We start from the raw sequence: 60,948 nt of genomic DNA, 5'->3' as shown, positions 1-60,948 counted from the left end.
GTGCTTGAAAGACTCTTGTATTACTCAACAAATTCAAATGGCCATGCTTCCGATTTGAAGATTGACAAAACCAGCAATTTCATTCTCTACCAAGTTCATTCTACACAAGTTCACCAGACTGCTTCTGCACAATTGCATCAATTCCACTTCTGCACAAACTCAAGATCAAGCCGTACCAAAGTTTGTTATCTTGCTTCTATCAATGGTAAGTTATTCTCACTCGGTGCAACTTGTATTCATCTGTGAACTGATACAAATTGATATGCGAATGCGATGCCGCCGTCGTGACGAATCTGAGACGCATTGATGAAGTATTCAACATGTTTCTTTAACGCAAATGATATAAGCGTGAATCCATGAGCAAGAATTCATTGTCTGTATTGCTATTATGTCTTGCATTTTCAAATTTCTCATGCGCATTTTTTTGGATCTTTTTGCAGATTATTGTGTTTAACACAGCGAATGTAATGTGGCTCAGTGGAATTAAAAATTTCAAGTAGAGCTTGTAGTAGAATTTCAAGTAATGTGTTTTATCAAATCCAATTGTTTTATTGGAATTATGTCTTGCATTTGACAGCAAAATTAACAACGGCAGCAAGGTATTCTTTCTCAATTCTCAATGCTTCACCGGTTGTCCACAAGAGATTGCCGGCAGTGCAAGCTTCAAAGACTTTCTATTGCGAAAACTAAAGGTTCTTCAAGGCTGATTCAAACGACCCATCACTTAAAACAAAAGGTAATCCTCCTCTTCTTGCAACAAAACCCGAGCGCCAGCTTCTTTGTATATACGGTATGCTTGGGATGGACTTATGATTTGCTTTCCACTGTTGTTGGCAGGAACATATATCCTAGGATAATCATGTCACAACAAGAAAAACGCGGGAACATTCTCAAGATCACCAAATTGAAGCTTCTCTCCATGCTAACGGCGAAGAACAAGTGAATGAATCCGGAAAAAGAATTTGCATTTCAAAGAATTTATGAATTTTGTATACGTTGTATTGTGTAATTGAACAAAAAGCACTTAAATTACATGTCTAACATAAACTCAAAAGAGTGAATGAGAAACTGAATAATGGATATTGTAAATGTTCAAGAAGAAAATGCTTCATGCGCCCATTACTTTCTTTGATATGCTCTAGGTTCAATTCCTGTTTATTTTCCAGCTGGGATGTTCTAGCAGCTTCAGAATTTGCTGGAGAGTTTGGGTTTGGATCACACAACAATGACTGGATTGAGGTAAGTATAGCAGCCACATCATAAATTGGACTCCACTGATTTTGTAAAATATCCAAGCATATACTTCCATCTGCATAGATGTTTGGATGAAACATCCGAGAAACAAAGCGCACAGTAGGTGGTTTATTAGGATAATCCTCTGTGAACTGAAGCGTCAACTTGAACGTGCCTCCATCCCAAGGGGTGTCATCTGGCCCAAAGATCACAGCATTCCAAAGCATGATATTGTTGTCTTGGGGTGCCCCACTGATGCCAACAGGAGGATCTTGTTGCAACCTCTTAAAATCTCTCAACAGTCTCTTCCTAGCAGGAGTCGACATCTTCACCACTTGCGAGTGGAGAAGGTTGTGAGAGACGATGAAGACTCAGAATATAGAGAGAAGATTGGAGCTTAGAAAATGAATAATTATGGTGTGAAGAACTTATATAAGAAAGTGAATGATTGTGAAAACGCGGAATTTAACTTTTTCTTATAAAAAAGTGCTTCTTCCTTATTCCTTCTTACGAGACTTTCTTTGTATTTTAGAGACCTTATGTATGATGAATTAATATATGCTATGTAAATGGAGGATCATGATTGAATAAATGAATGAAATAAACCAAATATGAATGGAGAAATATGGAGGGAATTTTCAAACCTTGAATAAATGAAAAAAGAAAATGAATGACGAATGGAAAAAATTCAGGACCAAAATCGGGGTATGACAGTCTTGTGATTGATAATCTAGAAAAAAATTGAACTTGGAACTCCATCAATTGAATCATTGTGTAAACGTTTTTCGTGCATTACACAACCAGTGCTCTAGATATCTGATGTTGGAATTAAACCCCAATCTTTGGGATAATCCAAATCAATATTTTTGATTCATCACACTTCTCATTCTTCACTATTCACTCGAGTGTTTCAACCACACCTTAGTTGCAATATGATTCTGCTGCACAAAGATTATGAGAGAAGATAATTTGAGAGAGAAAAGATAAAAAAATTATTGAATGATTCTAACTGAATTTCTTACTCAGTCGGATCTTACAATGTACTTAACACAAATAATTGCATATTTAACAAAATTTAATACTAGACACGAACAATTATGGAAAATTGGGTATTTCAACAAAGTGTTATATCACAACACAGAGATAATTCAAAATGAAATAATAAATATATAGATAATAGAGTTCAGGTACATTTCATCCAAAAGAATAAACAGATTAGATTATCTTAATGATATGAATTAATATATGCTATGTAAATGGAGGATCATGATTGAATAAATGAATGAAATAAACCAAATATGAATGGAGAAATATGGAGGGAATTTCCAAACCTTGAATAAATGAAAAAAGAAAATGAATGACGAATGGAAAAAATTCAGGACCAAAATTGGGGTATGACAGTTGCCCCTATTTAACTATCTTCAGCTAGAGAATATGAAGCAGGACACTCTTCATATGATCATAGTGGGAGATGGTTAAATACTAAGAAGACCCGGATTTTGATCCTGAAACCCTATGACATGATGTGATATGATATGATATGCTATGTATGATATGCATGGATGCATGATATGATATGCATGGATGCATGATTCTTTTTTGTAATTTTTATCTGCTAGGGATATGGTGGACCCTCGACAGGAGATGCTACTAGACAGACCAAGCTGTGGGGAATGTTGATGGTCCACAGGAAAACAGACAAATGGTAAGAAACAACTAGCTGGGGAAACAGTCCTGCTGGAGAATCAGACACACACTGGGGAGTAATAGAAGTGAAAGTTGATAAACAACATTCAGAGTACAAGAGATTTCGGTAGTAAGTTCACATATGACTTACTAGACCCGAATAAGAAAGAAAATGTCACAACAGGTTCAGATATGACCTGGCAAAACTGGAATAAAACACGACAAAAAACAGGTTCGACCTGACAATGCTGGGGAATATCAAGAGGTTCTGACAGCAGGTTCAGATATGACCTAACAAACTCAGAAAAAAGCAAGAAGAGTGTATCAACAGGTTCATATATGACCTGGTAATACTGGAATACAACACAACAAACAAGTTCATATATGACCTGACACTGGAATAAGGCTTAACAACAGGTTCAGATATGACCTGAATAGTATTGAACAAAAGGGAAAAACTCTTCAGAACAGGTTCAAATATGACCTGACACTGGAATAAGGCCCAACAACAGGTTCAGATATGACCTGAATAGTATTGAACAAACAGAGAAAAAAAAATCTTCAGAACAGGTTCATATATGACCTGATACTGGAATAAAGCTCAACTACAGGTTCATATATGACCTGAATAGTATTGAACAAACAGAGCAAAAATCTTCAGAACAGGTTCATATATGACCTGACAACACTGAAACAATCATAGAGAAAGACTCTTCAGAACAGGTTCATATATGACCTGACACTGGAATAAGGCTCAACAACAGGTTCATATATGACCTGAATAGTATTGAACAAACAGAGGAAAAATCTTCAGAACAGGTTCATATATGACCTGACACCGGAATAAAGCTCAACAACAAGTTCATATATGACCTGAATGGTATTGAACAAACAGAAGAAAAATCTTCGGAACAGGTTCATATATGACCTGACACCGGAATAAAGCTCAACAACAGGTCCATATATGACCTGAATAGTATTGAACAAACAGAGAAAAAATCTTCAGAACAGGTTCATATATGACCTGACACCGGAATAAAGCTCAACAACAGGTTCAGATATGACCTGAATAGTATTGAACAAGCAGAGAAAAAACCTTCAGAGCAGGTTCATATATGACCTGACACCAGAATAAAGCTCAACAACAGGTTCAGATATGACCTGAATAGTATTGAACAACAGGTTCATATATGACCTGATAATGGAATAACAACAATTGGACTCTGACCGTAAGCAATGGACTACAACCAGCTTTTAACGGATTTTGGCCAACAACAATTGGACTTGAAAATGACCGTGAAAACCGGATGTTGGTTTAAGGATACCAAAGACAAACTGGAATTAGAGGTCCAAGGACATAGGATCAGCAACAAGACCTAGGTCAATGCACAATGGGCACGAAGTACCTTTCGGCTATGCATGATTTGAATGCTTTTAGGCATGATATATGAATGATCATGATTATGAGAATGCTGACACTTGGCAGACTGGGAGTTTGTAGGGACAGAGATTCTGATTCCTCAACACCAATAACTCATACCCGTACAATTAACAGGCGCATCCAGAGGAGAAACTATCATGATTGACAGTTATAAACAACCAAAGGTCCATCCTTCTAGAGGATTAATAAGTTGTACTCCATGGGGACTTTTGTTGGTGATCCAGGAAAATTTATGCAAACTCGAGGCTTTCGGGGAAACAAATGATTTTCCTTTGATTTTCACATATATCAAAGTAATTTTGTTCTTTTTACTAAATTTCAAATTCTTTTTCAAGTTTCAAAATTTCATTATTAACAAATAAATGACATTTTGCATAACAAAGAAAAGCGCAGATGAACACAAACTAACAATGATTGGGAAAACTTGTATTTTATTCAAGAATGGTAGCACACAAATGGCGTAGCTCCATAGAGTGTTACAATTTTTGGAAAATGGCAATAAGGAAAGGTTTACATTGAATTCAGTGACCACTAACATCCTTAATAGGTATGATTCCCCCAAAACCTTGCTCCTAAGGGGAGTGACTGGATTAATCTTCCACCTCAAATTCTTCGGTGTTAATCAATAACAACTGATGCAGTTTATGCCTTTTGCCCCTAACTTTTGCTTGGATCGCCCTTTCGGGTTTTCAATCCACCGGGATGCTCCTTTTTGCCTAAGTCGCCTTTTCATGTTTTCAACTTAGCGAGCTACCATTTTTATTCATCCCTAACTTTTGCCTAGACCGCCCTTTCGGGTTTTCAGTCCACCGGGATACCCTTTTTTTGCCTAAATCGCTCTTTCAGGTTTTCGATTTAGCGGGTCTTTATTAGGCATAGTACTTTTTAACTGCATCAGAGTTCACGGGATGTGAGAGCTCTTCACCATCCATAGTTGTGAGAATCAAGGCACCACCGGAGAAGGCTTTCTTCACAACATATGGGCCTTCATAATTGGGAGTCCACTTCCCACGTGAGTCCTTGTGTATTGGCAAGATCTTCTTAAGCACGAGGTCTCCTTCTCTGAATTCCCGAACACGTACTTTCTTGTCAAAAGCCCTTTTAAGCCGTTTCTGGTATAATTGTCCATGGCACAAAGAAGTCATTCGCTTCTCATCTATGAGGTTCAACTGATCAAATCTATTTTGAATCCACTCAGCCTCTTCTAGCTTGGTCTCCATCAAGATTCTCATTGAAGGTATCTCCACTTCAATTGGGAGAACTGCTTTCATCCCATATACCAAAGAGAACGGGGTTGCCCCTGTTGAAGTGCGGACGGAAGTCCGGTATCCATGCAGTGCAAAGGGTAGCATTCCGTGCCAATCCTTATAGGTTTTCACCATTTTCTGCAGGATCTTCTTGATGTTTTTATTAGCGGCTTCAACAGCGCCATTCATCTTTGGACGATATGGTGAAGAGTTATGGTGCTCAATCTTGAAGCTCTCGCATAATTCTTTCATGGTCTTATTGTTCAGATTCGTCCCATTATCTGTGATGATCCGGTTTGGAATTCCATAACGGTAAATGATCTCTTTCTTAAGAAACCGTGCAACCACTTGCTTTGTCACATTAGCATAAGAGGCGGCTTCTACCCATTTGGTAAAGTAGTCAATGGCAACCAGGATGAAGCGGTGGCCATTGGAAGCTTTAGGCTCGATGGCGCCAATCATGTCGATGCCCCACATTGAGAAAGGCCAAGGTGACGTCAAAACATTTAGCAGGGTCGGAGGCACGTGTACCTTGTCGGCATATATTTGGCATTTATGACATTTTCTAGCATAATTGAAACAGTCGGATTCCATGGTCAACCAGTAATAACCAGCTCTCAAAATCTTCTTGGCCATGGCATGCCCATTGGCATGAGTTCCAAAGGATCCTTCATGAATCTCCTTGATCAACATGTCCCCTTCACGTCCATCCACGCATCTGAGCAGAATCATGTCGTGATTTCTCTTGTACAACACACCATTGCTCAAGAAGAATTTGGATGCTAACTTCCTTAATGTTTTCTTGTCAAGGGTTGTTGCATCTGTTGGATATTCTTGATTTTGCAAAAAGCATTTGATGTCGTGAAACCAGGGTTTACCATCGGCTTCCTCTTCAACTGACTGACAGTAGGCAGGCTCAACTTTCCGCTCGATCTGAATGAGAGGTGCTTCATTATGGAATCTAACTTGGTACATTGAAGCCAACATAGCCAAAGCATCAGCAATTTGATTCTCAGTTCTCGGGATATGACAGAAAGTGATTTCGTCAAAGTATTTTATTAGTTCCATGACATATGCACGATATGGGATCAACTTGGTATCACGGGTTTCCCATTCGCCCTTGACTTGGTATATCACCAAGGCTGAGTCTCCACATACTTCGAGGATTTTGATTTGGAGATCAATTGCTGCTTCAATGCCTAGGATGCACGCCTCATATTCTGCTATATTGTTTGTGCAATCAAAACATAACCTTGCTGTGAAAGGAGTGTATCCACCATTTGGATTCAACAGGACAGCTCCTACGCCATGCCCCATGTAATTGGAGGAACCATCGAACATGAGCTTCCACCGAGATCCGGGTTCAGGTCCTTCATCAAGTCCTGGGATTTCACAATCTTTTACTACCATAATGTCTTCATCAGGGAAGTCAAACTTCAACGGCTGGTAGTCTTCAACAGGCTGGTTTGCCAGGTAATCAGACAACACACTCCCTTTTATGGCTTTCTGAGACACATATTGGATGTCATACTCAGATAGTAACATTTGCCAACGGGCGAGTCTTCCAGTCAAAGCGGGCTTTTCAAAGATATACTTTATTGGATCCATTTTTGAGATCAACAAAGTAGTGTGGCAAATCATGTATTGTCTTAGACGACGAGTGGCCCATGCTAAAGCACAACAAGTTTTCTCTAAGAGTGAATATCGGGATTCACAATCGGTAAACCTCTTACTCAGATAATAGATGACGTGTTCCTTTCGACCGGTTTCGTCATGTTGTCCCAACACACATCCCATTGATTTTTCAAGCACAGTCAAGTACATAAAGAGTGGTTTCCCCTGGACAGGTGGAATTAGAATAGGGGGCTCTTGCAGGTATTGTCTGATCTTCTCAAAAGCCATTTGGCAGTCAGAATTCCATTCAACTGCTTGATCTTTTCTGAGCAACTTGAATATAGGTTCACACATAGCAGTCATATGAGATATAAACCTAGAGATGTAGTTCAAACGTCCCAGGAATCCTCTGACTTCTTTCTCTGTACGTGGGGCAGGCATTTCTTGTATTGCCCTAACCTTGTCTGGATCTACCTCAATTCCTCGTTGACTGACGATGAAACCAAGCAACTTTCCAGATCGGACACCGAAGGTGCATTTAGCAGGATTCAGTCGTAGTCGAAATTTCCGAAGACGCTCAAATAGCTTTTGCAAGTGGTCTATGTGATCCTCTTCACTTTGAGATTTTGCAATCATATCATCCACATAAACCTCAATTTCCTTGTGCATCATGTCATGGAAAAGAGTGACCATTGCTCTTTGGTAAGTTGCCCCAGCATTTTTGAGACCGAATGGCATTACCTTGTAGCAAAATGTTCCCCAAGGGGTGATGAATGTGGTCTTTTCCATGTCCTCTGGATCCATCTTAATTTGATTATAACCCGAGAATCCGTCCATAAAGGAGAAAACTGCGAACTTAGCAGTGTTGTCTACCAGGGTGTCAATATGTGGCAGGGGGAAATCGTCCTTTGGACTAGCTTTGTTTAAATCCCTATAATCAACATACATCCTGACCTTGCCATCCTTTTTGGGTACAGGTACTATGTTAGCTACCCATTGAGGGTACTTTGCGACTGCTAGAAAACCGGCATCAAATTGGCGTTTCACCTTGTCACAAATCTTTAGAGCCATGTCGGGTCTTGCTCTTCGGAGCTTCTGCTTCACTGGCGGACAATCTGGCTGTAGTGGTAACTTGTGGACGACAATGTCAGTATCTAAACCTGGCATATCCTGATACGACCAAGCAAATACATCTACATATTCATGTAGCAACTTGATCAATCTTTCTTTGATGTTTGCCTCAAGTGTAGTCCCAACTTTGACCTCTTTCTTGTCTTCCTCGGTGCCAAGGTTGATTGTTTCCACTGGTTCTTGATGCGGCTGAAGAGCCTTTGACTCATGCTCGAGCATCCTTTCCAGTTCTTCAGGGAAATCACAATCTTCCTCACTCTCCTCTTCCGCTTGGTAGATGGGGAGTTCAAAATTATAGGAAGTAGCGAGATCATCGAATTCAACTGGTTTATTGATTATTCTGCATGTTTTTTAATGATGGTTTTTTTTAGAAAAATGGAAATAAAATGCAAAAGAAGTAAAAAATATTTTTGTAGTTTTTGAAAGGATTGCCATTTTAAGAAAAACAACAGATGAATGACAAGAATTTGAACAAAATGCTCTTTATTTGTCATAATGATTTTTTTGAAATTCAAAAGGGGCCCTACAAATGATCCATTAGCCTTGGGCAGAGCTAAGGATTTTCAAAAACACAAAGGAAAATAACAATTACTTTGACACAGGAAAAACTTCTGGAATCTCAACTGCTTCCCAATTTGTTAGGGCTGCTTCACACCGGTATATCAGATTTGATGTTTCTCCATCTTCAGTGTCATCTTCCACTGCACCAACTTGATCTCCATGGATAAATCCATTGCTCAGGAAAACTTCTTGTATGCTCCGCACACGGTCCTTTGCAGGGACCAGGGCTCCTCCACTAGTAGAAGGCTTGTACCCCAAACCAAAACGGTCATTTTTCTCATTGACGTTGATGACTTGCCCCCAACCTGTAGGGCCTCCACTTTCAACTGCTGATCTTGCGCTCTTCAAAGAAGCGAACGACAAACTGGCTTTCTCAACAGGATCCTTAACCTCTTCAAGTGTGGCATTGGATATTTCAAGGGCTTGAAAAGAGGTTTCTAAGGCGTCCTCATTAGCCTCAATATAACGGAAAGAGGAGAGTTGACTGATGATAAAATCTTCTTCACCTGAGACAATAACGAGCTTGCCATCGACGACGAACTTCATCTTTTGATGCAATGTAGAAGTTACTACCCCAGCAACATGTATCTATGGGCGTCCCAAAAGGCAGCTATAAGCTGGATTTATGTCCATGACTTGGAAATTGATGGGGAATACATGCGGTCCGATCTGTATTGGTAATTCTACCTCCCCAACTACTGTCCTTCGCGAACCATCAAATGCTTTCACCACAAGCGCACTAGGTTTCAACTCCGAACCTTGGTAAGACAATTTAGCGAGTGCCCTCTTTGGTAGAACATTGAGGGATGATCCAGTGTCAACTAAAACTCTGGCCAGAGCATCTTCTTGGCACTTTATGGATACATGCAAAGCGCGGTTGTGATTCTTCCCCTCTTTGGGTAGCTCTTCATTGCTGAAACTTAGAGTGTTGCAGGCTGTGATATTGGCGACCACTCCATCGAATTGGCCAACCATTATATCTTGGGTAACATGAGCCTGAGCAAGCACTTTCAGTAGAGCCTCCCTATGAGCTTCGGAATTCAGAAGCAAAGACAAGATAGATATTTTTTATGGTGTTTGATGTAACTGATCAACTATCTTGTAGTCAGATTTCTTTATTATCCTTAGGAACTCACTTGCTTCATCTGTTTGCACAGCCGGCTGTGCCCCTCCATGTTCTGGGGTAGGATTTACATTTGCAGCTCCCCTTGTTGGCTCTTGAGGGTTCACATTAAAATTGGGAGTATAAATCCGACCACTGCGGGTCATCCTGCTTGTCCCTGCGATGTTAGTGATGTCGGCGTCAACATTCTTCAAGCCTTTCTCACTTTCAGCAGCTTTGGGCTTTCCATCTACCACTCCATCTACCATTGTTATGTCGTACTTCTAGGGTACCGCCTTGGTACTTTCAAAATGGGGTAGGCATGCAAACTACCACGGGTGATGGATGAACAACATCTCTTCTGTGATAAGTTACCTCAAACGGTTCTGGTATATTAAAACGGGTTCAATGACTGAAACTTCCTCGTTTATTGTGGGACCACAAATTTGTAAAACACCTTGATCCATCAAGTTCTAAATGTCATTTCGTACCACTTTACATCCTCTTGGATGAACGACACATTCCTCACAGTTGTCGTGACATGTATCAATCAATCTAGCCCCCACCAATCCTGCATGAAGCGCTAGCAACGGAGTTTTAACATCTTCCACGTTCTTGATTATACACACATTTGGAGCATCCTCAACGGCATTAACATCACCGTGCGCTGGCAAAGGGTTACTTTTGACATTGGGTCTGACGTCTCGAAATGACAGAATCTTCTTCTCAACCAGGTCTCGCACAATATGCTTTAGAGCATAACATCCTTCTAAATCATGTCCAGGGGCACCCCCATGGAAAGGACAATGGGCATCTGGATTGTACCACGAAGGTAAAGGATTTGGTGGAGGACCCAAAGATCTGGGAGTCACCAACCCTTTCTATAGTAATGATGGGTACAATTCAGTGTATGTCATAGGGATTGAAGCAAACGGAACTCTACCTCTTTGTACCCTATTTTGATTTGGAGGATTTTGTGGACGAGGAACCTGTGCCCTTGGCTATTGATAAGCAGGTGGCGCTGGCGCTTGCTGGTATACCGGCGCTTGTTGAGCAGGTTGATAGACAGAAGCTTGTGATTGGTTGAAATTTGGTGTGACAGCTGCCACATATGGTTGTCGAACATATTGTACTGGATAAATCGGTTGTTGTTGAGCAAATTGGTGTTGTTGAGTAAGCTGATATTGTTTCTTCCATGAATGACTCCTTCTTTGACTAGTTGATACTGCATTTGTATCACCCTCTTTCTTTCTTTGAAATCCTCCAGGAAGCTTTTTGGCATTACTACCAGATGTTTCAGAGGTAGTCATCATCTTTCCATTCTTCAATCCAAGTTCGACCTTTATGCCCACGGCGACCAGGTCAGAGAAGCTTGCAGATACACTACTTACCATTCTTTCATAGAACACAGGTTTGACTGTATCCATGAACCAATCCGCTAACTCCTTCTCATCCAGAGGTGGTTCGACTTGCGAGGCCACTTCCCTCCATCTTTGTGCATATTCCTTAAAAGACTCCTTATCTTTCTGGGACATGCTGAGCAATTGCCTCCTATCTGGAGCCATATCCATATTATACTTATAATGTTGGATGAAAGCATCAGATAAGTCTTGGAAACAACGAATCCTACTCTGATCAAGGCTTAAGTACCATTTAGAGGGAGCACCCCTCAAGCTGTCTTGGAAGCAATGTATCATGAGTTTGTCATCCTCTACATGCGCAGCCATTTTTCGATAGTACATAATAAGGTGACTCTTAGGACACGAGTGGCCCTCATACCTATCGAAATCTGGGGTCTTGAACTTCGCAGGAATCACAAGACCTGATACTAAGCACATCTCCTTAGCGGTAGCACCAAAGACTTGGTCACCTTCCATAGCCCTCAATCTCTTCTCAAGCATCTGGTAATTCTCCTTCATCTCTCTTATGTCCTCCTGCCTTTCCTCATCTTCATCTGAAAAGTCTGGAGCATGTTGCTGATCCTCAAAGTAGGGTTGCACATGTGCACGAACGAGAGGAGGTGCGAACGTGTGAACCACTGGATGATTTTCATTGATGGTCGGTAGAGGAGCCGTCTGCTGAGTGGATGGTGCAAAACCAGGGGTGCCTTCAACTGTAGGCGTGAAACCGGGAGGTAAACCATAGGTTGGCCAGGTTGTTGGTACCGTTCTTGCAGGTTGGGGTTCAATCGATGGACCGGAGATTTCTGAAACAACCGTTGTTTGGGTGTCTAACTTTGCCCTGATGACCTGTAATATCTCCATGACCTAACCCATGTTTCCACGTAGGTCTTTGAGCTCTGAGCTCACTCGCTCCAATTCATGCTCTTGATTTTCCATTCTTTGACGAGCTCTGGCACGAGTATTATACTGGTGTTGAAAATTCAGCGTGAAACTGGAGGAAGAAAGGACAGAATGAGACTCTGTTTTTTTGAAAATGTATGAATGCATGTATGGGTGCATCTTGTTTGCAAAACTCTTGGTTAGTTTCAATCATTTATTTCAAAATGTCACAACACTTGTTCGCAAATATTTAAAATATAAGGAAATGAAACTCAATAAAATGAATCTCAAAAGCGATTTTTCATTAATCTCATATCAAAGTTCAAATACAAACAACGTGCTCATGGCTTATGGGCTTTCCGAACCATAGCAAGGTCGGTGGTCAGCCCTTCTAGCATTGCCTTATAAAACTTAATGAAATTAAAGACTTGATGCGGTGTGTTCTCTGGACACATGCACCAATCAGCTTCTCAGGTAGCTCTTGCATGATGGAACTCGCAAATCCGGACAGCTTCAAAAATTTGCCCTTCCACTCAGTGTAAAGCCCTTAAAGATCTTGAATGATGCACAAGTCTTCAGCCTTGGTCACCTCTATGTCCCTATAGAGGTTTCTCCAATATCTGCACTCACCTAGCAACACCATATAGGCAGCATCCTGATCCCCACCTTCAAGTGCCTGGATTCTAGCATCGGCTCGATCCAAATGATGTTTCAACCGTGTGCGAACTCTTTCTGACTCTTCAGTCTTCAGCTTCTCGCATTCCAGAGTATCCTTGTATTTTTGAATGGTATTCTCCAGTTCACGAGTACGAATCTCGGAAATCAGCTGTGCTTCCCTTTTCATTTCAAGGGTCAGCTCCAGAGTCTTGTTGAGTTTTTGAATCCGGAGTAAAGCTCTATCCAACTCCTCTTCCTTTGATTTGAACACAGATTTAGTGCTATAGAGCGCTTGTCCAAACTTTTCTCTCCTTGCTTCAGACTCTCTAGCTCTTTTCTTGGAGACTTCAAGCTCTTTGTCCTTCTTTTGTTGATCGTCTTTCAAGTTCCCATTCTCTATCGAGACTCGGCCAAGCTTGATTCTCAAATCAGCATTTTCCAACTCCAACTCCTTGATACGGGCATTGAGCTTCTCTACATCTTCAGGTAATATGGGTTCTGGCTCCGGAACCAATGGATAGATAGAAGAATCAAAGGGATAAGGGAGTTTAATCATCTGAACCCTCTCTCTAACCCAACAAGTGTAAGGCTCTTGGGCAATGACATTTCTCTTACCCAACTCCTTACCTTTCCTAATAACTGCTTGCCAAGACCTCTTGATCTTTTTCACCACGGGATGACCTGCTTCAACACTATGTAAGATGAAAGGCTCTAAAGCTTCAGCTTTTAGAGGGTCATTCATAGGATACCCATGCTGCCTCAGAGATAGCACAGGGTTATTGTTGATGCAACCCTTGGTTCCTATCAACGGCACATTGGGGAAGTCTCCAATGCTGACAATCACATTCTCGGTTTCCCAATCCCTGATATACCACTTAACATGACTGGAGGTGAGGGAAGCTAACTTCTGGAAGGGCTTGAGTTCCTTTGAGACAAAAGGACCTTCTTCGGGCATATGGGATCTAAACCAAGCATGCAACAACTGTGCACAGCATAAGACGATTCCTCCCTTCTTCTCATGACGATCATGGAGAGTGTAGTAGAGATCTGCCAAGAGGAACGGTACAGGGTTACCAGAGAGGAAAATTCTCACCGCCAGGTGGTCCACAAAATGGTCAATATTTGGGAAGAGGACTATCCCATATATCAACACGGCTAACACAGCATAAAAGGCTTCCCAATTCCCTTCTTTTTCCATCTTCTTGGCCTGATCTTCCAAGAACTTCCTAGAAAAACCACTGAAAGGTCCTTTCACATCCCAATTGTCCACGACTTCAGAAACTTTCAGACCCAAAGTTGAAGCTATCCTCTTGGGGGGAATATCTTCATCGAGCTTAGGAAATGGATTATGATCCTTCAAATTTCGGCCTATGATCCTCTTAACCTCCTCCAAGGTAGGAGCCAACTGGAAGTCAGAAAACGTGATACAACGTAGAGGTGGATCATAGAACTGAGCAATAGTCATTGCGGTCATCATGTCCATCTTCTCATTTAGGATGTCCAGAATTCTTCCATAGTTTTGTACGAAGCTGTTGAGTTTGAGGGGTGTTACTTTGGCACTCAACTTCTGTAGGCTGGTAAGGTCCACGTTCTTGTATTTGAACTGAAAAGTGCCTCTTCTCTCAGGATTCATCTTGCTAACAAGTCTTGGATTCCTGAAATAATGCGAAACAACTAAGAGTTTTGCTTTTTATGCATATGCAATGAATGGATGGATGCAATGTTTTTTTTTGTTTCTTTCTTTGGATAGGTTCAAAGGTCCGAGGTATGGATAAATTTGATTGCTTTTCCAAAACGGGGTTCTCACCGGGTATGATCTAGGGCTTTGTTACAAAGGATCCCCAGAGTCATTGATTCACAAGAATGTTTGACGCTTACGGGAAATACTTTCCGGTCGTCAACTCCATCAAGGGAATCTATTCTGGGTGAGGTTCTCGTACCGACTCTTACGAAGTATTCACCTCGGGAGTCCGCACTACGCAACCATCGACTCGATTCTAGACAGGGTACTCAGCGTCATGGATTCAAAATACTGTTTGACGCTTACGGAAAATACTTTCCGGTCATCAACTCCATCTAGGGAATCTATTCTGAGCGAGGTTCTCGTATCGATTCTTACGAAGTATTCACCTCGGGAATCCATACTACACAACCATCATTTCTAGTTGGCCAAAGGTTCAATGTTCTAAAAGGTTCTTAGAGTCGTGGACCCCTTTGAAACATCGAAGCTTACGAGGTATACACCTCGGGCGACAATATTCGCAAAAGGATCTACTCTAAGTGAGGTTCTCGTACTGACTCTTACGAAGTATTCACCTCGGGAGTCTGTACTACTCAACCATCGTCCTATCTTATGTTTTTTTCACTCTAGACTCGGGTGTAGAGTCTTTCCCACATGGTTTGCAATCAAAATCCAAGTACCCAACACACCAATATACAACAAATATCAATATAACAATAAAGATATTAAAAAGCAATAAATAAGGGAAAATCCACATAATTAAACAAACAAAGGCACACAAACGTCCTAACTAGGCTTGACTCGCTTAGGGATTGGGTGTAATCCCCAGCAGAGTCGCCATCTGTCGCACCTCGAAAAAATGGGGATACGACTTCAAAGCGAAACGCGATCGCACGCTCGCAATGATGGACTGAACAGAGTCGCCACCGAACTTTATTTATTCCTAAAAAGGATAGGGGAAATATCGATAAAACCCAAGACAAAACGACAATGATTATTGGTCGTCGCAACCAAATCAGGGTTCGGGAGTCGATTACGCGAGGGGAAGGTATTAGCACCCCTCACGTCCGTTGTACTCAACGGGAACCATTAGGTCAATTGTGTGCGTTAGTTGTTAGTTGAAATATTAGGCTTTTCGAATTATTAGGTGGGAAAGAAAGAAGGGATGAGAAAAGAAATGTTTTTTGGATTTTTGGACGAAGGACTAAACCTAAGTTTTTTATTAGTGGGCCTGACAAGATTTACAAATCCTGCTCCTACGTATCTCAAAAGAGAAATCAAGGCTTACGTAGTTCTGGGTAGAAAAATGTTTGTTTGTTGGTCAATTTTAGCGAAAGCTATATCGTATTAATTGACGAAAACATCGTTTTACCCAAAACAGATGAGGAGTGGACGTGTACCACACATCGAACGGATTTATAAATCTACATTCGGAAAAGCGTCATTTACCTCTACTCAACAATCGTGGCCGAAACATTGTTTTGTATCACTTAAGACAATATATCTTTCATTTATGAAAAAGATTTTTGATTAATCGCACGACGACGAGAAAGAGTTTGATTGATTGGATGTATTTTGAGCGACGACGAGAACTTGGATGAGCGAGATATACATCTCGAATCCTAGTCTCAGGAGTGCGTGGTATACACCACGTTCCATTTCCATCTTTATTGAAAGAGGTTAAGATAGGAATTAAGTATTTTGGAATTTGATTGAGAAAGGGTTTGAAGAAACCACATTGACAATTTTAGACGATGGCGAGAGCTAAGATAGGCGAGGCATACGTCTCGAATCTTAATCTCAGGAGTGCATGGTATACACCATGTTCCATTTCCATCTTTATTGAAAAAGTGTTAAATAAGAATTAGGTATTTTGAGCTTTGTTGTGAAAATGACTTGACCCTAGATCAAGTATTGATGGACGTTCAAGAGAAATTTGAATGAGTGTTTGAGAGAAAACAAAGTGGATGAATTTGGATGATGGCGAGAGCTAGGATTGGCGAGATATACATCTCGAATCCTAGTCTCAGGAGTGCGCGGTATACACCACGTTCCACTTCCATATTTATTGAAAAGGTCTTAACTATGAATTAATATTTTTGAGTTTTCATTAGGAAGAATGGCTTGACGTTGAATCAAGCGTTTGGTGAAAGTTTGAAAGAAATGGAATAGAATGGAGAGAGAAATGAATTGGTTTGTTTATTGAGAAAATACTCGACGTTGGATCGAGTCATTTATTTTTGTATTTTTTGGAATGGTTGATTTTATTCTTGTGTTAGTATCTAACTAAACAGTCAAACAAATAAAGAAATAAAACAGTACAAAATTATTACACATCGGGGGAAGTGGGGTACATTTTGTCAAATGGGGATTCAAAATCATGAAATAATTAAATTGGGCCCAAACAACAAATGATGCAAAGTATGAGTGTAAGTGCAAGAGAACCGGCTCATTGTAAGAAAGCCCAAGAGTAAGCTATGTGAGGTTGATGGCGATGCTTAAAAGCAATCGACTTACAAGGGTGTGGAAATGGGCTCGACTTTGAATCGAGAAAAATGTGATTTTTAATAGTTCAAAAATGGTTTTGAATGGATGATGAAATTAAAAGAAATCAAATTTGTGCTATTAAACAATAATGAAACTATGAGTATAATAAAGCATAAACATAAAGAACAAAATGAATGCTAAAAGAAATAAAATGCTTCATATAGGTATTGAATCCACTCCACTAAAGACCATGAAACTACCCTCTCTCCACTAAACCATTTATGATTAGTTATCATCTTAATGCTAATTCGGATAAATAAACCAAGATAGATTAAAAATTAAAATTAAAATAAAAACTAATATAAAAAACAGTCTGTTGGACTACCAAGAAAAACAGAAAATTAAACCCAGCCGCTTGGCTGTTGGGTTTTTCAATGGAATATGAATTGAAAATGTGTAAACATTTATTAACTAAAATTTAGGAAGTTTAAACAAAAATTTTAATAGTTTCAAAAAGACTTATTCTGTTTAAAATAAATTAAAAAAAAGAAAATAAGGAAACAATGCAATAGACACTTCCGTCTCTCTCACACTGCGTCTCTCACAATCTCACAAACTCTCTCTCAAGCTCAAAGAATCTCTCTCTCTCAACTTAGACGCTTCCGTCTCTCTCACACTGCGTCTCTCACAACTTCACACCAAAACCCCTCTCACAAACTCGTCTCTCTCCCAATCGCGTGAAAGTTTGAAAGAAAGCTCACCTTTGTGGTGAATCGGTAGCTCAGGTAACGGCCGAACCCTTCTCCCTTCGCCTCTTCCAACACTGAGTTCCTTTTGATTTTTTTTAGGATTAGGGTTTCCTGTTTGAAAATTTTCACTTCCGCCTCTCCAATTTTTCGTCTTTTTTACTGATTCTCTTCTCTTCCTATTTATCCCTGCCGTTAGGGTTTCGAATTGGTACATGGGGTTCAAAAGAGTATCTCTGTAATCTCCTTTTGATGCTCAGAATTTGGTCCATCTCGTTTGATACTACAATCTGGAAACGGTAACTCTACCTACGCACTTTCTCCAATTGTTTTGTCTTAATGCCCATTTGGGATTCTTTTTTGAAATTTTAACAGCTTTGACTAATTTTGTGTTACTGCAGTGAAATGGTGAAAACGTGAGGAGCTCAACCACGGTTTTGTTGACGTCGGATCTGAATTGCATCTCATGGTGGCGTGGCTGCTGATAGTACACCTTTAACCAGTCCAAGAATCAGTACCAAGGAAATTCTGGAATTCTTGAAAAATGATGGACGTATGCTAAAGTTTCGGAGGGATGGAAGATTAACAGAGAATTCTGGCCACTTCGGTGCACTGAGATATTCAACCAAATCATTTTCAAATCCGGATCCCTTGCTCGGACTATTTTGATCTTTCAATGGAAAATCTTGCATCCACAGACCTTGGCTTTTATTGTTCCAATCTACATAAATTAAGTTTGCTGTATGTACGATGACTCTTACTCCTCGAGGATATACAAGAAGCATGGCCTTTGAATGGTGTGTCCCAAATGAGATTGGAAGAGGCGGTTTGTGCAAAATCCAAATTTTTTAAGTTTGCTTATCTTCATGCAAGCCATCCTCTCATCACCCTCTCCATGAAGAACAAACACGTGGGGAACTTTTGAAAGTGCAGGACAAGCAGGAACCAACCAGTCAAAGTATACCATGTAGTTTGAAAGGATAGCAACTAGAATATCCCCCCGTATAACATCACTTATTGAAACACACGAAGTATTAGCCCAGGCCGGTAACCTTTGCACACGCAAAAGTCAAAAGGTGCAAGGTATTTGATCTTCAGCTACATAAAAATCACGAATAGCTTTCTCACGTGACCGGGAATAACCATGCTTTTGTGTCACTGCAATTTTATCACACTTTTGTGTCACTGCAATTCTTCCTCGATCATGGGCTTCTTTATCTGCACCACTTGAAGATCTTTGCAATACTTGATATTTTAAAAAGGTGGTGACCAAGAATGAGCTCAATTACATCTCCATTAGAAATAGTAACCGTTTCTTTGGAGTTAAGCTTCCTTCTCTTATTCCCAAAATTGGCAACAACTGGATTCGTCCCTTCCACATGCAAACTTGCAGTGCCATCGGTAGAAGTGGTTATGGTGAGGTGTTTGCGGCAGTTTAATGTCAAAGATTCAGCAATGGTTCAAGAAGCATCGAATGTCGACGACTTGCAACTGTGCTTGAAAGACTCTTGTATTACTCAACAAATTCAAATGGCCATGCTTCCGATTTGAAGATTGACAAACCAGCAATTTCATTCTCTACCAAGTTCATTCTACACAAGTTCATCAGACTGCTTCTGCACAATTGCATCAATTCCACTTCTGCACAAACTCAAGATCAAGCCGTACCAAAGTTTGTTATCTTGCTTCTATCAATGGTAAGTTATTCTCACTCGGTGCAACTTGTATTCATCTGTGAACTGATACAAATTGATATGCGAATGCGATGCCGCCGTCGTGACGAATCTGAGACGCATTGATGAAGTATTCAACATGTTTCTTTAACGCAAATGATATAAGCGTGAATCCATGAGCAAGAATTCATTGTCTGTATTACTATTATGTCTTGCATTTTCAAATTTCTCATGCGCATTTTTTGGATCTTTTTGCAGATTATTGTGTTTAACACAGCGAATGTAATGTGGCTCAGTGGAATTAAAAATTTCAAGTAGAGCTTGTAGTAGAATTTCAAGTAATGTGTTTTATCAAATCCAATTATTTTATTGGAATTATGTCTTGCATTTGACAGCAAAATTAACAACGGCAGCAAGGTATTCTTTCTCAATTCTCAATGCTTCACCGGTTGTCCATAAGAGATTGCCGGCAGTGCAAGCTTCAAAGACTTTCTATTGCGAAAACTAAAGGTTCTTCAAGGCTGATTCAAACGACCCATCACTTAAAACAAAAGGTAATCCTCCTCTTCTTGCAACAAAACCCGAGCGCCAACTTCTTTGTATATACGGTATGCTTGGGATGGACTTATGATTTGCTTTCCACTGTTGTTGGCAGGAACATATATCCTAGGATAATCATGTCACAACAAGAAAAACGCGGGAACATTCTCAAGATCACCAAATTGAAGCTTCTCTCCATGCTAACGGCGAAGAACAAGTGAATGAATCCGGAAAAAGAATTTGCATTTCAAAGAATTTATGAATTTTGTATACGTTGTATTGTGTAATTGAACAAAAAGCACTTAAATTACATGTCTAACATAAACTCAAAAGAGTGAATGAGAAACTGAATAATGGATATTGTAAATGTTCAAGAAGAAAATGCTTCATGCGCCCATTACTTTCTTTGATATGCTCTAGGTTCAATTCCTGTTTATTTTCCAGCTGGGATGTTCTAGCAGCTTCAGAATTTGCTGGAGATTTTGGGTTTGGATCACACAACAATGACTGGATTGAGGTAAGTATAGCAGCCACATCATAAATTGGACTCCACTGATTTTGTAAAATATCCAAGCATATACTTCCATCTGCATAGATGTTTGGATGAAACATCCGAGAAACAAAGCGCACAGTAGGTGGTTTATTAGGATAATCCTCTGTGAACTGAAGCGTCAACTTGAACGTGCCTCCATCCCAAGGGGTGTCATCTGGCCCAAAGATCACAGCATTCCAAAGCATGATATTGTTGTCTTGGGGTGCCCCACTGATGCCAACAGGAGGATCTTGTTGCAACCTCTTAAAATCTCTCAACAGTCTCTTCCTAGCAGGAGTCGACATCTTCACCACTTGCGAGTGGAGAAGGTTGTGAGAGACGATGAAGACTCAGAATATAGAGAGAAGATTGGAGCTTAGAAAATGAATAATTATGGTGTGAAGAACTTATATAAGAAAGTGAATGATTGTGAAAACGCGGAATTTAACTTTTTCTTATAAAAAAAGTGCTTCTTCCTTATTCCTTCTTACGAGACTTTCTTTGTATTTTAGAGACCTTATGTATGATGAATTAATATATGCTATGTAAATGGAGGATCATGATTGAATAAATGAATGAAATAAACCAAATATGAATGGAGAAATATGGAGGGAATTTTCAAACCTTGAATAAATGAAAAAAGAAAATGAATGACGAATGGAAAAAATTCAGGACCAAAATCGGGGTATGACAGTCTTGTGATTGATAATCTAGAAAAAAATTGAACTTGGAACTCCATCAATTGAATCATTGTGTAAACGTTTTTCGTGCATTACACAACCAGTGCTCTAGATATCTGATGTTGGAATTAAACCCCAATCTTTGGGATAATCCAAATCAATATTTTTGATTCATCACACTTCTCATTCTTCACTATTCACTCGAGTGTTTCAACCACACCTTAGTTGCAATATGATTCTGCTGCACAAAGATTATGAGAGAAGATAATTTGAGAGAGAAAAGATAAAAAAATTGTTGAATGATTTTAACTGAATTTCTTACTCAGTCGGATCTTACAATGTACTTAACACAAATAATTGCATATTTAACAAAATTTAATACTAGACACGAACAATTATGGAAAATTGGGTATTTCAACAAAGTGTTATATCACAACACAGAGATAATTCAAAATGAAATAATAAATATATAGATAATAGAGTTCAGGTACATTTCATCCAAAAGAATAAACAGATTAGATTATCTTAATGATATGAATGAAAGGATTTTTATCATCCAAAAGAATAAACATATTAAATTATCTTAATCCAATGAATGAAAGGATTTTGTTAGGCCCTAGTAGGAAAAGGTGTTTAAGTAGTTACTAAAGTGGCTAACTAAGGTTAAGTAGATATATGGCTCATTAATTTTTGGTTGTTAAGAATAACCAATAGTATTATTTTGTGAATGTGTAAGGTAATACACATAATCATTCTCAAAATTGTGTGAACTCAAAACTTGATGTTTAACATATTTTTGTCAATAAATTTGGTATTATAAAAGTTTCGATGTTTATTTTTCAGGAATTTTTCTAGGGTTTGGATGAAAATGGTGACATAAATGAAGATGAAAATGGGGATAGGTAAACAAATATTAAGTGTTGATGTTGTACTGTTATAATTAATAGACCTTTAAATTCCAAGGGTGTAAAATTTGTTTAAAAGATCAAATGGTTAAAGTTAAAAAAATAATAAAGGATATGGTAGACACTCAATAATATTGTCTCACTTAAGATATTTAAAGTTAAAAGTTAACATAATGGACTAAAGTAAAATCTTAAATTAATTTAAGGGACCAAAACAAAACCTTAAATTAATTTAAGGGATCCCAAAAATAGTTAAGTCAAAATTAATGAATTTGATTTAATGCATAGATCAAGTTTATCATAATGCTCCGACAAACCAGTCAAAGCACACAGAAGAAGAGAATCTAAAAGCGCAAAACAAAAAAAGAGAAAAGGAGGGCAATGAGAGCTTCTCAGTTACACCAATCGTGCCTATCACATACGAAGATCTGAGTTATGAGCATAACAATATTCATGGTGAAGATTTGACACAACAATTCTCAACAGGCACTGGTTCCAAATCTTACAATGACACAATTGTTGGAAAGACGGGGGAAGATCAAAAGGAATGAGAGAATGAGATAACTGATGAAGAGTTGGAGGTTGATGAAGAAGGACTAGTAGTCAAAGTTGAAGAGATCCAGGTGTGAGGATATGATTGTTTGATGTTTGTACTATCAAAAGTTGAGGAAAGATGTGTCCGGCGTCCTTGGAGGAGGGGTTCCATTGTTAAGATTTTAGGGAGGAATATGGGGTACAAGGCATTGGAGACTAGGATGAAACAAATGTGGGTCCAAAGAGGAACCATCTACATCATTGATCTGTGAAATGATTACTATCTAGAGCGTTTTCACATGAAGATGACAAAATTGCAACGCTCACTGATGGTCCATGGTTTATCTATGATCATTACTTAACAGTGAAAGACTGGAGCCCAGATTTTCATCCAGAGCAAGAAAATATCAAGGAAGTAGTCATTTATACTCGGGTAGAAGGGTTGCCAATAGAATACTATGTTGCAAGGATATTATCAACCATTGGAAACATGATTAATAAAACAGTGAAAGTGGACAAGAACACGTTGCAAGTGGAAAGAGGAAAATATGTGAGAATTTATGCAGAAGTAGACTTGACAAAATCATTATTGGAAATTTTCTCCATTAAAGGAAGAATTTATAAAATAGAATATGAAGTACTTCACCTTTTATGTTTGTCATGTCGGAGGCTTGGTCATTATAGAGAATGGTGCCCTGAGCTCAGAACCGACATAGATGGTGACATGGTTGAAGAGAGGAGTGGAGGTAATGACACATATATTATGCAAAGAAATGGTTATGCTTTCAATGAGGAGAGAAATGTAGGGTCATGGAGAGTGGTGCAAAAACATAAAAATTGAAGGATGATGATGAATGATCGGAGAGATCAACCGTCAGTGATAATTAATGGTGATAAAAACATTGTTGGATCCAGATTTGCATCATTAAAGTGGGAAGATTCCAGAAATAATTGAAGACATTAATGTTAATCAGGAAATGCTATTAGATTAGATGGAGTCAATTATGGACAAGGAAAAGGGCCATTCAAGTATGGAGATAGAAAATGATATAAATAAGGAATCCAGATATATTTGAGGAAATAAGGAGCAACCAATGAGAAACGTGAGCAGTAAGAATATTCCATTTGGTGGACCAACAAATGCGGTATCTAAATTAAATATTAGCATTAATTTCATGGGTATCGCTAGTGGAGGGGTATTCAAATACAATTCATGTTAAGGGGGAAACGGAAAAGCAAAAGTAGATAGTATTCAAGTTAGTGGAACCCACACAAATTCCTTAGCAACACGTTGAAAAACAGTTTTCAAAAGAAAAGTAAGTGGAGTGAATGGGAAAAAAAAAGAAATAATGATGGAAAAAATAACACGTGAAGTAAATAACAAGTCAGAGGATAATAGGTAAAACACAACTATTAACGATCAAAATGCATAAGAGATATGGGACAATCACATGAACTCGGGTATAACAAGCAATGTGATTCGAAAAAGTCCATATTATGGGGATGTAAGTAGCAACACGAGACCACCGGATAAGAATTAAGTTTAAGAGTATGACATAACCCAAGCAGTTGAAAAAGAAGATATGAAGTAAAAGGAGAGTGAAGGTTCAACAATGAAGCAAAACTCGCAACAGGAAGTCAATATGGAAATGAAGGTTGTCCTTGAGACCCTAGGAGTTTTGTGATTGATTTGTCATGAGAGTTTTTTATTCTCATTATTTGCATATAATGATGAAATAACAACATAGTATACTATATTGGAATTGTATAGGTGCTTCAAACAATGCTTTTTTAGGAGTTGTAACTAGTATGTAAGGAAATCCAAACCAAACATGTTGGTGATTATGAAGACTAGGCGAGTTCCATCTAAATTGACCAAGAGTATCAATAGAATGAGCTTTAATGGTATTTTTAGTTGCTAAGAATGAAGAATATGTGGGAGGGATAATAGTTGTGTGGATGGTAAATAGAAGCTTTCAACACATTAATATAAAGGTCGAGTTTGAGAATGGTAAAGAGTGTCACTTTACAACAATTTACGCTAGTCCTAATAAGGACAAAATAAGAGTGTTGTGGGAAGATTTGGAGAAGATATCTGATAAGGTTAATGGTGCATGGATGGTAGCTGAAGATTTTAATGACATTGCTAGTTCTTCGGAGAAGAAAGGCGAGGCTCAAGTTTCTATTAGAAAATGAAATGCCTTTAGGGAGAGGATTAACAATTGTAAACTGATAGATATAAATATGATCGGTCCCAATTTTACATGGTGCGGTCCCAGTTATCATGGTGGTCAGAGGATATATGAGAAGTTGGATAGGGAATTGTTGAAATCTTGTTCCTCGAGGGGCAAATGTCGAACTCAATGCTTTGACAACAAGTTCAACAAGATACATCAGAACCACTAACAAGTAATAGATGATGAAGAAGAAAATAAATAAAGAACACAATCAATTATTTACCCAATACGATGAAACTACACCTACGTTTGGGGGGATGAATCCATAACCCAAGAAAGAAAATTCATTATTAGTAGTTTAGTACAATTAGACTTACAAGCAACAACAAATTTTATGTTGTTCAATGTCTCTTCCTAACACTACCCAATGACTTTCTATAGAAGGTTTCCCCCTAAATATGAGAACCTACTCACTTTCTTCTCTGTCACAAAACTAATGATAGGGGTAAAAAAACCACTAAACCCTTATGATCAACTTCAATCTTCACAAGATGAAAGAATGTTAAATATCACAACTCAACTAGACAAATCTTCTTTGTCAAGTTACTGAAACATATAGGTGTACATAAACAATGTTGATTATAACTCGATTAGACAAACCTTTTATGCCAAGTTACTGACACATAGATGGGAATGCACGACACAATACCTAACACTCTAAGATATTAAATGGGAATGATTGATTTTTAATGTAGGTTTGAGCTCCTTATATAGCAAAGTAACTATGGACTTTTCTCCTTGGATAATATCTTTGAATTCGTTCACAATTAATGCAGAAATCCATTGGATATTTGATTTTCTCCTTAAATATTTCCAACAAGATATGATTTATTTTAATTTAAATTCAAATTTAAAAATCCAAATTAAACTTCATTCCGCTGTCAAACAAATTACCTAATCATATTGTTAAATTAATAATAATAAAATCTTCTGCATATCATACTCCAAAACGTATCATTATGGCGCACGTTACACAAGATTCATATGTGATACCAACATGTTGGAGTATTACGTCCAACACTTGTCCTTACTGCAGCTTCATAACTTTAGCAAGCTAGACCAACATGTTAGAGAGCGTGAGAGAAAACATAGGAAGGGATCCAATTCCCTTGTTGGAATATTGGAGATGGTGCCACCATTAATCCCTGGTTTGACTGTTGGATAGAAAGTGGTTTGGTTATCCATGACATGGAACGACATATTCTAAAGGAACTGCAAAATGCCAGACTCAAGGATCTGGTTCGAGTTGACAGTAACTAGAACTAGCCAGTGCTGAATCCTTGGATTACGTTGGTTCATAAATTTAAAGCCTTATTTCCTCCTAGTAATATGTACGGGAAAACAAGCTAATGATAGCAGGTAATGGCAGTCATGGTGTTTCAATTAAATACATGTGTAGTCGGTTGGATGAGGTTGATAAAGATGGAGAAAATGATATTTGGAAGCACACCTGGAATATCAAAGTTCAAGAGTGTATCAAGTCGTTTGTTTGGTTGTTATGGCATGATCGCTTATTAACTAATCATCAAGAGTATAAAAGGCTTGGGAAGCACACATAGTGGTGGCGTCATATTTCTCACATTCCACAAAATTGAAGCACACGTTTATATTTCATTATTTTCAACAAGATATAACATTTTATTTCCATATCAAAAAAGTGCAACCTAGTTGTTTAAAGCAATAGTCTAAAAAAAGCAAAATTTCCCTTCAATGGCTAAAGTAATTACGACCGGAGAAGAGACGACGCGGCGAAAACATCCCCGTGGAACGAGGAGAAGCAAGAGTTTCGATAGATCTATCATCATCAGAGACGATGAAAGCTTCACGTTCTTCACGTGGTGCATTTCTGACATTGAAGGTTCCATACTTAACCAAACGTCCAACCCATGACTTCTTCTTAGTAGGACTCTTAGTCGGACTCTGATGGCCAGCGTTCATCTTGTTACCGAGATACTCCTTCACCGCGTGCAAACCAAGCTCCACGACTTCCGGTGGTGGTGAAACGAGAGGGTTCCCTTCCACACTCAGCTTTTGAAGCTTACTGAGACAACCAATGGAGTCCGGCAAGGACTTGATCTTGTTGTAGCTGATGTCGAGTTCGACGAGAGACAATAGAAGTCCTATGGAGTATGGAATTGACTCCAAGAAATGAAAATTCTGACTCAGGTTTAGGGTTTCAAGGTTGATGAGATTCTCGAGATCTTCTGGGAGAGACCTGAGACAGTTGAGACGTGCGTCTAGAACTTTCAGAGATGTGAGATAAGAGATGGAGTGTGGAAAGAAGAGAAGTTTGTTGGAGTTGATGGACAGTTTCTTGAGGTTTATTAGCTCAAACCCTAGGTTCTCTGGTAACTGAATCAACTTGTTGAAATTTAAGTTCAAATCTTCTAGGGCTCTGCAATTCTCAATCGTTTTAGGGAGGTGTTGGATGAGGTTGCCGGAGGCATTCAGAAGCTTGAGCTTTGAGAGGCAGCCAATGGAGTTTGGGAGAGTTCTGAGCTGGTTTGAGTGCACATCCAACGCCACCATGTTCACCAATCTCGCCGTCAATGATTCCGGAATATTCTGTGTCATGATAACATAGATAATAATAAATAAATAAAATTAATTAGAATATACATTTTGTACATAGATAAAAAAAATTATTTTTCAGAGATGTTTATGTTACCGAACATAATATTAAGAAAAGTAAAGAAAAACCTGAATATTGTTGTTGGATAGGTCTAACTTGCAAATGGAAGCTAAATTGAGAGAAGGGTTGGGAAGAGAATCCAAGGACATGCCACTCAAGTTAACTATTTCAAGCCTCTCAGTTTCCTCAATCAAATTCGAATTATTACTATATGTTGTCCTCTCCACCGGTTGCTGTAACCGTTGTTGCTGTTCGTACATCATCTTTGCACAACTATATGATGATGACGGTGTTGTTGTTGTTGTTGTTGTTTAAGGTTCATGTAATATGAGAGGTTGATGATGAAGGACGAGAGTGAGATGAGAGAAAAGAGAGACAGTTTGTTTGGTTTATAAATGCGAAGTGAAGATCTGAGTGTATGGATGACAAGTAACGGCGAAGTGGGAGGGCCACTTGTTCTTGTTACGTTGTGTTGTGTTGTTTGTGTGACTGTCATCCAACTACCTTAGTACAGCAACCGTATATTTTGGCTTTGCTCGGTCATGTTCCTCTCTCCACTTAATGTTTTGATTAAGTCAACATCCCCTATCTTTTCTATTCTAACTAACAATAATGTATCCAACTTTTTAAACTAACTTTTAAATATTTTTACTAATACAACAGTAATTAGGAAAAAATGGGTTGTTTGGGTCATGTTTGTGGTCCAAATTATCACATTGATATTTTAATTATTTTTCTCCAATTATAATGATAAATAAATAATATAGATTTGACCCATCAATTTATATTATTTTATTTGAATTATATTATTATAATTATTTTTAATTGAATTGATTCAAAAATAATAATATTTAATATTAAGTTCTCCACTTTTCAAACAAATTGTTTTAGTGAGTTATGTCCTTTAAAATTAAGGAATCAATGTTGTCACATTATCATACTCCAAAGGTAAAGAAATAAGCAAAGAAAATTAAGGATTAAGGAATTAATAAGTTTCCACCATTAAAGATGCTCTACACTTTATCTCATTAAATGAGGTTGGCTACATAGATCATATTTTGTCATAATGTTCTAGTAAGGATCGCGTTTATATCCAAATCATTAATCTCTAGATCTTTCTTAAGAGCATCTTCTATGGTGAGAACTTAGAGCATCTTTAATAGGAGAAAATTTTTTGGTTGCTTATGTCATATTTTATGGGTCCAAGTTGCCACATTGCATTTAAGCAATCTCTAAGCAATTTCAACTTTTTTTTGGATCAATAATTTTTTTTATTCCAACACATACAAATACAACCAATCCTCTACGGATGCACGTAAGGAGAATCCCATGACTAAGGAACTAAACAAACCAAGACAAACCCCAAATTAACATATACATATATTAGTTGTATCAATATGAGCTCTAAGTTTGGTACTCAAGCAACATCTCATGATAGTTGTATAAGTGATGTGATCTTTAATGGTATCCTTCATCTTCTTGTTTGAGAAATCCATGTCATTTCTTGCTCTCCATATGTTGTACATAGTTCCAGCAACTGCAATTTTCAAGATTTGTCTTCTCCAACCTTTCTTCTGTGTTTCACAGCTCAACCATTTAACTTCATATGTCCATCTTTTTGGAGCCCTGTTATATCCAAGTTGTTTCATGATTTTTGTCCATATTGCCCCTGTGGTTTGGCACTCGAAGAAAACATGATCAATATTCTCATTTTCCTGACATAACATACATTTCTCATCTGTATGAATTCTAAAACGAGTCAGTTTATCCTTTGTAGGCAGTCGACCCAATAGAGCAAGCCAAAGCACAAACAAAGTCTGGGGTCTAGCATGATTTGAGAAGAAAATTTTCCTCCAAGTAACTTGCTCCTTCTCTCCACATAGCTCGGTGTACATTGTTGCAGCTTTGTATCTTTTGTGTTGTTCCACAATCATCTAATATCTACTCTGTTGCATCAGGCCTCTGCATTTCATGATTTTGTTAAGTATCCAAGAGATGTTTTAAGACTCTCCCTAGTGCATAATGTCGTTCCCTTTTAAATAGTATGCATCCACCTATTTTATCCACATCTTGTCTGCTTTCGACTGTAAGTTCCAAAGCAACTTGATCAACGTGGCTTTATTTCACACTGCTAAGTCTGTTAGATTAATGCCTCCTGAACTTCTTAGCTTACAAATTTTCTCCCAGGATATAAGGGTTTTCCTACAACTACTGTCTCTCCCACTACAAAGGAAAGTCCTATAAATGGATTCCATTTGTTTGACTACTTTCTTTGGCATGGGAAACACATGCATCTAGTAGGCAGTCATAACAAATAAAACACTTTTAACCAATTAACATCGGCATGCATAGCTCAAAAGCTTGACAGTCCAATATCTGATTTTATTCATTATCTTATCAATCAAAGGCTTGCATTGATAAATACTCAACTTCCTGCTAGAGAGTGTAACCCCTAAATATTTAAAGGGGGGTTTTCCTGTTGTGAACCACATAGTGTGCATGATTTTCTTTTGCTCATGATCAACCACACCACCAAAGTATAACTTGCATTTGCTAGGATTTGCTTTGAGGCCTATAGCTTCAGAGAATTTTTTGAACTCCTCCATCATGATATAAATAGAAGTATAATCTCCATTAGTAAACACTATTAGTGAAGGAAAATTATGATCCAAAATGCAGTGGAAATTAAATATTTTTCCTTTAGTGATCCTTAAAAATGGGCATGATCAGTGATAGAAACTGTAACCTCTTGTGGCGATTGAAACCTTTTATGCAAATCTAAGAAGTGATCACGAGCGTTGAATAGTGACAACGCCTCTACTCAGTCCACACGAACAGATTCCTTCAGTCTCAGTGCTAGCTGCTACGAATGAAGGCTTTGAGTGTGTGTGTGTGTGTGTGTGTGTGTGTGTGTGTGTGTGTGTGTGTGTGTGTGTGTGTGTGAGAGAGAGAGAGAGAGAGAGAGAGAGAGAGAGAGAGAGAGAGAGAGAGAGAGAGAGACGAAATTTCATCAAATGAAATGCTTCTGCACAAGGGTTCTATTTATAGAACCACTTGTGTGGGCTGCAAGCTAAAAAGCTCACTTAAGTGTATGTGGCCCATATCTTATGGTATACCAAAAATCACTTAAGTGCATGGTACATTACTGTAAGACCCCAATTTTGACCCTAAGATCCCTCATGCAATTCCATCATAAGCATTAGCATTGGGATCATACCTTGACATCCTCCTTACCCCTCTTTCATTGGGTTTGTTTGGGAGAGATCACCAAGCACTTTGTAATTGTATCATACTTGTATATTATCATTTTACTAACCAAAATACCAAAAATATGTCTTTGCATTTGCCTAACTCTTTTGCAGGTAGAGCATGACCACCATTGATTCATCAAGTTCATATCTAGGGTTTAAGACCCTCATGACAAAGAGCACAACCATGAATTGATTCAAGAATGGTTATAAGCATCATATATGAGTTCCATTGATTCCTACATGTTATATTGATCAAGTTTTCTTCAGGAGTTTGAGGGTGATTTGCCTTGGAAACCCTAGTTTGACTGGGTATCTTGAGTAACTTCTCCAACAAGCTATCTCACCAATTGATCAAATTTCTCAAGGGACACTTTAAAATTCATCATGTTATGCATATATGATCTACCATGAGCCAAAAAAAGTCAAGAGAATTGAAAGTTAGCAAGTTAGTTGATGGTGGTTGGCCAGATGAATTCATCTGATCAAAATTGGGTCTCCCTAGACCCTATCTCCTACAATTTTCACCATATGAAAATGATTTCAAAAGCAAAGTTACTCTAAATGACATTCCAAACAACTTTTATATTGAGACCTAGAACTTACACCACCATTTCTAGATCCCATTGTATTATTTGATAATCTTAATACAATCCTATTGTCCCGCAATTCAATACTCAATGCTCGCACAAATCATATTAAACTTGATATACGTAAGAAGATGAAAATTTAACATGTTACAAACTTCTTCCAACTTGCAGACACTCTCACAACTTCCTACTTAGCATAGCAATGGAGTTAAAATATGTAATTCCATCCTAAAATAAAGAATTACATCAATGACACGCATCTATTTAGTTAAATTAAGCATAAAATTTAAAATTATTTTCATAAATGGTAAACTATTAACTTTTTATTAGATGGGAGCGGACATATCAATTAAGCTCGTGAGAAAATGCCAACAAAAAAAGTTACTAACAATTTGATCACCAGAACAAAACTGCAGTGTTTGTTTATGTTTATAGAAAGACACGGCAAACAAGAATGCTTATACAAATGGCGATGATCATTCAAGTCAAACCCTTTTTCCCAAATCTCCGAAACGAAAAATCTCAAAACCACCTTAATTTTCCCAACAAACATTCATCAAACCTCATTTGTTCTTCTCTTACCAGTTCAGATTCGGTTCTATCTCACAGACTAGCTCACCACTTCAATCCAAAGATTCCCATAGAAAAAGCCGTTACACCTCCATCATCATGGTATACTGATCACTCTTTCTTCCACCTTGAACTCGATCGCGTCTTCTACAGAGGCTGGCAAGCTGTGGGTCAGTTAAAGTTTCAAACTTTTTTCCTTTTTCGGTATTTTGATTCTGCTTTCTTGTTCCTGCCGGAAACAAATTCATGATGTTGGATTTCAACTCAATAGTTAGTTTCATTGGTTTAGAACATGAAATTATTCATTTGATTTTATTTTGTATGTTTGTTGTCTGGTGAGATACCTTTGTAGGAAAGAAATACAATAGCTGATAATATGAATCTAAGGCACATATTTGGTAAACAACTTAATTAAGCAATTTTTATCATATAAAGGTCCATGTATAAGTCACTTCTATACAAAAAATTTAAAAGTGTATGTTTGGTTCTGCGGTGAAAAAAATTGATTTTGAGTGAAATGATTATGTAAAGTTGATTCTGGTTAAAAGTGAGTTGAATGTAAAGTGATTTATGTTTGGATTAACTTTATGCAAAATTGAATAGAACAGTGAATTTTAATGTAAAAATCACGTTTAAATTCAAAAATTACAAATTCTAGCTTCAAATAGAATCAATTCTAAAGGCAGAATCAATTCTAGTTTATAAGAACCAATCACCTCAAAATCATTCCAAAATCAATTCTACACCTCTAGAATTGTTTTTGACTATTCCAAAAGCTAAACCGAACATACACAAAGTCAGATTATTTTCATATAAGTTATAAGTTGTTTTCTATAAGCAATTTTATAGAGCTTATGGAAATAAGCTAGTAACAACTTATGAACATGTCATAAGCTCTCCCAAGCAGTCTCACATTTGGTCATGCATGTAGATAAACTCACTTAAGTCAATTCAAAAAGACTCTGAATGTATATGACATGAGGGCTTATGGTAATTCATTACTTAACTTTTGATTAATTATACTTCATATGTATTCAGTGGCCTGTGTTAAGTCCATTGCTAAGTACTATTCTGCTTTTGTTCATGCTAAATTCTGATGTTGTCTCTGATAGATTAACTAAACTAATCCGCGCGTTTTGAATTTTTCTCTCTTACATTACAATTTGTCTTGAAGATTTTTTGACGGCCGGAAATTTTCAATTTCGTTTATCAGGGTCGACAGAGCAGATAAAGGATCCCGGTGATTTTTTCACGGGAAGGTGTATTTTTTTGACATAATACATGATCCACATATTTGTCTCCAATAGAAGTAGTACATTGATTTGATTCCAAGTTTTCTGTGTATTTACATATGTTGTTAACGTTGCTGTCTAATTGCAGCTCCATTTGGTTCTTGAAAGGGGAAATGATATTTATGTGTGACATTAATTTGTGTACTCTTATTTATTTTCTTTTCTTCCAAATTTCTGAACCACGTGGAGGATTAAATATTGCAGACTAGGTGATGTGGAATTCGTGGTATGTCGTGATGACACTGGGAACGTCCAGGCCTTCTACAATGTTTGTCGCCATCATGCCTCTATTCTTGCTTCTGGAAGTGGACAAAAGTCCTGCTTTGTCTGCCCTTACCACGTGAGTTTAATTACAACCTTAAGTATGCGTTTAAGCAATATTTTGATTCTCTTTTTCTATGAAGACCCTTCTTTTTTATGTTATGGTCCTTGTGAGGTTGAAGACACAAATGTCAAGCTTTCCTTCATGATAATGGCTGTTACCATGATCTGATCCTTTCTCGTTTTAGGCTTCTATTTACACTACCTTTTTTCTTGTTTCGGAAACTTCAATGCAAAAAGACTATTATTTTTGCAGGGCTGGACATATGGATTAAACGGAACGCTTCTTAAGGCAAATAGGATATCAGGAATGCGAGATTTCAACGTAAATGTAAGCCATCTATTTTATAATAAGTTAACTATAAATGTATAACTCACATAAGGAAAAAGGTTGGCTGATTTCTCTTACCATGAAGGATAGGATTTTGGTCTTATACCTATCAAAGTAGCTACCTGGGGGCCTTTTGTCCTTCTCAATTTCAAAAAGGAGAATCTTACTCAAAAGGAAGTTGATAGTCATAATGTAGCAACAGAATGGCTTGGTAGCTCGTCCGAAATACTGAGTACCAATGGAGTTGATTCTTCGTTAAGTTATGTATGTAGACGCGAATACACCATTGAATGCAATTGGAAGGTACGACCTCTCGGCTTACCTTATATTTATTATTGTCATTTTTCTTTATATGATTCATGGATGTGCTTAGAATTTGGTGGTTTTGGGTCTTCTTTTTTGTAGGTGTTCTGCGATAACTACTTAGACGGTGGCTATCATGTACCATATGCGCATAAAGACCTAGCATCCGGTCTTAATCTCGATTCCTATTCTACCACAGTATGCTTTTTACTGCTTCTCTTTTATAAAATCTCTTCAGTTTACCTTCTAATGCAATGTATAGTGTATATCATGACAAATTAAATCATGTTATGAGACAGTTGTTTGAAAGGGTTAGCATCCAAAGTTGTGAAGGCATGTCAGGGAAAAGCGAAGAGAATAATGATCGACTTGGAAGAAAAGCTATATATGCTTTCATTTACCCAAACTTCATGATTAATAGGTTCTTGCTTTATTATTTGTCGAACCTTTTTTTTTTAATTCATGCTCTTGCTAAAGTATTGGCATCTTACCGTAATTGTTTTGCAAATTAGCATGGTTTTATAACTTGGGGTGCTTACATGCTTGATAGGTATGGACCTTGGATGGACACCAATCTTGTACTTCCACTAGGAGCCAACAAATGTCGAGTGGTTTTTGACTACTATCTTGAACCCTCGCTACAGGTAAATTGTAGTTATCGCTAGGGTATGGAATATTAATTCATGCGAAGTTCAGTGGCCTGCTTTCATATTTTGAGTGACTCCATGAAAATACTATATTGGGAAAAAAAATTCTAATATGAGTTTGTAGGTTAGATCAAACTCAAATTCTAATATGATATCAGAGCCTATCTAAAATTCGTTGAGCCGCTAGCTTTTAAACCACTCGGATCACGCTTCAGATGTCTAGTCCTAGGCATCAGGGGTGTGTTAAGTGTCTCATTTTTTGAGTCAACTTCAAGAGTTACGACTTTAGAAATCAAATAGTTTAATACTTATTAGGACAATTAAGTCAATTCAAAAACCTTAGTGCCTGCTGGCTTCTCTTTTACTGAGCAGGGAGACAGAGATTTCATAGCGAAAAGTTTACAAGACAGTGAGAAAGTGCAGGTACAAACATTGATTTAGAACACTCGATTATAAATTTATCTCAAGTTGCAACATACCGATTGTAATGCATTTGGTTATTCGTGAGCAGATAGAAGATATTGTGTTGTGTGAAGGTGTTCAAAAGGGCCTCCAATCCCCAGCATATTCTGTCGGAAGATATGCTCCTAAAGTTGAGCAGGCCATGCACCATTTTCACTGTCTGCTGCATGAAAACCTGACAACATAAATCACATTGCACATGATGGATAATAAATTACCGCAGCAACCAATGTGCGGCTGTCTGAATTTGAAACCAATGCATGGTATGTAATTACTCTACCAAAGAGGATTTTATTTTAATTAAACATAATCTCAAAAGTTGATGTATATATCCATTACTGTAGGCTCGTTTAATTTGCAATAGTAAAAAGAAAGAAACTTAACTGAAAAAGTTAATTGGAATTATCATCCATTTCTAGCAGCTTTTCAAACTCATGACATTATAAATAAGCACTTGTCAAATTATAAACTACACTGTAAAAAAGAGACTGGCTGAAGTTCGTATCCTAAGCATGAAACAAATCATACATTGTCTGTTCAAAAAGAAACCTTTATCTACAACCAATTTTTCTCGTATCAGCCAAGTGCAGGTCATCTCCGATAAAAAAAAAGACGGCATGGAGAGAGTGAACCAGCAAAATTTATATACATGACTATTGAGAAGCTTAAGACTCCGTCTTTCTTTTAGTTCTTCCACGTCGAAATCTTCGAAAACAGTTACTCATAGGAGTTGCAGGTACTGGTATCAGTTTTCCAATCACGGCAAGAGGCCAGCTGCGAGCATTAGGAAGAATGTTATGAGCAAGATACATTATGCATTCAAGTGCATATGATAATCAACTAACCTGATAAATCCTATAACAACACATATGAGCCACTGTTTTAGTGAAATTTCCAAGAAATTCAATGATGACAATCTGAAAAAACAGTGAAAATGTTTATGGTAGTCTGTACTATTTCATAAATAAACTCAAACAACCACAGAGGACTTGTAACAAGACTCACCTGGATTACTATAGCTAATCCCACTATCCCCATAAATAGGTAGTTTTTCGTAACCCCCTTGAAAATGTTGAATTCATTAAATACCTGAAGTTTGGAAGAATATTTTCTGTCATTATTCAAAACAAAGAAACCAAATATGAAATGCAGTTTCCGAGGACTTACTCGACATAGAACAAATGCATTGAATATTATAGTATTCTTCACTTTGACTGCATAGGTGTTGATCTCGTGCCTTAGACTCAGTATGTTCCTACCTTCGAAATTGAGTATAAGCAAGACAGAAACTTGGTACATTGCCTGAAAAATGAAAACCGTGCCAACAACACTACCAGAGTGACTACAGGGGAAGATAAATTAGAAACAAAACTCACCTGTATTAGCAGATTCCTCCACATAATATTGTTACAAGAGGATCTCTGAAAAACAAACAAGATACAGTCAATTTCGTAACACAAAAAACGATTGAAGCTTCAAACTCCGTAGGTCCCTTTTTCACGAATTCATTAAGTGAACCTATGCAAATATGAAGAACTCGCTAAAAAAACCCGTAATCCAAAAAACCAATTCGAAATGAAAAAACAGAAGAAAAATAATTGACCTCCTGCCGACTGGGAGGTGATCTGTTGGTGATTCAGTCGCCAGAACTAGTGCTCCAAGAGTGTCCATGATTAGATTTACCCAAAGAAGCTGTTGACAAAGCAATAAAGAAAGAGTCATAAGGTTGGCCTTTTGCGACTGCGAGCAGAAACCAGTGAGATGGACAGAGAGCGAACCTGTACTGTATTTAGTGGGAGATCACCAGTGGAAAATGAAGCAATGGAAAATGAAGCAATGACGTTTATAACAAGAGCTGCTATATTGATTGTAAGCTGAAACTGGATAAATTTCTGAATATTTGCATACAAAGATTGCCCCCATTTAACAACCTGTATCTGTATCGGTCGAGAAAATTGAAAGGTATGCCAATTATGCTTCAAACAGCAATGCCATGAACAATTGTTCAGGAGGTGGATGTAAAAAACATGGATCATTACTAACAATTCAAACTCCCCCAAAATAAGAACTGAGGACTAACCTTCACAACAGAAGCAAAATTGTCAAGGAAACAAAACTTCCAAGTTTTCTCATTTACTTGTATCTCAAGGAAACAAAATTTTAACAAATGGTCATTTTATGTTATTTAAGATCTACACATATCTAAATAGAAGTCATCAATGACCCAACTCCAGCTTTTTGGCAAAGGCGCACTGCATCTTTGACACCAGGTCAACAAGGATCCTGCATTTCAACGCATAATTCACAAGGAATGGACTCTTCAAGAATGGTTATGGTTTCTAAAAAAGACGCCGACGACATTACAGTATTAATTCTGGAGGAAATACATACCTTCAGGCCAACGATAGCTAGCAAAACAAGATCGTCCTCTGGTAATGACCAGCGAGCAAGTTCTTCTTCGCAGGTTGGAATGTTTTCTGTTTCATCTAATAGTCTATATGCAATGGCAACACAAGGTAGACTATCAGCAGCCATATCTTCTATGACATTTCTCAAAACTGTCATCTGCAAGCCAATAAGTTTTCATCTAAAAGAACTCTCAAGAATCATTGATGATTTAGACTTGGAATCACAGTCGTATATATAACTATTTTCTCAAACCTTCTCTTCATCCATATCCACTGCGGAGAAGGTGTTCCCGTTTGTAATGCTACTCCGCCTCTCTTTTTGTCTGAGTTGAACAGAAAGACATGTATGATTGATGATTCTGATCTGGCAGCCTCAAAATCCATCCCAAGCTGAGATTAATATAATAGTTAAAAACTATTCGTGGAGACATAAAGCTCCGTGAAACGAAGGAAAAATCGAAGCTTAAAACCAGACCTGAAATCCCCAATGTAACATCGCCTTTTCTGTTGGTGATCCAGAAACCTCAACACCATTGCCTCACAGGCAGAAAGCCTCCTCACCTGCATTGAATGTGTTTTATTAAACTGAGCTTCACAATTAAAATCAATGAAAGTGCAAACAACACAAACGTACCAAAGCTTTATCTGCCATCATTTTTTTCATCTAGTACGCAAGTCTATAAAGTGATTGACAGAAAAAGTGTTAATATGGAGGAATAAGATTTGGAAGAAATAAAAAAGTAAAAAGTAAAACTCGAAGTTCAGATTTAATTTCGTAAGACTTACGTTAAGGTAACTGCTAAAGGAAGTCCTTCAGGTACTGCAACAACTACAATGGTGACCTTCATATTCATGGATTCACAATCATCTCAAATATTGAATTCAAATCCTATGAAAATTACGAGCATTTATCTATATATCATAGATTGATCACGCGCATACCGCAATAGTGGTTATCTTAACTACTCCGTTAATAGCATCACCGACCGAGGTCTTTTCCGCTATAAATTAAACACTTCCATCTGGATTCTTAGTGTGTCCGGGAAAATATCTATAGAGACAAACACTTACGATCTTGCTCTCCCCGGTCATACTCGATTCATCAATTGCAAGAGAGTGACCGGTGATCAAAATTCCATTGGCGGGAACCTAGAATCATCGGTTAAAAACTAAACATTTAGAACCAAAAACAATCATTAGGGACGATGAGAAAAAGTTTCGAAAGATAAACTCAAGTATCTACCTGGTTACCGATATTGAGTGGTATAACATCACCTACAACAACATCATATATAGAGATCTCGACTCTTCTTCCATCTCTAATAACCTTTTCAACCAAAATCAAAACATAATAAGTTTAAAAATATGATAAATTCATAGTGATGATAAACTAAAAATGTAGATAAGCCAGAAAAAAAATACACACAAACCGGAAAATGTATGTTTCTTTTTCGCTCATTTAAGTTTTGAAACTGAAAAGACCGTTTGTAATTGGTTACGGCTACAAAAAAAAAGGAGGAGTAACAAAAGCTGATAATGTGAGAATCGCTAGATATATAATTATTGTGACGACATGGAAAAAGTTGATACCAAGACCAAAAATTAATACCTGTAACAGAAATAACAAGAATAACTGCAAAAACAATGCTTCCTCCGTCATACCATCCTTCCTTAATACCCTGAAACAGAAAAATAATTGATCGGCACAAAGCATGTAGGGTTATATTTTAGGATAGAATATTTCATTCTTGCCTTTCTCTTTCCTTTTCTAAACTCATTATTTTGTTAAGCTTTTGTTTCTAGAGATACCTTGTAACTCAAGAAAACTCCTGGTCTCACCTCAGATTTTATCCCTAGAGCTAATGAAGCCACGGCAGCTACCATTAAAACAATCAAGGTCAGATCCTTGCAAGCATCCCAGATAAAAATCTATTGAAGGCAACCAAAAACAACGACATAAGTATAATACTCGAATTAAAGAGGATCGTCAAATAATCAACATTCGCCGAAGTTTACCAAAACGTTTTGTCCTTTCTTTCGAGGGTAGTTGTTGGAACCAAATGCATTCCTTCGGTTTAGCAAGTCAGCATCATCGCCTTTAGCCCCCTTTTTTAAATTTGTTTTCAACAAGTTTGACAACCGTACAACCTTATAAATTCAGAAGAAACATGTGTATATTTATGAAGTTATGATACTAATTAAGAAAGTTGTTTTTGGCACACTTACCCCTCATATTCCTTCAGAGCATTAGTATCATGCTCTCTTGAGATTGAAGACAGTTTCTCTTGCCCAATGGAAAATGCTTCATTGGAGCTTGAAGGAAGTACCTAATCATAACAGTTTAAAGTGTTAGTTCATTAATACTGGAAAAGTGAAGAAGACATAAAATTGTACCGAAATTTCGAGTATGTTAAGAAATTTTAGCTCTCACTGTTTGTGTTCTTCGCAGCTTCCTTGAAACGATATGGGCGTGGTAGAGAAAAATAATCAACAAGTCAGTGTGTACGTAGCAAGTGTAACATGAGCAATAATAATAAATAAAATCAACCGAAAGAACCAAACTCGAATAGCTCGTATATGAACTATAATCCTCCTCAGTATTTGCTTCCTCTCCTCTTCTTTCTTCAAGTCCAAGGTGTAACGAAATCAACGAGAAGCGTTTAGCACAAGTGCAGCTTGCTAGAAAAACAAAAGTAGAGATTCACAATGCTCAAAATAGTACCAAAGATTCCAAAACTTGAGCGAATTGGTATATATATATATATATATATATATATATATATATATATATATATATATATATATATATATATATATATATATATATATATATATATATATATATATATATATATTTGGATTTAAAAAAATAAAAAATTATTGAACATATTTATATAAATATAACAACAATACATACAATAAAAATCAAACAATCCACAACTCTATATTTTTAGTGAGAAAATCAAACAATACATACCTTATAGTGGAGAAATCAAATTCTAGAGTCTTTGTCAATAAATAAAATAAAAATTAAATAATAATAAAAACAAGTTAGAAGTTTAACCTTAATAAAATTAAAAATATTACCTTTTGAATAAAGAATAAGAAGAAAAATGATTGAAGGGAGAAAGAAGAAGAAGAAAATGGTGGAGAAAGAAGAAGAGTAAAGGTAGAAAATAAAAAGTGAAAAGAGATTTATGAAAACTGAGAATGTGTGGGGAAGAGCAAACCTGCCTAGTGAAAATTACGCCACAAACTTATCATGTGAAAATCACGTCACAAGTGTTAGCGTGTCATAAATTTGTCAAATGAAAATCACACCATAAATTTAGGCAGGTGAAAATCACGCCACAAACATTAAAGTTGTCAATTCAATCAATCAACATTTCTCACTCAATTTTTTTTAATTTTTTAATTTTGGTTAGCAACGTGAAATAAATGTCAAATTAATTTTTTGAAAATTTTACAATTCCCCCGTTTGAAAACCTGACGTTTATTATTTTATTCACACAATAATTTTTAATATGCATTCACTCATTTTTCATGTTTTTCAATTTTTTTCAAAAACAAGTGGTATGATTCGACTCAACAGAAACCCTTCAATCGAATCACAAAAAGAAAAATACAAGGGAAACACTACTGCTCAATTTGATTTGAATCACACATTTCCCATATTTGAATCAAATTCAAAAAATTTCAAAACTCTTGAGTGTGATTCGACTCATACAACACACATGATTCGAATCATATCGTGTCAAGTCACTCGTTTTTAGCGTGTCCTTTGGTTTTCCCTCTTCCACTCATTCCATCTCATTAAATAATTTCATTTTAAATTACTCACATCATTCCATAAATACACTCATCATTCATTTTAGAAATTAACATTATATCAAAATCCAGGTCATTTTTCACTTCATTTTTCATCTTCATTATCATTCATCTACCCATTCTTTCATCCTTTATCAACATGAGTTCAAACCAACCAACAATTAAGTTCTTATTTAAAAAAAATGGAAAAGAAAAGTAACATCCTCCATTCCTCTTCCTCCCATTTCGAAAAAGGCAAGATCAAACGTTCAAGCAAGTAGGAAATATATGAAGCAAGGTTTTCCAAAAATTCGAATCCAAACAAAAATACGCATCTACTCAGGAGTTATCTTTCATCTGCTAGAAGGTCACTTACTTGGTACCTGATGACAAGCTCAAGAGGCATGTAAAATAGTTTCTTAACAAACCTGTTAAGGCTAAGAATTTTCTGAATAAGTCTGTTGAAACTAAGATAATGGATAGTTTTCTGAAACCATTAGAGCAACACAATTTGTTGAAGTTTATTGGGATGAATAGAAAATATAATCCAAATCATGTCAAAGCATTCTATTGCAATCTCAAAGTAACCAGTATTGGTCTTGAAAGCGTCTTTTGTAATCAAGTGATTAAGTTTACGTTAGATGACTTCAAACATCGTTTTGGTTTAGATTCAAAAGGAAATGAAATGTATATTTTGAATTCATCTGACTTTGATAGAACTGAGTTTGTTAATAGTATCTCCAAGTTTGTTTTTACGGATCATCTAAACTTAACTGATTTTCATATTAGTCAAGTCAAATTTGAAATGAGAATATTGCATTGGATTGTTATGAAATTTTTGTATAGGAAACCCTACAATTAGGCAAGAGCTGATGACCACGATTTATACCTCATGTAGGTTCTTCTGATAAATGTTCTGTGTGATTGGGTCAAGTTCATTCTAAGAAGGATTGAGAACTATAGAACTTCTCCAAAGAGATCAGTGTTATTTTCTTCCTTCATTCAGTTCATTTTGGACATGGATGGCATTTCCTCTATTGATGAATAATTGGTTAAAACACCAAAGTTGATTTGTGTTCCTTTGGATTGGTTGCATTATGTTAAACAACAATGGAGTATTCAAGTTATTTTGGTACAAAAGGGACACATGTGCGACACGATGTTCTAGCATGTGTGTAACATCTGGCCCTTGGCCAGCAGGTCAATGTTGTTGCATTTTTGGAGCGAATTTCTGGTTGAGATTCAATCATATTTGTTTATATATTTTAGCAATATGTTTGTGTGATTTGTTTGACAATTGTTTGAATTTGAATTTGAATTTGAACTAAAAACAAATCATATCTTTTGTTGGAGACTTTTGTGGATCAAATCCAATCCAATTATATTAGCTATAATTTTGGACGAAATCAAATCAAATGCCCATTGGAAAAATCCCAGAAGAAGCGTTGATATTTAAGGAAACTCAAATCCCATGTTTGAGGGTGTGCATGTATTGAAGATTCGTGTGTTAGGATTTATCCTTTGAGTCTTTGTTTTTGTTGTTAATTGTGCACCATTTTTTGGCTGCATTCATATTTAAAGTCATAGAGTTTGGTTTGTTTATCTGAGTTATAAATTCAACATTGAATCATTATCTTTATTGTTGTTGAACACTAGGGTTAGTAATTGGGATAAAATGAGAGGGCTATCATATTTAGTGGGAGTCCTAAATAGAAATACACTAAGGGTAGAATTAAGAACATGAGCATTAAGCAATAGGCTTGTTCATCTAAGACATTTTGTACTGATTCTATTAAAGAAAGGATTTCCTTTCTTGGGTAGAGTGTGTAACACCCCAATAAAATAAAATAATTATTTAAATTTAAGTTAATAGTATATTATTAATTTAATTTAATAATTGGATTATTTTATTATTGGAATAAAATAAATTGGAAAATATATAAGTTGGAATTAAGGAAAAAGTCCCATTTGGAGTAAAAAGGTTTCTACGTGAAAAACAGAGAAAAATCGAGAAGAGGAGAAAGGAGCTGAAGAGCAAAGGTTGAAGAACGGAAAGGCTTGCAGCTCAAAGATTCGCCGGATTGTTAAGGTAAGGGGGGTTTATCGTCGATTAATGGGTATTATGGGATAATATGTAATGGGTAGTGAGAAACCGTTGAATCGACCCTAATTGGGATTTGGAATGCTGAAAATTTGTGATGAATAGGTTGAGTGAAAACCGTAATCAAATTGATAATTGTGTGCGTAATCAAACCGATAAATTGGTGATGAATGGCGACGAGTAAGTTTGAGTGGGAAGGGTCTGGAATGGGCACATGAGATCCCTGCCCAAAGAAAACGCGTCTGGTGAACTGTCATGTTCGCCTAGCGAACATAACCTTCGCCTAGCGAAGGAACGCGCCTCAACCTCGCCCCAGCGAGATTGAGAGGTTTTGCTACTGTAATGTTCGCTGTGGACTCGCTGGAGCTTCGCCTGGCGAGTGAGTGCTAGCTGTGTTTTTCACCAAAACAGAATGAGTTCGCTATTACCTTCGCCTTGAGCTCGCCTAGCGAATTAATTTACCAATTTCCTGGAGCTGTTCGCCTTGAGCTCGCCTAGCGAACCAGAGCTTCGCCACTGCCTCACCTAGCGAGCAAGGCAGAAGAAGTGTTTATACATGTGTTGCTGAGGTGTTTCATACATGTGTTGAGGAAGTGTTTTATATATGTGTTGATGATGTGTTGATACATGTATTGATGATGTATGATGATATGCAAAATGTTGTGAATGTATATATTATGCATGTATTTGTGAATGGACTGTCGTATGGCTTAGAGTGTGAGCATATGTCCATTGTGAGTTGTTGTTGATGCTGCATTGCTAGATGATTAGTGTGCATGGCATAGCCTGTGGGGCTGTAGCTAATTCCCATTGTGAGGAATTGGTGAGTGAATCGTTGTGAATTGTTGTTGATGTTTGCATGCTAGATGATTAGCTTGCATAGTCTAGCCTTTGGGGCTGTAGCTAATTCCCATGGTGAGGAATTAGTGAGTGAGTCATTAGATCTCAATGAGTGGGACTAGTGAGCTTAGTAGCCGTATCCGGAGGGATCGGTGAGCTTGAACTATATGTTCAAGGATAGTCGGTACCGCATGTGTAGAGTCTCATTGCATAAAAATATGTATGGCGTATAATATGAATGGATGTGTTCCAATATTATACGTGTGTTGTGTTGTTGTTAAGTATGATTTGAGATTATACTGGTATTGTATATTGATGTTGAGAATGATGTTTAAGCCAATGAGCTATTACTGAATGTGTATTGCAATTAGGGTGATTGATGTGTTAATTACTTGGCATTACATGTTGTTTTATAATGCTTATTATATTGATTGAGGAACTCACCCTTACAACTATTTTTCAGGTAACGAGAAATGAGTTGAGTAGAAGCGAATGCTTGGAGTCTAGTGTAGTCTCCTTAGTGGGTCATGCTCTGATAGATGTAACATCGGGAGGGAACCTTTTTAATTATGTTGTTAAAGATTGTTGAACCAGTTTACATGTAGTATGTTACATGTTTTGATTAATTTGATCTCTATCCGCTGCGTAATTGTGCAAATACTTTATATTTAAATTAAATAAAAGAGCATGATTGTTATATTGTTTAAATGGTGTGGAATGTTTGTGTGACACCCTTGGTGCACTATTACTCTGATTATATGTTTATTATTTTAATTAATTTTTGGGGTATTTTAGAAGGGTGTTACATTAGTGGTATCAGAGCATAGTCGGTCGTGTCGAGTCGTAATTATTCTGTTTTCCCTGTACGGGATAGGAGTTGTGTAACCCTATCAGTACTTATTGTTTTAGTTGTTGGGTTTTCAGAATAGGGATGGCTGGAAGAGGCAGAGATGATGCTGCGATTGCTGAGGCTCTGGGTATGCTGGCTGGAGTACTTGGAGGGAATCCAAATGTTATAGGAATGGGAGCTGCTCGTCAACTGAGTGAGTTCCAGAAGAACAATCCTCCAATGTTCAAGGGAGCATACGATCCAGATGGTGCTCAGAAGTGGTTGAAGGAGATCGAGAGGATCTTCAGAGTAACTGAGTGTGCTGATAACCAGAAGGTCAGGTTCGGTACACATATGCTGTCAGAGGAAGCTGATGATTGGTGGGTTGCTACCCGCACTGAGTTGGAATCTGCTGGGAATACTGAGATCACTTGGGCTGTGTTCAGGGAAAGGCTCCTGAGAAAGTATTTTCCAGAAGATGTCAGAGGAAAGAAAGAGATAGAGTTTTTGGAATTGAAGCAGGGTAACAGGTCGGTTACTGAGTATGCTGCGAAGTTCACCGAGCTGTCAAAGTACTATACTCCCTATAATGAGGCTGCTGGAGAATTTTCGAAATGTGTGAAGTTTGAGAACGGGTTGCGTCCTGAGATCAAACAAGCTATTGGATATCAGAGGATCAGGGTGTTTTCTGACTTGGTTGACTGTTGCAGAATTTTTGAACAGGATTCCAAGGCTAGAGCAGAAAGCTATCAGCAGAGGGTTGATAGGAAGGGTAAGAATCAGATGGATCGTGGAAAACCGTATGCAGCTGGCAAAGGTTTTCAGAAGCAGAGTGGCATGAAGAGGCCTAGTGGGGGAGACTCTAGTGCTCCTGCTAAGTGTTACAGATGTGGTCGGGCTGGACATCGTGTTCATGAGTGTACCAGTGCTGAGATGAAGTGTTTCAAGTGTGGAAAAGGTGGTCATTTGGCTGCAGAGTGCCGGTTGAAGACTGTGACTTGTTTCAACTGTGGAGAGTTGGGTCATATCAGTCCACAGTGTCCTAAGCCGAAGAAGGAGAACCAGTCAGGAGGCAAGGTCTTTGCTTTATCGGGTTCTGAGACTTCTGCAGATGATCGTTTGATCAGAGGTACATGTTATATTAATGGCTTTCCTCTTGTAGCTATTATTGACACCGGTGCTACTCATTCCTTTATATCTTTGGATTGTGCTGTGAAACTTAAGTTAGAGATATCTGAGATGTTGGGTAGTATGGTGATTGATACTCCTGCGAAGGGTTCAGTGACTACTACTTCAGTTTGTTTGAGTTGTCCTTTGAGTATTTTTGGTAGAGACTTTGGGATAGACCTTGTGTGTCTTCCGTTAGTGCAGATTGATGTTATCTTGGGTATGAACTGGTTGGTGTTTAACCGAGTTTCTATTAATTGTTGTGATAAGACTGTGATATTTCCTGAGATTGAGGAGGGAAAGAGTTTGTTTCTATCAGCAAGGCAAGTGAATGAGGAAGTAGCTGATGGGGCAGAGTTGTTTATGCTGTTGGCAACTTTAGAGGCTAAAGATAAACTAGTGATTCGTGATCTAGCAGTGGTGTGTGACTTTCCTGATGTGTTTCCGGAAGAAGTGAATGAGTTACCGCCAGAGCGTGAAGTTGAGTTCTCGATTGATTTGGTACCTGGTACTAGACCGATATCGATGGCTCCGTACCGTATGTCTGCTGTTGAGTTAACTGAATTGAAGAGTCAGTTGGAAGATCTGTTGGATAAGAAGTTTATTCGTCCGAGTGTGTCACCGTGGGGTGCACCAGTGTTGTTGGTTAAGAAGAAAGAAGGTACTATGAGGTTGTGTGTGGACTACAGGCAACTGAATAAAGTGACGATCAAGAATCGGTATCCTTTGCCGAGGATTGATGATTTGATGGATCAGTTGGTTGGTGCGAGTGTGTTCAGCAAGATAGATTTGAGATCTGGGTATCATCAGATACGTGTGAAAACTGAGGATATTCAGAAGACTGCTTTCAGAACAAGGTATGGACACTATGAGTATTCGGTGATGCCTTTTGGTGTGACTAATGCGCCTGGAGTATTCATGGAGTATATGAATAGGATTTTCCATCCGTACCTAGATCAGTTTGTTGTGGTGTTTATTGATGACATTTTGGTGTATTCGAAATCTGAAGAAGAGCATGCTGAGCATTTGAGAGTGGTTTTAGAAGTTCTACGAGAAAAGAAGTTATTTGCTAAACTCTCTAAATGTGAATTTTGGTTAGAAGAGGTTAGTTTTCTTGGTCATGTAATTTCAAGAGGTGGTGTTGCTGTTGATCCTTCTAAGATAGAAGCGGTATCTAAGTGGGAAGCTCCGAAGTCAGTTTCTGAGATAAGAAGTTTTCTTGGACTTGCAGGTTATTATAGGAAGTTCATTGAGGGATTTTCTAAGTTGGTGTTACCGTTGACGATGTTGACTAGAAAGGGGCAAGCGTTTGTTTGGGACTCAAAATGTGAGGAAGGTTTCCAAGAGTTAAAGAGAAGGTTGACTACTGCTCCTATTTTGACGTTACCGAGTTCGTCGGAACCATTTGAAGTTTACTGTGATGCTTCATTGTTGGGTTTGGGTGGTGTGTTAATGCAGAATAAGCAGGTTATAGCTTATGCTTCGAGACAGCTGAGGGTTCATGAAAGGAACTATCCGACGCACGATTTAGAGTTGGCAGCTGTAGTGTTTGTTTTGAAGTTGTGGAGGCATTACTTGTATGGATCAATATTTGAGGTTTTCAGTGACCATAAGAGTTTAAAGTATTTGTTTGATCAGAAAGAGCTGAATATGAGACAGAGGAGATGGTTAGAATTTCTGAAGGATTATGACTTTGGTTTGAATTACCATCCGGGTAAAGCAAACGTAGTGGCTGATGCATTGAGTCGGAAATCATTACATATGTCTATGTTAATGGTTAAGGAATTGGATTTGATTGAGCAGTTTAGAGACTTGAGTTTGGTGTGTGAGAGTACTCACAATAGTGTTAAACTGGGAATGTTGAAGTTAACGAGTGGTATTTTGGATGAGATTAGAGAGGGTCAGAAATCCGATGTGCTTTTGGTTGATAAGTTGACTTTAGTGAATCAAGGTCAAGGTGGTGAATTCAGAGTTGATGAGAATGGTGTTTTGAAATTTGGTAATCGGGTGTGTATTCCGGATGTTGCCGAACTTAAGAAGAGTATTCTGGAGGAAGGACATCGTAGTGGATTGAGTATTCATCCTGGAGCTACGAAGATGTATCATGATTTGAAGAAGTTATTTTGGTGGCCGAGGATGAAGAAAGAAATTGCGAGTTTTGTTTATTCCTGTTTGACTTGTCAGAAGTCAAAGATTGAGCATCAGAAGCCGTCTGGGCTAATGCAACCGTTGGCTATTCCAGAGTGGAAGTGGGATAGTATCAGTATGGATTTTGTTTCTGGTTTGCCGAGGACAAATAAGAATTTTGAAGCCATTTGGGTGATTGTTGACAGATTGACAAAATCGGCTCATTTCATTCCGATCAGAATGGATTATCCGTTAGAGAGATTAGCCGAGTTGTATATTGAGAAGATTGTAAGCTTGCATGGTATTCCGTCTAGTATTGTTTCGGACAGAGATCCTAGATTTACATCGAAGTTCTGGGAAGGTTTGCAGAGGGCTTTGGGAACTAAGCTGAGATTGAGTTCTGCATATCATCCGCAGACTGATGGTCAGACTGAGAGGACGATTCAGTCATTAGAAGATCTTTTGAGAGCTTGTGTTTTGGAAAAGGGAGGTGCTTGGGATTGTTATTTACCTTTGATTGAGTTTACCTACAACAATAGTTTTCATTCGAGCATTGGTATGGCACCGTTTGAAGCTTTGTATGGTAGGAGATGTCGGACACCTTTATGTTGGTATGAGTCCGGTGAGGGCGCTGTGGTTGGACCGGAGATTGTTCAACAAACTACGGAAAAGATTAAGATGATTCAGGAGAAGATGAGAATTGCTCAGAGTCGTCAGAAGAGTTATCATGATAAGAGGAGGAAGTCACTTGAGTTCCAAGAGGGAGATCATGTGTTTCTTCGTGTTACTCCGGTAACTGGTGTTGGTCGAGCTTTGAAGTCGAAGAAGTTGACACCGCGATTTATTGGTCCTTATCAGATTTTGGAGAGGATAGGGGAGGTAGCCTATCGTGTCGCTTTACCGCCGTCGCTTGCAAATTTGCATGAGGTTTTTCATGTGTCTCAGTTGAGGAGGTACATTCATGATCCGTCGCATGTAGTCCAAGTAGATGATGTACAGGTGAGAGATAACCTGACTGTTGAGACATCACCTATGAGGATCGAGGATCGAGAGTTGAAGCAGTTGCGGGGTAAAGAGATTGCCTTGGTGAAGGTAGCTTGGGGAGGACCAGCAGGTGGCAATGTGACTTGGGAACTGGAGAGTAAGATGAGGGAGTCTTATCCAGAGTTGTTCACTTGAGGTACGTTTTCGAGGACGAAAACTCTTTTAGTGGGGGAGAGTTGTAACACCCCAATAAAATAAAATAATTATTTAAATTTAAGTTAATAGTATATTATTAATTTAATTTAATAATTGGATTATTTTATTATTGGAATAAAATAAATTGGAAAATATATAAGTTGGAATTAAGGAAAAAGTCCCATTTGGAGTAAAAAGGTTTCTACGTGAAAAACAGAGAAAAATCGAGAAGAGGAGAAAGGAGCTGAAGAGCAAAGGTTGAAGAACGGAAAGGCTTGCAGCTCAAAGATTCGCCGGATTGTTAAGGTAAGGGGGGTTTATCGTCGATTAATGGGTATTATGGGATAATATGTAATGGGTAGTGAGAAACCGTTGAATCGACCCTAATTGGGATTTGGAATGCTGAAAATTTGTGATGAATAGGTTGAGTGAAAACCGTAATCAAATTGATAATTGTGTGTGTAATCAAACCGATAAATTGGTGATGAATGGCGACGAGTAAGTTTGAGTGGGAAGGGTCTGGAATGGGCACATGAGATCCCTGCCCAAAGAAAACGCGTCTGGTGAACTGTCATGTTCGCCTAGCGAACATAACCTTCGCCTAGCGAAGGAACGCGCCTCAACCTCGCCCCAGCGAGATTGAGAGGTTTTGCTACTGTAATGTTCGCTGTGGACTCGCTGGAGCTTCGCCTAGCGAGTGAGTGCTAGCTGTGTTTTTCACCAAAACAGAATGAGTTCGCTATTACCTTCGCCTTGAGCTCGCCTAGCGAATTAATTTACCAATTTCCTGGAGCTGTTCGCCTTGAGCTCGCCTAGCGAACCAGAGCTTCACCACTGCCTCGCCTAGCGAGCAAGGCAGAAGAAGTGTTTATACATGTGTTGCTGAGGTGTTTCATACATGTGTTGAGGAAGTGTTTTATATATGTGTTGATGATGTGTTGATACATGTATTGATGATGTATGATGATATGCAAAATGTTGTGAATGTATATATTATGCATGTATTTGTGAATGGACTGTCGTATGGCTTAGAGTGTGAGCATATGTCCATTGTGAGTTGTTGTTGATGCTGCATTGCTAGATGATTAGTGTGCATGGCATAGCCTGTGGGGCTGTAGCTAATTCCCATTGTGAGGAATTGGTGAGTGAATCGTTGTGAATTGTTGTTGATGTTTGCATGCTAGATGATTAGCTTGCATAGTCTAGCCTTTGGGGCTGTAGCTAATTCCCATGGTGAGGAATTAGTGAGTGAGTCATTAGATCTCAATGAGTGGGACTAGTGAGCTTAGTAGCCGTATCCGGAGGGATCGGTGAGCTTGAACTATATGTTCAAGGATAGTCGGTACCGCATGTGTAGAGTCTCATTGCATAAAAATATGTATGGCGTATAATATGAATGGATGTGTTCCAATATTATACGTGTGTTGTGTTGTTGTTAAGTATGATTTGAGATTATACTGGTATTGTATATTGATGTTGAGAATGATGTTTAAGCCAATGAGCTATTACTGAATGTGTATTGCAATTAGGGTGATTGATGTGTTAATTACTTGGCATTACATGTTGTTTTATAATGCTTATTATATTGATTGAGGAACTCACCCTTACAACTATTTTTCAGGTAACGAGAAATGAGTTGAGTAGAAGCGAATGCTTGGAGTCTAGTGTAGTCTCCTTAGTGGGTCATGCTCTGATAGATGTAACATCGGGAGGGAACCTTTTTAATTATGTTGTTAAAGATTGTTGAACCAGTTTACATGTAGTATGTTACATGTTTTGATTAATTTGATCTCTATCCGCTGCGTAATTGTGCAAATACTTTATATTTAAATTAAATAAAAGAGCATGATTGTTATATTGTTTAAATGGTGTGGAATGTTTGTGTGACACCCTTGGTGCACTATTACTCTGATTATATGTTTATTATTTTAATTAATTTTTGGGGTATTTTAGAAGGGTGTTACAGAGTGTCCCTCAGACGTAAGTGTTGTTTGCACTGAACTGGGTTAAAAATTATCTTGTGTTATTTATTTTCTTTTTGCATTTATCATCTTTCTTGTAAACTGATTTTTTTTGTGATATACAATGTCTCAGACATTGTGTCTAACATCTGTCCCCAGAAAATGTCATTTGTCATAAACCAAATGTACATTTATCATAGGCATCTGGTCCAACATATGTCCCTTCCCGAGTACATAATTTCAATTGGAATCATAGCATGCACCTTGTTCTGTTTGGGTGTGTTCCAAGGTTCTTATTATGTTCAAGATGGATAATTCCAATGAAAGAGGAGTCGTTCATCAAACAAAGATTCTTTATGGTATTAAGAATCCTCCAAAGAATAGAGTTGTCGCATCTCGAAAAATACGATTCCTCGCGATGGACGTGGAAAAATGTAGTTCGAACAGAGTCGCCACCGAACTTTATTTATCCCAATAAAGGGATAGGGAAATATCGATAAAACCTTTAGGAAATAGAAAAATGGTCGTCGCAACCATATTCGGGTTCGGGAGTGGATTACGCAAGAGGAAGGTATTAGCCCCCCTTGCGTCCGTTGTACTCAACGGGAACCTTTTAGTTCTAATGTGTGTTTAGAGTGTTAATTTATATTTGTTTGTTATCTTTGGGTTATAAAATGTTGAAAATAGAAATGGATGAGAACCTCAGAAAGGAGAAAGGGGAGGTTTTTTATTAGTGTGCTCGCGAAGATACAACAATCTCCTTCCTACGTATCCTTATGGTATAATAAGGAAATAAAAGCATTCGTAGTTCGGGGACTACGGTTGGTTGGTGTTTTTTAATGAACAACTGTTTGGATCGCATCCTAAAGGCTAAACGTTGGCTTGTCTACTCTCGGCGGAGGCTTAAGCGCTAGCTTGTTGTGTGCATTATAAAGGATTAAATAGTGTTCTTTTTTTTTAAAAGAGTTTTGATCACACGGAGGTGACAAGTTGAATTAATGTGTTGGGTGTTTTGTTTGATTGGTTATGATCGTGCGAGGGCGAGGAGAATATATTTGATGTGTTGAGATATTTTTGTTGGATGACGATTACTCGGATAGTCGAGTAAGACAACTCGCATCCTAACAGTCGGGAAAGGGAATAGAAGACTCTAGACCGCTTTCTTTTTCATCCTTAATTGTGAAAGGATCTTAATGATGATTAAGGTATTTTAAACGGATGACGAATACTTGGATAACCGAGTAAGACAACTCGTACCCTAATAATCGGGAAAGGGAATAGAAGACTTTAGACCACTTTCTTTTTTATCTGAGTGATTATGAAAATAGGTTTGGGTATGGTTGATGTATTTTTAGAATAAACGATAGATACTTGAATGGCTGAGTAAGACAACTCATATCCAAGCATTTAAGGAGAGGAATCGAAGGCTCAAGACCATCTCCCTTTTCGTACAGTTTTGATTGAGAATGATTTGACCAAGTTACATGTTTGTGGAAAAATGTCAATAGTTCGACTGACCGAGTAAGAGAACTCGTATTCGTCCAATTGAGGAGTGAAGTTGAAAACTCAAAGTCAACTCCTTTTTCATTTAACTTATTGTAAAAAAAGTTTTGATTTAATCGGGGTATTTCAATTGAGTTTGAGAAAAAATACTCGATGTTGGATCGAGGTTTTAGATTTGTGTTTCGAATGAAGTGAATTTATTTAGTGTATTGCTCTTCTACTCGATAAAAATCGAATAGGTCTCATTGTAAGAAAACCCAAGAGTAAGTTATGTGAGGTTGATGGCGATACTTTTACAAGTAATCGACTTACAAAGGTGTTTTAAATTGATTTGGAAAAGGCGCACTCGATATTGACCGAGGTTTGTATTTACATGTGCATATGAATTGAACTATGAAAATGGTCTCGAAATGAGATTGCTTATGAATTTTGGCTTATGCAACGTGAATGCAAAAATAACCAACAAGAAAATAAATAGTCTCATTGTAAGGTAGCCCAAGAGAAAGCCTTTTGTGTGCAAAAGTGACCTATGCTAAACAAAGGATAATGGTCTTACAAACATGTTCCCCTAAGGTGGTGCCATGATGCCATTCTTACAATATGCATGTAAGTTACGGATGAAAATCCAAGTGTTTACAAAATATCACAAAGAGTAAAAGAAGACTTCCAAGCAAAGGTCCTAAGATGAAATCCTCTAAGTCCAAGTTGATTAAGAGTTGAGTGAATATTTTTGGTCTTTATCATTTTATCATGTTTTTGTTATTTTTCAATGTATGATGACAATAAAATAAATAACAAGTAAATAAACATGCATGATGAGTTTGTACAATGATGATGATGATGAGTACTTGAATATAAATTACAAGGTAATGACATAAAAGTAAATCACAAGATAAAGAATGGTAATATCACAATAATAATGGTTAGTGAATGTAAATGAACAATAAAATAAATTGCAAGGAAGTAAAGTGCAATAATGTAAATGTTGGAAGTTAGTAGTTAATGGTTAGTAACAATAAAATAAATTGCAAGGAATTAAAGTGCAATAATATAAATGTTAGTAATTAGTAGTTAGTAGAATAACAATAAGCAAATGGATTAGCAAGTTAATATAGAGAATATGGTTTCATCTATGCATCAAATGACTCAAATATGGGTGAAATAGAGGCAATCTATCAATGCCTCAAAGTATCATGAATGATCTATTGATCAACCATTAATAGGTTTGAAACATTGAAGATTTAATCAACTCTAAACAATCATGTCATGATCCAATAGAACTCATCAACCAAATAAATGTAACAAGTCAACAATAAATATTAAATGATAACAACAACAAAAATGTAAAGAAAAATGGTTTCATCTATGTATCAAATGACCCAAACATGGTTGAAATAGAGGCAACCTATCAATGCCTCAAAGTATCATGAAGGATCTATTGATCAATCATTAATAGGTTTGAAACATTGAAGGTTTTATCCACTCTAAACAACCACAGCCATGACATAATAGATCTCATCAACCAAATAGATGTGAAAACAAATCCACAATACATAGCAAATGAAACAAAATACTAAGTTTGATTAAAGATAGTGGATAGAAGTAGAAAGAGCAAGAAATCCCAAAAAAAAAGATGTAAACCAAAGTTAATCATTTTTTACAAGCTTGAGTCTGAAACCTCTCAAAAAATCAAACAAGAATAAACAACCATTTTCAACACAAAAACAGAACCAATAAGTTAACAAAGTTTAAGCTAAAATTATTACCCAAAAATGTTGAAAAAATGGTAGGTTGAAGTGGTGTTGAGCTTGGATATAGAGTAAGGAGTTTGGGATGAAAGTGTTTATGGTGGAAGTATAGTGAAGGAGCTGAGTTATGAGTGTTAGAGAGTAAGAAGTTTTGAAGAAAATGTGAAAGTGGACAAAAAAGTTGGTAGGGTGACTTTTCTAAGAGAGAAAGATTTTTTGTTTTGGCTTAGGTTTAGAGAGGTGAGTAAATGGTATTTGGAGAGAACTTTTGGGGGCTAGGAAGCATAAAAAATGAGTGATGATAGTGCTCTATTTATAGGGGAAGCAAAGGGGTTGAAGTGGGCGGACCAAAGGGTCCTTTGTGTAAAAAAACAGGGCCATTTTCTGCTTTCTGCGCAGGTGTAACCGGTTACATGATTTGGGTAACCGGTTACATGGTCCCAAAAATGGCTAAAAATTCAGTTTTTGGTCTGTGTAACCGGTTACATGATTTATTAACCGGTTACATGATTTTTTTTTTTAGAAATAATGAATGTATGCATGTGTAGTAGGGTCATGGATCAGATGAAAGTTGTATCGGGGTAGGACAAAATTGGGGTATGACAAGAGCCAAAGGAAATTATAAATGTTATGAATACCAATTAGACTATGATTCTGAAGAAAATCTCATGATTGCTAAGATCTTTAGTAAAGTCGTGAGAAAACTAGATAAGAGATTTGGGAATAATATCCTTACCAATGTCAAGAACATTCAACATAAAGAAAAAGATGGTGAAATATAAAATCTCAATTATTATTACAGGTGAAAAGGGATCCAATGTCTTAAATGCAAAGGTTGTGGACATATTCAAGCTGAATGCTCAAGTTTTCCAAGGAAACAAAGAAGAATCGACAATGTCATTAATGATGAGGAAGGTGAATCTAATCAAGAAAACAATGATGTAATATTCAAAGACATGAAAGATGCCATACATATTGGTGAGCCATCAAATTCAAAGAAAATATGTATTACTCCTACTCAAAAAACATATTGCAGAATGTCAGGCAACAAGTCTCAACATCATGTCAAACATGTGTACCAGAAAACAGAATGCAGAATGTCAGGTAACATGTCTCAATATTTGGTCAAACATGATTACTAATGCATTAATTTTGTATCTTCCATTCTCTTCTACTATTGTAAGTTGTATGGTAGACAACCACATCATCAACATATGTATCTCCAATGGAACGAGAAGTCTCAAAGGCATTATCAACAAATTTGGCATGGCAAGCATAATACTCATGTTTACATTGCTTGTTTCTATTTTCTTGTGAAGATTGTTATTTTGAAAGTAGTTGCAATAGTGAATTGATATGAGAAAGAAACAATATTATATTTTGTGATAGAAATAAGAGAAAGAAGTTTGTGAAGATGGAGATGGTTGATGCTACTGTAGAGCATAATGTTGAAGATCATGTTTCATACATTATGGATGAAATTGTAGATACATAAATGAAGATATGGAACAAAAATCTTGGGGGTTGTTGCAGAGAAAGTTGTCATATGTGTATTGATCTCAAGATTGAAGAAGTTAACATTTATGAGGACTATTAAGATGGGAAGCATACAAAGATGTCATACAAGATGTTTCAACATCTTACTCATGATTTTGAACTACCACTTATGGACTTTATGAGACTCGTGAAAGGAGATGTCATTTAAGGGATGGATGATGGTTAGACTGGAGGCCCTCCCAACTTTGAACAACCAATAATGGTTCAGAAGAAGAAGCTAAAGAAGATTAGTTATTATGGCATAATTCCTCCTATTGGGATTCCTTCTCATATTTCTGGAATTTTCACTATTCAAATACATGATATTGTGTTTAGTGAAGCTGATATTAGTGTTCCTTTTAGTCTGCTGAATCTTAGTTATAAGATGTATGTTCCTGATATTTATATCTGCAGCATTTCGCATTTGGACAAGTATGATCTAGCTGCTGGTGGAAATATGCTTGATGTCCCACTCATGTATGGGCCTATAAGAAATCATCATCTCATTCAAAATTCTTTTGGTGAGGAGACCCAAGAAACCAATATGGGAAATCAAGATGTTGATAAGGAAGTGTCAGACATCCTATTTGACATGTTGACAGAGTCTGAAATTCATAATGAGAATAATGATGTGAACCTTGAGAATAATGATGTGAGTCATGATGATCATGTCTATGAAGATATTGAGGTTGATATTGTTTTAGCTTATGTTGATGTTGTTGATAACCATAATGAGAAAATAAAATTTGCATCAAAAGGAAAGAAGGATCATGCAGTAGAAGATATGGAGAAAGATGTTGAGACATTGTGTGAAGATGAGGTAAGTAATGATGAAAGCATATTTCTGGGGTGTGATATTAATAGCAAGGTATATAGATTATTTATCAAGGGCACACAACCTACAAATGATGTTCATATTGATATGACTCCAAATGAAGATGAAGATTTTGATCTCATTGGTCTTGATGTGGAGGAAGTTGTTGCTAACAAAATAGGAAACATCATGTTGTCTGCTGAAGAATATGGAAATTTATATGATGCTAAAACTTTTGCTCTTATTGCTCATCTTGGAGACATCATATTGTTAATAATATTGTCGTGTATTATGAATAATCTTTGTCATATGGATGTGAAAATTTCATTTCTCAATAGGTACTTGAATCTGGAAGTCAATTAGGATATTAGTAATTATGTCACTGACAAGGAAGGTGTCATTAAGAAGGATGATAATGTGGAAGTCAGTATGGATGTTACTACTAATATCAATAACATTGAGGGTGTCAATATGGAAGACAATGAGAATCTGGTGAGAGTTCACATTTATGTTGAATAAAATGTGTTGTGTATGATGTCAATTAAGATGTTAGAACATTTTTTACAACAAATGCAGTTTGAATTTGAGTTAAGCATGGTAGGAGATGTTACCTACTTTCCTGGTTTTCAAGAGAAGAAAATGAATGACTACACCTTTAATTCCCAGAGTATATATGCTGGAAGCATATGCATTCAGCTATTATGGTGTAACCAAATGCTCAAAGATGTCATCAAAGATAGTAATGAAGATGTTAACCAGGATATGCTAGGCAAAATGTATGACATGTTGGTGACTAAGTTTCCAATTCAAAGGAAGGATGAGTAAGTTGCTCGTGTAAATTATGAAGTGAATAGAAAGCTTGTTCAAACAAGTAACTCTGAGACAGATGATGAAGAAGATGTCATGGACATTATGCACACTGTAAGGATAAAGGTGGGTGGGAAGATAATTCATGTGAATGTCTACTCTGCTCACATGGATAATATTTCATTTCAATCTGAAACAAGTATTATTGTAACTGAGTGTAATTTTGAAGATATCAAGGAGTACAAAAAGGTGTATGATAGAGGAAAGTGTAAAGCTTTTACCTTCTATTATTAATTATTATTTTGGCAAGCAAGATTCCCTCTTTTGACAAGATTATGACCAAGGAAGAAGAGGAAACTACAAGTGAGAATGAAGAAGAGAATTACGTTGAAGCATTGAAGTATAATGAAATTATGGAGCTTCATAGTGATGCTCAGTGTTGAAGACAGTGCTGAATGCTGGAGCTTGTTATTCTAAGTTGATAAAGGAATGTGTGGCCGTATTACTCATTGGGTGTTGTATACTGAATGTTGGGAAAGATGTCATAGACATTGTGTTACATATCTATGCACATGTTTTGAAACTAATCTGGTTTATGATGGAGAAATAATGGAATTGTTTTCACCTTAACTTGTTGTTGTTGCTACTGTAAATATGTGTGGGAGATGATGATATGATGATATTCAAGAAAGGATGATGTTTTTATCTGGCGTTCATAAGTAGTTATGTTTGTTGTTATCTGAATAATGACTGAGAGAATGTGTGTAGTATCATGTCTATCTACAGGATCTAATGTTGGTTGGTTGTTTGGTGGTGGTCTTATGTCCTTTATCTATTTTTAGGAAAAGAGGGGGAGAAAAAGAAAAGGCCACACTTGAAAATGGAACACTTATTTGATAATGTTTTCTGATAATCTTTGTCTCTTGTGCACTAGCTACAGTGGAATCTTTAAGAAGTGTTTAATTTGTGTTTTGCCTAAAAAAAGCCAAAGGGGAATGTTGTTTCTTTGATTAGCTTATAGGAAAAATAAGATGTCTGAAACATGTTATGTGACATCTTGGTGTGCGTGTTGTACTGGTTGGATTCTTGTGAACTTCATATTTGTTTCAAGTGTGTTCAATTCCAAGGTTTGTTCAAGTTCATGTTTCAGTTGTAGTTGATTTGAAAGAAAGGTTTGGAAGATTGAATCTGGATTGAAGAAGAAGCCTACACAAACAACTGATTCTGAAGATAAATCTACTTAAATGACGATGAAGATTGGGTTAATTTTGTTTCATTAGGAGATATGCTAACTCTCTGTTCTGATATTCTAGCTTCAGTCATGATGTTCTGGTATTCAACATTTGTGGTCATGTTGTTGTTGATAGTTTATACTCCTGACTTTGTATGTGGTCTTGATTGAAAAGTTCACTAATTATGCTCATGTCTAATACTGACAAAGTTGCTGATAATTATGCTAATGGAATTTTGCCAAATTGTGGCAAAAGGGGGGAGTAATGGCGTGTAAGGGTAGTGTATATCGACTATTGACTTTTTGTGGTGTGTGAGTTCTGCTAATCTAATATATGTTGTTGTTTGTGTGCCTAGAATGTTGTGTGCTCACATGTTTGAGCATCTAGCATGGCATCAGACCCTTGTGTGAGTTGATATGTTTGTGTTAGTAGTATATGTTGATTCTGACTTGACTAGTAATTGTGTGTGCGTGCATGATTGATTGTCTGATTACATGATTGACTGTATGGGAGCATTGTGATTGATGTGTGTGTAGCAACCTCATGACTTATGACTTATGTTAGTGATGTGTTTTCTGCTGCTACTGATGTGTGATCTGATTAATTTATACTTCTGTTATAAGTTTACGCATATGCATCAAATGAACTAGCATCGACCGGTGGTCGCGAGGGTCCAGCTCTTTTCCTAAGAACCTATGCATGTTGGGACACTCTGTCTAGGCTCATCCGATCTTGGTTGTCACCCATGTCACCTATAATTAAACTAGATAAGTCGGACAAAGTAGAAAAAATCAAATCCAAATGAAACACGTTGAAGATCAACCCAAACAGTACAGACAGACAAAATACGAAAATGCACTTCCATATTTCTGGAAAATCAAATTTTGAACAAATATGAAAGTGCATTTATGTATAAACCTAGAATTCAGAAGAAGAAGAAAAATACAAATGACAAAAATGTATGGAAACCAAACATGCTTAAAACGATTTGTTCATCTAAACTGTCAAACACATTGTTCCGTTATACTATCTATATATTGATGTATATTAAACAACCTAATGCTCAATTTCTACAAATGCATATATAAAGAAAAACAATGGTGAAAAACTTGGATTCAAAAACTTACCAAATGTGAATTTGGTCTTGAACACTTCAATTGATTGTATGTTGAGAGTAGAAATTTAAAAGTGAGTTGAAAGAGTTTGAGAGAGAGTGTGCTAGAAATGAGAAAGGGAAGGATCTAACATATTTTTGTTTAAAAAATGTCTGCATGTGCATTTCTATAAATTATACAAAGATGCATTTTTTTATTAATTTTTGACAAAAATTAAGGTCCGACTATCTTTAAATCAATTGTATGTGAATTGAAATGCATCCGATAACACATTTTAATATTATATTTGATGAGTAGTTTTAATTTCTCAATGTGAAAGCAACTCTATACGGTGGAAAAAGTATAAAAA

The 60,948-nt window shown here is 37.2% G+C and overlaps 5 protein-coding genes and 1 pseudogene across 5 annotated transcripts; 1 reads left to right on the top strand and 5 right to left on the bottom strand.

Moving 5' to 3' along the window:
- Positions 1–1,037: 1,037 nt before the first annotated feature.
- LOC127135841 (ubiquitin-conjugating enzyme E2 2) lies at positions 1,038–1,713 on the bottom strand. The gene has a single exon (XM_051062473.1). The coding sequence runs from the start codon at positions 1,557–1,559 to the stop codon at positions 1,038–1,040; it is 522 nt and encodes a 173-aa protein (XP_050918430.1). The 5' UTR covers positions 1,560–1,713.
- An 18,743-nt stretch (positions 1,714–20,456) lies between these two features.
- LOC127135840 (ubiquitin-conjugating enzyme E2 2) lies at positions 20,457–21,146 on the bottom strand. The gene has a single exon (XM_051062472.1). It carries the CDS (start codon positions 20,976–20,978, stop codon positions 20,457–20,459), a length of 522 nt encoding a protein of 173 aa, XP_050918429.1. The 5' UTR covers positions 20,979–21,146.
- Positions 21,147–26,620: 5,474 nt separating this feature from the next.
- Positions 26,621–28,103, bottom strand: LOC127138598 (plant intracellular Ras-group-related LRR protein 6). The gene is made up of 2 exons (XM_051065082.1): positions 27,730–28,103; positions 26,621–27,594 (listed from the first exon to the last, which is right to left on the bottom strand). The coding sequence occupies exons 1-2, from the start codon at positions 27,922–27,924 to the stop codon at positions 26,737–26,739; spliced, it is 1,053 nt and encodes a 350-aa protein (XP_050921039.1). The 5' UTR covers positions 27,925–28,103; the 3' UTR covers positions 26,621–26,736.
- A 925-nt stretch (positions 28,104–29,028) lies between these two features.
- LOC127135839 (uncharacterized) lies at positions 29,029–29,595 on the bottom strand. Its single transcript, XM_051062471.1, has one exon. The coding sequence runs from the start codon at positions 29,593–29,595 to the stop codon at positions 29,029–29,031; it is 567 nt and encodes a 188-aa protein (XP_050918428.1).
- Positions 29,596–31,804: 2,209 nt separating this feature from the next.
- LOC127138597 (choline monooxygenase, chloroplastic) lies at positions 31,805–35,846 on the top strand. Its single transcript, XM_051065080.1, has 10 exons — positions 31,805–32,239; positions 33,283–33,328; positions 33,566–33,701; positions 33,939–34,013; positions 34,104–34,316; positions 34,419–34,514; positions 34,616–34,737; positions 34,867–34,960; positions 35,336–35,386; positions 35,475–35,846. The coding sequence occupies exons 1-10, from the start codon at positions 31,954–31,956 to the stop codon at positions 35,610–35,612; spliced, it is 1,257 nt and encodes a 418-aa protein (XP_050921037.1). The 5' UTR covers positions 31,805–31,953; the 3' UTR covers positions 35,613–35,846.
- Positions 35,847–36,054: 208 nt separating this feature from the next.
- Positions 36,055–42,046, bottom strand: LOC127135838 (calcium-transporting ATPase 8, plasma membrane-type-like; annotated as a pseudogene).
- Positions 42,047–60,948: the final 18,902 nt, after the last annotated feature.

Source organism: Lathyrus oleraceus, chromosome 4 (assembly GCF_024323335.1).
Source record: "Lathyrus oleraceus cultivar Zhongwan6 chromosome 4, CAAS_Psat_ZW6_1.0, whole genome shotgun sequence".
Taxonomy (NCBI): Eukaryota; Viridiplantae; Streptophyta; class Magnoliopsida; order Fabales; family Fabaceae; genus Lathyrus; species Lathyrus oleraceus.
Note: the sequence above shows the minus strand (reverse complement) of the source record. Positions and strands in the feature narration are given on the sequence as shown.

Bases quoted from the DNA above. Each gene is read 5' to 3' on its own strand.
- LOC127135839 (XM_051062471.1), bottom strand. From the start codon at position 29,595: ATGATTGTGGAACAACACAAAAGATACAAAGCTGCAACAATGTACACC.
- LOC127135840 (XM_051062472.1), bottom strand. From the start codon at position 20,978: ATGTCGACTCCTGCTAGGAAGAGACTGTTGAGAGATTTTAAGAGGTTG.
- LOC127138597 (XM_051065080.1), top strand. From the start codon at position 31,954: ATGCTTATACAAATGGCGATGATCATTCAAGTCAAACCCTTTTTCCCA. The intron at 34,014-34,103 runs GTAAGCCATCTA...CATGAAGGATAG, and splicing joins TGCGAGATTTCAACGTAAAT to GATTTTGGTCTTATACCTAT. The intron at 34,961-35,335 runs GTAAATTGTAGT...TTTACTGAGCAG, and splicing joins ATCTTGAACCCTCGCTACAG to GGAGACAGAGATTTCATAGC.
- LOC127135841 (XM_051062473.1), bottom strand. From the start codon at position 1,559: ATGTCGACTCCTGCTAGGAAGAGACTGTTGAGAGATTTTAAGAGGTTG.
- LOC127138598 (XM_051065082.1), bottom strand. From the start codon at position 27,924: ATGATGTACGAACAGCAACAACGGTTACAGCAACCGGTGGAGAGGACA. The intron at 27,595-27,729 runs GTTTTTCTTTAC...ATCATGACACAG, and splicing joins TATCCAACAACAATATTCAG to AATATTCCGGAATCATTGAC.